Raw genomic sequence first — 72,089 nt, 5'->3', positions numbered from 1 at the left:
ATTCTAAGCATAAACAAATAACAAGATGGCGATCATGATCGCCTCTTGAAAGGAGAGAGGTGGGGGTGATTGAGAAACAAAGGAAAGTAGGGCACACTCTGCATAGTTTGGGCAATTTAGAGCATTTGGTGTCCTTACCATTCAAAACATATTAGTTGCATCATCAAGTGGAATCATAGACCATTCCATCTCTTAGATTTCTAAAGCCTGCCCTCAGCTTGAGGAGCTTGATGTGAGTGAATGCCAGAACGTGATTGATGTCTCATTGGAACAAATAGGCTTCAATTGCAAGCATATTGCTGTTCTAAAAAGGAACAGGTTTATTGCACAATATCCTGTAAGAAAAAGATTACTACCTCTCATGAATATTCACGAGTTTGTTTCACTGTCAAATGCTCGCACAGAGATCACTTGCTCCCATAGGAACTTAGCAGTGGTCCTAGCATCATTCTTTCTCATAGCTCATGCTTCTGCCCATTTTGTTAGATAATCAGTGGCCACAATGATGTATTTGGCTTGTGAATATTGTGCCACATGACTAATGGGTCCAATGAAGTCAATCCCCCATTTCTCGAAGGGTTTTCTTGTGATAATTGGGGTTAGCTCCATGTGATCCTTATGAATTGGAACTTTAGTCCGTTGGCACTTATCACAATGCTTCACAAACCATGTCACATATCGGAAGATGGTAGGCCACCATAGGTAGGACTACAACACTTTGTGGGCTGTCATGTCTCCACTGAAATGTCCTTCTATGATTTTGCCATGTGCCTCTATCAGTACGTCATGCATCTCATGCTCACACATGCATCTGCATAGTAATCCATCTTGCCCCAGCCTGTAAAGTTGGCTTGCTATCAATTGATATGGTTGGATCTTCAAGATGAGCCACCTAAGTCGGGCTTTTTCTATTGGTCATTTCTAAAATCTGCGCGCAAGCACTTGAACTATGTCATCTGTCCAATACGACGTCATGTCATAAGTGGAATAAATGTGCGTCTAACAGTTCATCCCCAATGCCTTGTCCAAGCACTTCTCCCGTGGGGATATGAGACAGATGGTTAGCCATGTAATGATGCTTCCCTTTACACACCACCACAGAGAAGTCAAACTCCAAAAGTAGAAGAAGCCATCTAGAAATACATCTTGTAGCACATGGTTTGTTAATAAGATACAACAAGACTTGATGGTTGACAAAGAAAGTAAAAGGCATAGCCAAAGGATAATGTCAAAATTTCTTTATAGCAAACACCATGGCCAAGACCTCTCTCTCTGTTGTCTAGTAATTTATTTCGGTCTCAATGGGTTTTTTGCTAGCAAAGCTCACTAGATAATCTAGGTTTTGTTCACCAAGTTGGCACAACACAGCTCCTACGACAAAGTTCAAAGCCTTGATGTGCACATGAAATGTGAGTGTCCAATCTGGGGCTCATAGAATTGGTGTTGTGGTTAGAGCCCTTTTTAGTTCCTCGTACGCGCGTTGGCATTCCTTGATCCATTCCAATATAATCAATAGCTTGTATAGAGGTCTAGCAATCAATGCATAGTTCAATACGAACAGTCGATAATACCCTCTGTGTCCTAAGAAGCATTGAACACCTTTGCAATCTGTTGTTGGGGGTGGAAGATCAACAATGACCTTGACCTTCAAGAAGTCTATGACAATGCCATTCTTTGACACCATGTGTCCTAGGATACATCCATGCTTCACCTAAAACTGGCACTTCAAAGGGTTAAAGGAGAGATGATCTAGTCGACATCATTCAAAGACCACTCGGAGTCTGTCTAAGTATTCTTGCCAAGTAGAATGAACGCACAAGTCATCCACAGAGACCTCTAACTCTTTCCTTAGCATGTCTTTGAATATTGTATGCACATCAGTTGTTGGAAGGTGGCTGGCACGTTAGTCAATCCGAAAGGCATGACTATGTAGGCAAAGATGCCCCATTCAATGGCAAATGCAGTTTTATTGTCAAGAATCACGTGGTGGGGGGACTTGCTTGAGCTACTGCGCCAAACACACACTATATACACAAGAGGAAGCTCACTCAAGAACACAAGAAGAGAGATGGAAACCAAAACGTTTTCTTGCTGATTTCTTCTTCTTCTTCCATACACTATACAATGTACACAAAGTATAGATAAGCTACAACATAAAGGAAAGTGGCCTTCTAAGTCAAATAGTGCATAACCGACTACAATAATTGACTGGCAGTATATCTTTGCAAGCTGTAGGTAGGTGTAACAAACTAAATATAATAAGTGATAAGTCAGTGGCCATATGAGTATCATAATGACCACTAGCATGCTAAGTGTAGACGTGTGGACTCATCTAGCCATACGGTCCATCATCAATATCCGCACATGTTGAGCTTGCCATCTCAACACTCCCCCTCAAGCTCAACTCTATCTCTGCAACTCCAAGTAAGCTTCAGAACTTTCAAAGCTTCTCTACACCCAATGCCTTTGTGAAAATGTCAGCTATTTGATCTTGTGTGCTGAGATATACCAAGTCAATCTCTCCTGCAATTACCTTCTCTCTCACAAAGTGGTAGTGCACCTTAGTGTGTTTTGTCCTAGTATAGAACACTCGATTCCTAGCTAGGTGTATGCTGCTCATGTTATCATAATGAATGACAACGGGACCATCTCCCTGCACATCCAAATCACCTAATAACTTTTACAGCCATACCACCTCACATGTTGCCATAGTAGCACCTCTATACTCAGTTTCTGTACTCAATAAAGCAACTATAGGTTGCTTTTTGTTGCTCCATGTAACTGTTGCACTACCAAGGGAAAACATGAATCCACTAGTAGATCTTGTGTCTGACATGCTACTAGCCCAATCTGCATCTGTGTATCCAAAGACATGTACATCCTTACCTGCCTCATAAAAAAGTCCATAATATAAAGTGGACTTCACATACCTCAATATACGTCTAACTGTATCCAAATGAGGCTTTCTAGGCATCTGCATAAACTGACTAATAAGATCAACAACATAGCTCAAGTCTAGCCTAGTGATAGTCATGTAAATCAAACTCCCTACTATCCTCCTGAACATAGTAGGGTCTTTTATCTCATCCCCAAAGTCGGCACTCAACTTCACATTTTGCTCCAATGGTACTAAAAGAGGCTTACATGCTGTCATACCATACTTGGATAACATATCCAAGCCATACTGCCTTTGGGATAGCCATATACCATCATCACATCTGATCGCCTCAATACCAAGAAAGTATCTTAGCTCACCCAAATCTTTCATCTCAAACTTCTTCTTTAAGAAGGTCTTAACTTCAACAATCCCATTGTCACTGTCACCTGTAATAATCAAGTCATCCACATAGATGACTATGATGACCAAACTTGCATCTCCCTTTCTCACATAAAGTGAGTGATTAGCATCAGAAATACAAAATCCAATATTGAAAATATACTCTCCAATCTTGTCAGACCATGCTCTAGGTTCTTGCTTCAGCCCATAGAGCGCCTTCTTTAACTTGCACACATATGTGGGATGCTCTAAATCCTCATAACATGCTGGCTACTCCATATACACTTCTTCTTGCAATTCACCATGCAAGAAGGCATTCTTAACATCCATTTGCTGCAAACTCCAACTTTTGGCTGCTGCCAAGACAATCACACATCTAATAGTTTCCATCCTAGCAACTGGATTGAATGCCTCTTCATAATCTATGCCATATGTTTGAGCATGGCCTTTTACAACTAGCCTAGCCTTATACCTGCTAACTGAACCATCTGCATTATGCTTGACTTTGTAAACCCACTTACAGCCAATAACTTTCTTACCCTTGGGTAAGAGTACTAAATCCCAAGTCTTATTGGCTTCTAATGCAGCCATCTCCTCATCCATTGTTGCATCCCAATGAGCATGACCAATGACATTCTCAAAACAAGTGGGTTCAACATCCTCAACTAGTTTTCCCATATAAGCATAATGATGAGTTGCATAACCTTCAAAACCAAATCTTTTAATAGGCTATCTAACCCTGCTAGATCTGCGTACCACCGAATCACTCAATGGAGACTTTACATTACTATGAGCTCTCTATACACCTGGTGTCTTGACTGAAGGAGTACCAAGCTCATCATCCAAAATCTCTAAACCACTAGAATATCTGTCAAATCCCAAATGACTGGTAGATGCATCATTACCATCCAGCACTTTCTTCTTTCCTTTGTCCTTCCCTGCAACACTTATAGATCCACCTGAAGATGTGGGGCTACTCCTTAGTCTCCCAGACCAAGGGCTTACTGTAGGTATAGTACCAGATGATGTTTCTAGTCCACTAAGACTCCATGATTCTTGTTTTTCTTTTTGCACATAACTGTCCTGATCATTATCATCATCTAATACATCACCAGCAAGTACATACTAGCTGTCCATCTCATCAAAGATAACATGCCTGCTCACTCTGAACTCACTTGTAACAAGGTTATAATAGCAATACCCTTTCTGCTCTGAAGAGTATCCAATAAAAATACATTTTTTTGCCTTTGGATCGATCTTCTTTCGTAGCTCATCTGGCACATGAACATATGCAACACATCCAAATACCTTCAAGTGCGATATATCGAGCTTCTTGCCAACAAAGCATTCTTCAGGAGTCATCCCATGAACTATAGCTGTGGGAGTTCTGTTCATAATGTAGACATTAGTATGGAAAGTCTCAGACCAAAAATGTTTGGGCATATTCTTTTCAGCCATTAATGCCCGTGCAACTTCTGCAATATGCCAATTTTTTATTTCTGCAATCCCATTTTGCTGTGGGGTATACCTGCAAGTAAATTGCCTCTTTATCCCATGAGTCCTTAAGAAGCCACTAAACTCATTAGAGAGGTGCTACCTTAAAATATCTATAGTGCTCAAACACATCACTCTTTTCCTTCATGTTTCTCAAGCACTTCACTTTTAAGCATGTTTCTATTTCAGCAACTGCCTTAAAAGATCTATAGTGCTCAAGCACATCACTCTTTTCCTTCATAAAGTATACCCATAACTTCCTTGAACAATCATCAATAAATGTGACAAAGTATTTGCTGCCACCAAGAGATACATTCTGTGTAGGCCCCCAAATATCTGTATGTACTACATCAAATATTTTTCTACTCACTTCTCTGTCATGCGAGAAGGGTTGTCTTGCCTGCTTACCAAACCGACATGCTTCACAAACTTTATGCAATTCTGCAAATCTAAAAGAAGGAAACCTTGTAACCAATCCTCTGGACTACATTAATTTTAGTATTTGTACATTTGCATGTCCAATACGTTTATGCCATATTTCAATATCTGCAACTACTCCTTTTCCTTTAGCATACATAGCATCCTACATTGCAAGAATTCCAGCATCTAAAGTGAACATACAGCCAACTCTACTTCCTTTTGTGACCAACTTGCACTTATCATTAAAGCTTTCTACAATACAACCTTTTGCATTGAATCGGATGTGCAACCCTTGCTCTACCATTTGGTCAACAGACACTAGATTCTTTGTGATTGATGGCACATGTAATACATCTGTCAAACTCTTTGTCTGGCCATCATACAAGGACACAGGAACCTTTCTAATGTGTGAAATTGAGTGGCATGAATCATCACCCGTCTGCACATAACCTGGATTTTGTAAGTCCTGCATCTCTCAAAACCATTCAACATGATTGGTCATATGATTAAATACACTTGAATCAACATACCATACATTATCATGTCTCCCCTTTCCTGTAACTGCATTCATCATATGCTGCATAACAAACAGACGCTCATTTTTGTCTTCATTCTATCGTAAAGAAGATGCATAGTTTCCTTTCTGCAATTTACCACTGCGAATATCATCCTTCTTAGCATAACAATTGGCTGCCATATGACCTGTTTTGCCACAATAATGGCAAATAATAGCAAAATTTCCAGAACCTCTATTTTTCCATCCACCTCTATCTCTAGAGCTCCCTGTGCCTCTAAAGTTTCCTCGGCCTTCTGAAACCTGCATTTCACCAAATTGTTGATAAAACCTGTTTTGCTGGTTATTGCTAGCATGCCCCATACCATGGCCTCTTAAAGAGGATCTACCACGTCCCTTTCCTAAACTTGAGTAAAATGCTTGAACCTGTTCACCATTTTCTTCAGATGAGTCACCCTATATATTGATCTCTTCGATAATCATGAGAGAGATCAGCTCATCAAAATCTGAAAATGGCTTCCATACATATACTGAAGTAACAAATGATTTCCATGCCTTCTCATTATTAAGGCCACTCAAAATGGATGAAACCAAATCGTCATCATCAGGCATTGCATCAATTGCTACTAAAGAATCTGCAATGCTTCTCACCTTCAACACATACTCATTGACAAACATTTTCCCTTTCTTCAAGGCATTCAACTCTTGCTTGAGTTGAATTTTTCATGCCTTTGTATTTACTGAAAACATGCTCTCAAAAATTGTCCAAGCTACATGTGAAGTTTCAACTTATCTACAAAATATACAATGCTCTGCTCGCACACAAAATCTCACAGCAATCTGAGATTTTCTCTCTACCCTGCTTTCGGTGCCTCCACAGGCACTATCTAAGAGAGAGAGTGGAAGAATGGGAGAGTTTCTTAACCGTTGCTTGCTTGCTTGAACCTTGCATCTTCTCCTTCAGTTTAGCCTCCAAAATCAGCCTTTCTCAGTGGCACGGCTCTGATACCATGTCAAGAATTGCGTGATGGGGGAACTTGCTTGAGCTGCTGCGCCAAACACACACTGTATACACAAGAGGAATCTCACTCAAGAACACAAGAAGAGAGATGGAGACCAAAACGTTTTCTTGCTGATTTCTACTTCTTCTTCCACACACTATACAATGTACACAAAGTATAGATAAGATACAACATAAAGAAAAGTGGTCTTCTAAGTCAAACAGTGCATAACCGACTATACTAATCAACTGGCACTATATGTTTGCCATCTGTAGGTAGGTGTAACAAAATAAATATAATAACTGATAAGTTAGTGGCCACGTGAGCATCATAATGACCACCAACGTGCTAAGTGTAGACGTACGGACTCATCTAGCGAGGCGGTCCATCATCAATGTCCGCACGTATTGAGCTTGCCATCTCAACATTGATGCCTATCATTAGGATGTACTTGCACATGATTGTATCTAGAGAAGTCATCCAAGAAACTATAGGCTTCTTTGCCAATCATTGTCTCGAGCATGTACTCGATGTATGACAGGGGGTAGTTATCTATCTTTGTAGCGGCATTTACCTTCTTGTAATTGACACATACTCTAATCTTTCCATTATTCTTTAATATAATAACTATTGAGATAACGAGCTCCACTCGTGATATGCCAGAGTGATCGTTGTGCATTTATGTCACTGACTTGTTAGCTGCAGATGCGGTTGGTACACTGCCCATGAATAATAGCTAGATGACAGCTATCCTTATCTACTCTAGTTCGTGGCTCAGTTAGTATGCCACCTTAGTTAGTTGAGTTTGATTTCAGACCCATATATAGGATTCTTCTATTTCTCTATACTAGTGTTCTTTTTGGCTTACACAACTAAGAAGAGAAAAACTATTTTCAGCCTCCACCTTTGTGTGTATTCCCCCATTGTGTAAGTGAGAAAGCTATAAGTGAGACTCCTTCCTTCTCTCCCACAATCTTGACATGGTATCAGATCCTGGTTCGTGGTAAGGAGCTCAAGAAAGCAAACCAAGTTTGCGGTGTTCTGGTAAGAGGTCCAGTGTTGCTTTCATTTTTTGAGTTTGGGAGCAAGTCTTTGCAGGTAGCACAGCCGGAAAGTGCAAGAGTGCATTGTCTCAGATTGAAATACCCTTCACGGTGAAGCAAGAGGGCAATATATGCTACGGGCAAGGGATTTAGCCCTTAGTTGCTCTGTTTTTTTGATTCGAGGCCATTTCGGTGCCTGTTTTGGAGGCGGAAGTTTTCCACACGCACTCAGAAAAAGGCCCTGTTTTTTGCTGTGCAACCACTGTTCTATAGGTTGGTGAAAAGTTGCCGTAGAAATTGCATCCTATGCCTTTGCGCACAGACATTGGGAGTTACAGAATCATCCTTGTTGCCTGTTGATGCAAAATTGTCACTGGGAAGTGACTGTGTGGTCAAATACCACTTTCGTCAATTTTGCAAATTTGCCCTTATGAGGCTAAAGCTGTGTTTTTTGCAGTGACAGAATTTTTTGCAGTGTTCTGTAATGGTGTCTGATTCTCTTTCATAGATTGTCACTGAAAAGCTTGACAAGAACAACTTCCAAGCATGGAAGTTTAGAATGACGAATTTCCTTATGGAAAAAGGATATTGGGAATTCATTGCAGGAAACGAAGAAGAACCAGTTCTTTCTGATGTTCCCAATCAACAGCAAATGCAGGCATTTAAAGGATGGAATGAGAGAGCCAGAAAAGTTATGTACTGGCTGTCTATCAGTATTTCAAACTCTATGATTGTGCATATTCAAGATGCAAGTACGCCAAAGGAGGCATGGGATACTTTGTCAAAAATGTATAACACAAATACCCAAGCCAGGAAAATGCAGCTCAAGCAAGAGTTGCACAATGTGCAAAGAGAAAGTATGAGCATCAATGACTACCACATGAAGGTGAGAATATTGCAGATGCACTAGCTTCCATTGGGTCGCCAGTGGAAGATGATGATTTAGTTTCTGTGACCTTGAATGGTCTAGAAAAGGATTATGCACAATTATGAACATCGATTTCCGTCCGTGAAAGATTTCCTGATTTTGAGGAGTTGATTGCTCTTCTAATTTGTGAGGAGCAGAGAAATGGTGGTGCATCTTCTTCAGGAGGAACTTCAAAAGAAGCTGTCTTCTACTCAAATGTTGGAAGAGGTAGAGGCAGAGGTAGAGGAGGTCGATCTGGAGGCCATGGTAGAAATCAGAATATGCAGCAAACTCAAGAAAATCAGTCCTATGGAGGAGGACATGGTAACTCTAGAGGCAGGGGGAGCCAAAGAGGTCGTGGTGGATGGCAAAGAGACCAAAATGCAAACAGCAATGTTGAATGCTACTACTGTGGTAAAATGGGTCATATGGCTAAAGACTGCTATAAAAAGCAGAATGACATCATGAATGAAAAATTGCAACAAGGGAATTATGCATCTTCTAGTAGACAGGGTGGTATGTTGACTCAAGTGCATTAAACCACATGACAGGTCATGTAGAATGGATGCAGGATGCAAGGAAAAGGGAAAAACCAGGATTTGTGGAGACTGGTGATGATACTGCACATCCTATTGTGCAGATTGAAAAAATTCCTTTGTCTATGCAAGATGGGAAAAAGAAATACCAGTCGGATGTATTTCATGTCCTGAATATCACTAAGAACCTGGTTTGTATTGGTCAAATGGTTGAGCAGGGCTTGCAGGTTAGATTTAATCCTCATGGATGCTTTGTTGAGGATATGAAAAATAATGGTCGCTTGATAGCAAAAGGAAAGAAGAAGGGCAGAATGTTTACGTTGGATGCAGACATGCCTGAATTGAGTACATCAATGTTTGCACATGGGACCGGTGTAGTTGCAGATATTGATATCTGGCATAAACGCATTGGTCATGTTAATGTACATCAACTTAAATCAATGTAAGCCCAAAATATTGTTGCAGGATTGCCTAAATTCAAGGTTGCAGAAATGCATAAGGTATGTGAAGCCTGTCAATTTGGAAAATAGGCAAGGAAACCATTTTTTAGACATGTTCAAGAGAGTAAGAAGCCATTGGAATTAATCCACTCTAATGTGTGGACTACTAAAGCTGCATCTATTTGAGCCTGTCATTATTTTTTCACTTTTATTGATGACTATAGCAAAAAAGTTTGTGTGTATTTTATGAAAAAGAAAAGTGAAGTGTTTGGGCATTTCAGAACTCTTAAAGCTATGGTTGAAAAAGAAACAGGCCTACAAATAAAATGCCTAAGGTTAGATGGAGGGGGAGAGTACCTCTTAAATGAGTTTGCAAGGTTCCTGTAGGAGCATCGCATAAAGCAGCAATATTCGTGCAGTCATACCCCACAACAAAATGGAATTGCAAAAAGAAAAAACAAGCATATTGGAGAGGTATCTCGTGCCATGCTCAATGAAAAAGACTTGCTAGATTTTTACTGGGCTGAAGCAGTTGCTACAGCAATCTACATAATGAACATGACTCCCACTGCAGCAATACATGGGATGACTCTAGAGGAGAGGTATAATGGTAGGAAACCATATATTTCTCATTTGAAAAATTTTGGTTGCATTGCTTATGTTCATGTGCCAGATGAGTTGAGATCCAAGTTGGATCCAAAAGTTGAGAAGTGCATCTTTATTGGTTACTCTCTGCAAAATAGAAAGGGTATAGATGCTATAACCCTTCTACTCGTAAGTTTACAATGAGCAGAGATGTTGTTTTTTATGAGATGAGTAGCTGGTATAAGCTAGTAAATGTGATTGATAATGTAGATACACAAAATGGTAATGCTGCATAGAATTCACAGCAGCAGTCACAAAATATTAGTGGACCTGGATTGTCCTCTAGTAGTGGTTCACATTCATCGCCATGGACAGACAGATTGAGATCAGGAGAATCTCCTCAAAGAAATGCAGATAGTGGTATGCAGGTTTCACGAAAAGGAAAAGAGAAGGTAGATCAGCCCATGTTTGATATGAATGCAGGTCACTCTTATGTGGATGGTGAATCTAGTGGCTCAGAACAGAGCATTGATGATGAGTTGGGTATTCCTTCTATTGTTACATCTAGAGTAAGGAAGACCAGGGATGTTTTGAGAGCACCTGGAAGTGAGCTTACTTTATGCAAGTCTACCAGAGCTAGGTATCCTGTGGATAGGCTGAAATATGATGGATTTACAGCCATTCACTATGCCTATATAGTCAAAGTGATACAGGAACCAGAACCCACTTCTTTTGAGCAAGCCATGGGAAAAGAAAAATGGGCGAAAGCCATGGATGAAGAAATGGATGCCTTGGAAGCAAATGCTACATGGGAATTAGTACCTTTGCCTAAAGATAAGAATGCAATTGGTTGTAAGCAGGCTTATAAGGTGAAGCACAATGCAGATGGTTCGGTGAATAGATACAAGGCAAGATTAGTAGTCAAGGGGTATGCACAAACATATGGCATTGATTATGAAGAAACATTCAGTCCGGTTGCAAGGATGGCAACCGTAAGAGCAATCATTGCTAAGGCTGCATCAAAGGGATGGTCTTTACATCAGATGGATGTAAAGAATGCCTTCTTACATGGTGATTTGCAAGAAGAGGTCTATATGGAGCAGCCACTAGGTTATGTGTATGCTGTTCATCCTGAGTTTATTTGCAGGTTGAAGAAAGCCTTGTATGGCTTGAAGCAAGCACCTAGAGCATGGTCTGACAAGATAGGGCAGTATCTTGTCACTATTGGCTTTCAAATTTCCAAGGCAGATTTCTCACTTTATGTGAGAAAAACAGAGAAAGGTATTATGCTGCTTGTCATTTATGTTGATGATTTGATTATGACAGGTGATAGTGATGAAGATATCCTTCATGTGAAAATGCTATTGAAGCAGAAGTTTGAGATGAAGGATTTGGGAGAGCTGCATTATTTCTTGGGCATTGAGGGTGATTAGATCACCAAGTGGGATAGGGATCTTGCAGAGGCAGTATGGATTGGATATGCTATCCAAATATGGGATGACAGGCTGTAAGCCTATTTCAGTTCCTTTAGAGCAGAATGTGAAGCTGAGCATAGATGCAGGTGAGCTTCTAGAAGACCCTACTATGTACAGATGCATAGTAGGAAGTTTGATTTATATGACTATTACTAGGCTAGATTTGAGCTATGTTGTTGGATTGGTAAGTCAGTTTATGCAGGCTCCAAAGAAACCACATTTGGATGCGGCTAGACACATACTCAGGTATGTGAAGTCCACATTGCAGTATGGACTATTTTATGAGATTGGGGTTCAGATACAGTTGCATGGATACACTAATGCTGATTGGGCTGGTAGTATTTCTGATAGACGATCTACCAGTGGATATGTGTTCTCTTTTGGGAGTGTTGCAGTCACATGGAGCAGCAAGAAACAGCCTACAGTTGCCTTGTCGAGAATAGAGGCTGAATACAGGGGTGCAGCATTGGCTGCATGTGAGGTAGCTTGGTTGCATAAGCTACTTTATGATATGCATCAGTCTACAAATGGGCATTAGGGGAGTTTTAAGGTCTCAAAAATGCCCTGTAAGAGATCCTAGAGAGAGAAAAAAATTTAAGAAATAAAATCATTTTATAGAATTTTTAAAAGGTTTATATTTTGGTAAGTTAAAATATCAAAATTCGTTAATAAGTCATTGTCGTGATATTCTCGTGGTCACATCAAACCTAGAAATCTAGGTTGCCATAAAGTTGGCAAGGTTGTCATAATGAAGATCTTACTTCTCCTCATTAAAGTGAAAAGTAATATTCAATTTGAATTTTGGTGGATACTCCATTGCCTCCCTCCATCGTTTCTCCATCGTTTTTCTCTTCTTTTTTTCTCCTCCTTAGTAGTCTCTTCTTTGTTTTCGTTCTTGCTTCTAATCATATCCTTAGCTATGGATCAATCACCCAATGATCTCTGTAACTCAACTATGGATCAATCATCTAATGATCTCTGTAGCTCTCATAAAAGACCTCTCTATCATCTTCATATTGAGTTGGACAGTGAGTATGAACCAATAAGAAAGAGAACAAAATCTATCACGGTTACAGAGTCTATGAAACATATACTAAGGTTTGAAGGAAATAAGAATATTGATATTTGGTTAGATGGAAAGCTATATCCCAAAGATCCTAGCAAAAATAGCACTCCTCCTTTCTATAATAGCTCGTCATTAATGAGGTTTATTGGTGATGGGCTACAATGGATTTTTAGGTTATACACTTAATCTTGTTGCAGAAAAGGATATCCTTGGACTAGAGAATCATCTTTTGATGAAACACAATATAGAGTTGTTGCAGAAGCTAGAGGATTGTCAACAAAAAATTCATTCATTGGAAAAGTGTATCGAAGCTTATTAACAAAAGCAAACTTTATTAGGCCTTCGAAATCGACAAAGAGCTCTTAAAAATATTGGGAATCTCAAACGAGGAGGAGGAGGTTGTGGTAAAAGAATCCAAGCAGCAAGGTATATTTTTTTTCACTTGAAAAATCTTAAATATGGCTTTATTTAAACTACTTGCATTGATTTGTGATGTTAATTTTTCTTAGATCTCTTCTACAACCAAATGCAAGTGAAAGAGATTCTTTAAAAGCAGCTCAGTTTTATTATCATCTTCTTCCTTCAATAGTTTCAAAGGGTATTTTGGAGAAGAAGAAATTTAAAAAGGCAAAGAAACAATGCTTGGAGTCATTTGTAAAGGATCATTCTTTGGATTCTAAGTTAGTACAGAAGACACTGGATAGTATTGGTATCAGTCGAGATGCTTATATGCAACTTTTCCAGCTTTTACAATCAAATGTGAAGCAAGGACAGGTACGCAATTGCATACTTCCGAAGCCATTTGTGGTTAGGACTATCAGACAGAGAGTTAATAACAAAGTGATGGAGATTTTAGGTGAGCCTTTTCATATCAAGGCTAGCTTCAAGGCCAAGAAAAAGGAGGTTACATTCAATGAATTTAACAATATTTTCCTTGACTTGCCCACCCTACAATGCTTAATGATCAAATTTTATGACTTGTCAATAGCAGAGGCACAGGGAGTGGCTAGATTTGTGATTAAACTTGATGAAAGTGAGATTCTGAAATGTAAAAAATTGGAGAGAATCTCTATCACCTTGATGAATAGAGCACTTTCGTCAAGCATTGCAATCACTCAACATCATTTAGTGTTCAATCTGAATATAACATCTGGTGGCTAGGAGCATTTGAGGTAGATACTGAGAATTTTGATATACTATATTGGGTTTTTCATCAAACATCAATACCTAATGTTATTCAAAGGCAACAAGCACGAGAAGAGCTATTTGTTGAAGGATTTGGGAACTACAGGATTGAGTGGCACATAGCTGGTGACCTAAAGACACTCAAATGTATGTATAATGTATCAAAGGGAGCTAACTCGAGATCTCCTTGCTTATACTGCATGTCACCAGCTGCAGAGTTAAACTCAAGCAATTGGAATAGAGCTCCCTCTAGGCACAATAAGGATCCACAGTTTAAACCAGTCTTGGGCATTCCTTTAGCGAATGCCCATATTTGTACACTTCATGCACTTTGCAGGATAATTGAAAAGCTTGTTCATCTCTATATAGGATTTGCATGGAAGCTAAAGCCATTATCAACTAGAACAAATGCTATAACAAAGGTTGAAAAAGTTCTCTCTGCAATTGGTTTGCATGGTGGCAATGTTGTTATTGAACCAGATCTTCAAAAGTCTAAGGATGGTAATTGTGTCCCAAAAAAACCATCTATTGGTGGAGTGAAGGCTAGAAGGTTTCTAGGCTTTCATGGGAGACTTGGCAAGATAATTTCGAGAAATGGTGGCTCAACTATTAAATTTAATCAGTGAAAATCCCTACATAATGCAGTTAAGGATCACACTGATAATGGACAAGCTCGAAATAGAAAAGCTAAAGTTTGGGAAACACTAGACAAAGTGTTTTTTTATTGTGATAAGACTGAATGGAATGATGATGATCTCAAAGACTTTAAAAACCAATTGAAGCTTTTCAAAAAGGCAAGACAGAAGCTTGGGGTGATCAACACTTTACTCACTATATGGTAAGAAGTTTGTATATGTTTGTTTTTCTTCATTGTCAAACTCATATAATGTTTTTTAATAACTTTCTTTATTTGTTGACTATGCAGCATATTCTATACAACCATGCTCCATACTTTATTAAACAATATGGATCTCTATCTATCTGGTCAACCCAAGGTATGGAAAAATCACATTATCAAGCAAGAACAAAATATTTCAGACACACAAGACATGGAGGTGGAAGACAAAAAGCCAACAGTTTATTAGAGGTCTTTCAATGGTTCTATCGACAAATTTGGCATAAATTCAAGATTAAAGATACAACCACATCAAGCAATACATCATCTTTACCAAGGACTATACAAATTGTTACCCAAAGAAGAAAAAATAGATACTTAAATTCTTGCACAAAGCAAAGATTTACATAATGGTTACAAACCAAACAAAGAGTTGGGAAAAGACGGGTTTCAAGAAACCCTTAATCTTTGGCATCTTCTAGTCTAATTGTGTTGCAAAAGAGTCCTTAGTTTCAGGCACCTCAACAGGGCCTTCAGAGGAGTCCTTGGTTTCAGGTAGCTCGACAGGGCCTCTAGAGGAATCTTTTGTTTCATCCCACTCAATAAAACCTCTGTATTTAAAAAACTCTTGTTTTCGATAGCCTGGAAGAAGCTTCAAATTCTTACTATCTCCTACATAAGAGAGAAAATAGGAGCCAAGAACTCTAAAATATCCAGCTCTAGATCCACTGTATCCAGGCATGACTCTTATGGCTTCTTCCTTCTCCACTAAAATGATATTGTCCAAACCTCTACTAAAAACTTGAGATCCAATTACCTTTGAGATAGCTCTCAAAGCCATCATTGGTAGACTTGGAGAGCTTAACAATCTACTATGATATATTACAATTGTTTGATTGTTTAAGTTTCCAATATAATGGCCAAGGCTTTGATTTTTTCCAAGCTTCATTGGCCTAGAGCCCTTGGCCCTTCCAAGAAAGTTGTCCAGATCTTCAATCTCAATCTACAGAACAAACCACAACCATACAAGATATAAGATATTTATCTATAATGCATAATAAAGTCTAACATAAACTCAATGGGTAACTTCGAATTATATTTCATACCTTAGGGTGTTCGTCTTCTTCAAGAAGACTATCATCATAAAGATTTATTAAACTCTTGGGCTTCTCATCTGATGGAAAATTCAATCTCTCTTCATACCCTACATCATCAATATGAAGTTTCTTTTGGACCTACAAGAACTCTTCTTCTGTAGGTAGCCCCCCCTTTTCGTATTCTATGATCTGATTAATACATGTATGTAAGGCTATAGAGCTATCTTGGAAATTCTCTCCCTCAACATCAAGACTTGCTAATGGTTCTTGTTCATAACCTATAAAATTCATGTCATTTTTGTCCCAACCTGCAAGGATTGCTAAGCAATAATCTTCTCTAAGATCAAAAAGATGTTGAATATCATTTAGCAACACATATCTCTTCTTGTTGATAAGATAAGTGGGAAATGTTGGAACACATGCAAGAGGACCTTCTTCATCAACCTGTGCACTTGGCTCGATCTCCTTTTCTTCCACCATTGTGATATTGTCACTCTTGAACAAACCTACATCAAAACCTTGGACAAGTTGATTCTCAACATCTTCTTGGAACATCTCCTCCTTCTCTTCGACCTCCTTATCCATACTTGCAATATCCTCTAGCTTTCTCTATTGGTCTATATCTAGAGAAGAATTTTCCATGTACTGAATATACACAATAAATCCAACGTCCTTGTGGATCAGAAGGCATTGGTGTTGATACCTGTGGAAAGGGCAACATGTTTCTTTATTTCTGAATTCCTCATCAATGAGGTTGAACCTGCCTAGCAAAGCTGACCTGGATGTACTGGTGGCTCCCATGACATCACTATAATGAACAAATCCATTGACGTCCAAACCTTGCACATGTCTATCATAAAAACATCTGTACTCCTTAAGTTTATCTTCAAGATCCTCCAATAACTCCTTCAAATCAAAAGGAACATTGAAAATTTCCCTGATGTAGCCAAACTTGGAAGAATTTCCAGTGGTGTGTAAGAAATCAAAGAGCCTATCATCAGATGTCTCAATTATCTCCTCCTCATCCATTCCTTCTAGAGATAGCTTCCTCTTTGTCATCTTGATAGGAAAAAATTTATCCTTGAAAACAAAGCAGAATAGCACCAATATCCAATAAAACAAGATGGAACCATGGAAAGAGGCTCCAAAATTGCATTTTTCAAGACAAAAAAATAAAAAAATGAGAAATTTTTTTAGTTGACCGGTGAAATGCGAAAATTAAAGTGTCCAATGCAAATTCCTGTGAAGAAATCCCATTTCACCGGACACTACCTTGAAGACGAAAATTTTTTCAATATCTCACCGGTGAAACATGATACTTAGCAAAATATCACTTACAGGGACATTATTTTGTGTTTCACTGGCAAAAAGATGCAAATCAAGAAGAGAAACATGAACTATAAATTAATTCTATGGAAACACATAAATTTATGATAAAATCCTTTCTGGAAAAGCTATGCTGCTTTTAAAAGATACAAAGAACATAACATTTGTAATTATTCAAGTGTTATTAAAAATTATTTCTATATTAATCAAATTTATTTTGTTAAAATAATTGTAATAAAAAATATTTGTTACCTATCAAAGATTGTTGAACTGCTCTCCACACAGGAAGCAAGGACCTTGAAGGGAAGTCGAGACGAAATTTTGGTAGAAAAGAAGACAACGTCGGAGAAAAGGCTTTGAAATGCTTTTATATTGGCTGTTAAGCATGTGGTGATAGTTCCAATGAAAAAGTTTGTGTAATAATGGAAAAATACGTGCACATGTGTCTGACTTAACACACCATATCAAACTCCTCAGAAGACGTGCGCACTCTCTTTTTTTGAAAATACGTCACACATGTGTTACATAACACTTTTCCAAGTTTAAAAAATTTTTTCGATAAGCGAGAATACGTCACACGTGTGTTATTAACACTTTGCCAAGAACGTTGAGTCCATACAAATTCACTGCCTTCGCCTTTCACTGCATTTCCAACAAGCAGGAAACATTGCTACTCCGCCTTTACCTTTGGTGTTCCTTCCAATCTCCAAGCATTTTACTGCTTCCCCAACAAAGGAAACCTTCGAGCATATTCTAGTCATTAGGCTGAGATTGTGAAAAACAAGCTAAAAAGAAGATATGGTTTCTGCATCTTGCTTTTCACTACCAAGCTCCATTCAATGCATTCTTTTGATAGTTTTCCTTAATCCTTTATGTTATTATGAGCTTATCAACACTACAAAAGAATTTTTTCCACAGTGGGAGCATTCCTTAATGTTGTGGAGATTTAAGAAAATCTTCAAACTTCTTCCCTAGATCTGTGGATATTTTATGCAATTTTAAAAGCTTTCCTTAGATCAAAGCTCTTTTTTCTTGGTTTTGTCAATTTCTATGCTATTCATGAGTTGTCCGGTGAAACACGAAAATAACGTGCTTCAAGGAGGCCTCCTGTCTTAAATTCGCGTTTCACGGGACACAATGGACAACATGTCCGGTGAAACGCGAAAAGAAGCAACTGCAAGGAGGCGCCTTACTTGATACTCGCATTTCACTAGACAGGCTCAAGAAAAATTCAGCTGAAACGTGAAAACGACATGTAGCATGGATACCTCTTGTCTGGGACTCGCGTTTGGCTGGACATGCTGGAGAAGAAGTAACATGTCTTTTTTTGGCAGATAGCTAGGACTAAAGTAACAATAAGAAAGGAGAAGATTGATCCTAGGGATTTAGCATCAAATATTCATGAGTCTTCAAAGCCTCAGAAGCTCTCTAGAAAGTCAAAGCCAAAGAGAAATTTTTCTCAAAATGTCAGGTGCCTAAGGGAGATTAGGAAGGCAGTAAAGGCTCTTGACAATGCAATTCCAAAGTTGTCTTTTCAGAGGCTTGTCAGGGAAATTTGTGACAGATATAGTTTGGATAGTTTCAAATGGACAAGAACAGCTCTTAATTGTATACAAGAAGCCACAGAGGATTTTTTAGTTGAGTTTTTTCAAGATGTCTATATTTGTGATGCTCATGCTCATAGGCTCACACTCATGGACAAGGACATGGTAATTCTTAGGAGGCTAAGATATAGATTTTCAAAGGTCCTTGAGCCAATTCCCCTCATTGATGTGAAGACATTTAATATCCTTAATGTGCCCCCAGCTAGGAGAAAGAAAGATGATTCTGGTCTCAGGGTTGAGTATGTCACCCATGAGAAGGATACAAGGCAACATGAAAAAGAGGAGAAAGCTAAAGAGGAACATGCAGATAAATGGAGAGAGTATAGGAGGCAAAGGGTTGAAGAAAGGGAAACAGAGCAACTAGAGTCCTTTGAAAATGAGCTAGCCACCCTTCTTGAAGCAGCTAATCCAAAAGGATTCAGTGTGTTTTGTTTCTTACCTGGTGACTTAGGCAAAAGAACCGAGGTTATCTCCTTTGATGCTGCATGTGTTCAGATTCTTAAGGATAAAAGAAGAGAAGTAAATGACAATATTATTCTTGTTGGCCTAAGGTATATCCATCCATCATTACTTATACTTTTTGATATTTTTTTAACAATAAGATTTTTCTTGTTTATACTCACTATTTCTATGCCTTTTCTAGGTGTATAATGCATGAGTTTCCTTTGGATATACAACAAAAAATTGAGGTTCTTGATCTAGCTATCTCATTCTTTATGAGGATACAAGTTTTATTGAGCACTGGCTCAATCTGATTGACTTCGATACTTTGGAGCTCCTTATAATTCCATATAATGAAAAGTAAGTGATTCAATATTCTATTAGTGTTTTTGAGATTTTATCCTACTAATTTGTTGAGATATGATTGCTTTTAGTTCTCATTGGAGCTTGATTGCAATAGACCTTGTGGATAAGCAATGTTTTTTAATCAACTCTATGAAAGGAAGCCATGGAAATGCTAAATTGTAAGTTATATTATCCAAGGGCTCCTTGATATTTCAATTCTTTTTTTTGTAAGTACTCTAAATTTCAACATATTTTATATATAGAGGTGCCAAAAGATTAATGGAAGAGCTAGAGAAAAGACCCCCTATACCGTCTGATTTGCTTGCAACGATGCAATATAGACAAGTTGCGGTAAGTTATTCATTAAAATAATTGAAACATGAGTTTATTCTATGAACTTCCATCCATCCTCTTTATAGTTTTACTTTGTGTTGGTGGTTGCAGTGTCCCCATCAAGATGATAGCCATTCTTGTGGCTGGAGGGTGATTGCAAATGCTAGAAGAATGGTTAACTTTGTTTATCTTAATGATGATAAACATGTAAAGGTAATATGAAAGATGCTAAACTTTAATATAGATATTAATTGTAAATAGTCCATTGATGATAAAAATATAGTCTATTGTAAGAATAATAATGAACTAAAACTCTTTTTTCTATAAATGTGTGACAGTTTTCGAAGGATTGCTATACATCTGAGCATGTTTGGTACGACAGAGCAAAGCTCTTGAAGTATATAATGGTCAATTGTATACAACCAACAACATAGATTGGTGGGGATTTGCACCATGAAGGAGATGCGGTGCCTATAACCATGGAAGGCAAAGCCACAGCTTCAACACCTTCTATACCCAAGACATCAAAGAAAGGCAAAAGGACTCCTAGAAAGGATAGTTCTCCAAAAAAGAAATAGCTTTGCCATATCGCCTTGTAAGCCTTCATATATAGAAATTTGCCCTTTAGCCCTTGTATATCTCATAGAAATGGCAGATAGACATCTGCTACAAAATTTGTACATATATTTTATATTGATAGTAAAGATATCTTTTCTTGAATGTCCTTGCAGTGTATATTATTTTCTCTCCTTTTCGATATTTGCAAAAAATAAATTACAAATGTTTGTTAGTTAGAAAGTGAGATCTTGATATGCATCTAAGTAGATTTTATATGATGTGAAAACTTACTCGTTTCTTGTCAAGTTGGAATACAAAGGAGCATGGTAGTTCAATATCTTCATTTTGTAAATCCATCCTCACTTGATGTAGTGTACATGATTTTCTGATCTTTAAGATTGCAATAATATCCTCGTTGAACCAAATATCAAGATCCACTAAAGGATCTTTGCTGAAATCATTAAGATTCTGGTCTAAAGCAACTAGACTACTACCAACAAAATGCCATCGACTATAGTAAAAGCTAAGGATAAAATTTTGAGTAGCAATCATATATTTACAAGCTATAGAGTCTTGATCTATCTTACATATAATTTTTCCTTCTGTCCTTGTATCCCATCCTTCATCAACAAATTGTATGATACGATCATATGTTAGTCTCTTCACTGAAAGCATGGTTTTTGTTATTCTTATCTCCATATTAGAGAAAAAATCAATAAATATATTAATAGGCATAAATAAAGTAACTTTGCTTAGCCTACTTGAGATATTAGATTTTAGTGCTTTCTGGATCTCAGAAAATATCTTACATCTATAGCCCTCACTAGTAGCTGGACTTGGCAAAGGCCCCTCAAAGCTTGAAAAATCTGGCAAAGAAAGGAGTTTTATTGATCCCTATTGGCAATGCCGCATAGGAATAACATAAGAATGGTCATAAAAGAATATTCCATTCTCTGCAAGCTCTGTCTTCTTTCTGCCTCTATACATTTCTTCTCCAATTGAACCATATATAACATCAATAACATCAATAATAGATTCCAGTGGTTGCCATTCCTCAAGATTAGAGGGATAGACATCTACAAGACAAACAAATATTATAATGGAAAAAACTAAACCATGTTTAAGAAAGGAAAAACTTTAAGAATCAAATTCTTACAATTTGGTCTATGCATTGGAAGCTTTGAAGATCCAGGTTTCAAACACAGCTCTCTATGCATAAACACATGTTGCACTAGTACCTCTTTGATGCTATTCTTATTTGCTCCATGCTTAAAATCTCGGATTCTGCCCTTCCAAGCAGAGATAAACGAGCTCTCATGTCTTTGCCTTTTTCCAAGTTTTGCTTGTTGCATGGTGATCCAACTACCTTTGCTAGTGATAGTAGAAATCCATCTTCCATCAGTTTGGGATGAGTTAAACACTAATATGGATGTGATTTGGGAGCTTGGACGCCTTGTTGAAGGTCGAATTTCTGTATCCATGGTAGGAGAGAGAGAGAGAGAGAGAGAGAGAGAGAGAGAGAGAGAGAGAGAGAGAGAGAGAGAGACACACACACACACACACACACACACACACACACACACACACACACACAGAGGACTAAGCTACCATAACGGAGGGAAAAACAATAGAAGAATAAAAGAAAGGAGGAAAAAAACTGAAGAGACCTACTTGGTGTGTAGGAATTGGGATTGAGCTCGAGGGGGAGTGTTGAGATATCAAGCTCCGCTCATGATATGCCAGGGTGACCGTTGTGCATTTATGTCACCGACTTGTTAGCTGCAGATACGGTTGGTACACCGCCCATGAATAATAGCTAGATGACAACTATCCTTATCTACTCTAGTTCGTGGCTCAGTTAGTATGCCACCTTAGTTAGTTGAGTTTGGTTTGAGACCCATATATAGGGTTCTTCTATTTCTCTATACCAGTGCTCTTTTTGGCTTACACAACTAAGAAGAGAAAAATTGTTTTGAGCCTCCACCTTTGTGTGTATTCCCCCATTGTGTAAGTGAGAAAGCTACAAGTGAGACTCCTTCCTTCTCTCCCACAATCTTGACAATGACTATGGGGTAAACCCAGTCCATGTGTTGATTTTCATAGATGAATCATGTTCTCATTAGCTTATCGATTTCTTCCTTGACAGCATGGGTGTGCTTTGGATTCATGGGATATGGTCGATACTTGACCGATGTTGCCTCAGGTGTCATGGCTATGTTGTGAGTCACCACACTCGGATCTACCCCTTTGAGCTCTTGATGTCTATATACTCTTGCAAGAGAGCAATGAGACCTACTTTTTCTTCCTTAGTCAAGTCATCAACTATAAATACGGGTCGCGGGAACTCCCTTCCCTGGCTAAATTGACCTCCTTGACCTTGGTGGGTCCCTCGATTGGTTCGCTTTCTTGCCCCTGTCATTTGGCTCCCAACAAGATCACCATCCTATCTCCCTTTTTGAACTTCGTGAATCATTTCGGCAGGTCTTGCAGTTTTCGTTGTTCTTCTATTTGTGTTTCTTTCTGTAGCTTTTGATGTTCCTCCCTTAACTCTCAGCGCCTCAGGTGGACGGGTAGATCCCCCTTGGTGCGTCTAGTCTTGGGGGGTCGAGGTATTTCAGGACTGTTATTTGAGTTGACCTTTGATTCAAAATCAAACTCTCTATCTTCACTAGAAGAGGAGCTCTCTCTTGGTAGTCATAGCTCAGAAGGTGAGTCTATTCGCAATAGTGGTGCATCACTTGGTGGGGCTAGGCCTGCCTACTCATAATTGATTGCACTTGTGTGCTCACACCAAGTTCAATCACAGTCCCTGTGTCAGACTCCTTTCACTTCTCTAAGGGCACTCTTTTTGCATGGTCTAGGGTATATTCATATATGTTCAATCATATGTCCCCCAGTGTCATATTCTAGGGTATCATTTTCTCTTCTGCTTTCATCACTAAAGGAATAACAGTCCTCATATTCATCGTTAGAGTGTTTGATTGCTCATCATTCTCTAGGTTCTGACATATCTCTTCTTGTTGGTCAAGTATTAAGGCCCAATTGTATTTCAAGTTTAAATCGTGCACTTTGGGCCACTGCCATTCGGGTTTGTCTAAGAGATCTCAGAGTGGCTTAAGATTCATTGCTGGATTGCTAGCTAACTTGTCCCCCAGGACCTACAAGAGCTCTCGTCTATTGTTTGGGACTTGGAACGCAATAGGGTTGGTTCTTCCTTGTGGGTTTCCAGTCATCATGCAAACTGGCACTAAGGGTGTGTCCTTGGATTTGCCAGTTGCCTTGATGGCTTGTTCGTAATCCTTAGTGTCTGGTAGGTCAATGGTAGCAAGAACATGCATCTAGTCTCGCTCATCCTTAGGGTACGAGATATACTTGGTAAGGGCCCCATAGGATCCCCTAGTCTATTTGTTGCCCTTCAGCATGGTGGAGATGACATCCAAGTCGATAGGCGTAGTCTTCCATGTGTCCATCTCCACTCTTACGGCCTCCATTCAATTGCCTAAGAAGATAAGACCATTGCCCTAGTCCTCTATGACTCTTGCATTGCACATCCATGGTCAACCTAGTAGGATGTCGTAATCCACTCCTTTCATGACTATGAAGTCAATTGGATTCCCGCAATCTACACTGACCAATTTTTCAACACTCCAAATGTTTTCACCTTCATTCCGTTAGTCAGTGTGACATTGAACGTAGTAGTCTCAATTTGTGGGTTACCCGAAGTTTGGAGTACTGCATGGCTTGACACACTCACTCCTTTCCTCTGTCCACAATCCCCTTTCTGGTGACGTTTCCCCAATGCTAAGATTGGTAGGACTGCATGCATTTCTATGCCTTTCCAAAATGCATTAATGTGCAACAATCTAGGCATGGAGTGCAGCATTAGACTTGGTATTTGAGTTTCTGCATCATGCTCAGGCAAGTCTATGGTAATTGGCTCATTTGGTTCTTCAACCCATTGTTTCAGATCTAGCCATAGTGTTGGATGATGCCTAAGCAGGTTGCCTAAGCATAGAGTTATAGGGGTGGTCACTAGTGTATTGAGGAGGCTGCTAGTCCCTTGCCTCTCTCCAAAGTTTGTGGTTCTTGACCAATGGCCTTGACCAGTTTTCTAGCCCAAAGCATTTAGCCTTTGTGTAGGTGGCACAGCTTGTGGTGCCATTGTCTCCCTTGATTTTGGTCGTGGGAGAGAGATTGGAGTGATTATGCTTGAGAGATCATCGATCTCATCTTCTAGTATGGGCTCAACATCCTTTAGGTGCTCCTAGGTCTCCTTCACCCATTCTTTCACCTTTTTTATGGCTTCAAGTTGGCACTTCAGGTTGGGGTACTCCCCAACCTTAGCACTTGCCTTTTCAGTCGTCCGTGGGGCCGATCCTTCTTCCTTTACGTCAATGACTTTCCTTTCAATCAGTAGTGTTGTGGCACTGTCGGCGGTCTTGAGGGTGACCTTAGCATCTGGTCTTTTCTTCCTTCATCTCTCGCTCTTCTTTCCAATCGAGGTTGTGTCTAGTGCTAGACCATGGCAATGAGATGCCGGCCCACTTTGTTTGTGTGCAGGTCATGACATGCAATGGGATAGGTATGGCCTACCCATTGAGTGTCTCGATACCAAACAACCCCCATGGAACCGATGGCTCATTTCCCAAACTAGAGGATGGCCTCCGCCTAGGGAAATTGACGAAGAAATGGGTGATTCCACACTCATGCATCTCAGATCAGTCTTATCTCTATTTGCTTGCTCCTCTCGGGCAGTACCAAGAGATGTGTCCTAGGTGACCGCAAGCTCAACATACAATTTGGCTCTTGGGTCTATGCTGCTAGGCCTCTACCTCTCCCCCTACCTAATGCCATCATTGTTACCGGTTGGTAGTCTGTAATGATTGTGTTGCCTTTCTCATCGTATGACATGTATGGGTTTATATAAGGCTCGTCCACATAGTGGACTGGAGTATCACTCGGTGGGTGGGTCATGTAGATCCACGTGGTTCAAGAGCATCATTAGGTGCCAAGAGAGTGAGTGGGGCTTCCCGTCTAAGGAAGCTTGGTGGTTTGTTCCCAAGGTAGTGTTGATTGTAAGGTTGCAGGTACGAGAATCTCCGAGGTAGTTTACAATGCATGGCGTCATGGCCGAACCTAACACAATTAGCGCAAGGTCGTGACCTAGGGTCCTAGCACTTGGCTAGCAAGTGGTTCTTGCCACAATGCACGCATTGGACATGTGGGTGCGTTGGTCGTCTCATCATCTCCTATAGTTTGATTATGTCCATCCTAATCTTTGCTAGCTCTTGTCCTGAGTCAGTGCCCTTCCCTTTGTCTTGCACATTAGGCCTACTCTCTCACTCAACATTAAGGCCCTCTTGAAACTCCTAGTACTGGACTCTTCTTTATTCAAGCATTTGGAGCTTCTTTCCTTGAACTAGTCATCCACTCTAATAGCTTCCTCAAATACCCTTGCCAGTGCGTCTCGCTGCAAGCTCAAGTTGTCAGCCAAGGCTTTGTAGAGCTCTTTACTTTGTATTTGTAAAAAATGCGGATCTAGAGCATGGCTATGGAGGCTTGTAGACATAGATTGAACTCATGATGAAATTGACCAAGGACTAAAGACCAACTGTTACACAAGTGAATTAGGTTCCAAGATGGAAACTTGGACTCGTAAAGACATTCTTATGTAAGGAGACAATGGCACAGATACTTGACAGAAAGAGACAAGTACTATTGCATTATCATATTGTGTGAAAGTGATAGTCAAGTACATCATTTTATAGAGTAGCTTGGTAGCACTTTATATCCACTGTGCCTATGGGATCTATCTCTCTTCCTAGAATAAACTACATCTTCCTTGCCTAGCTGTTCCATACAAAGGGGCATACACAGGGTGTGATTGGCAGATTCTCAACACCCCTCCTCAATTACAACCAGAAAGTACAAAGTGTGTAGAGGATTTAGTGAAAGCAGCACCTGCAAAGTGTGGGTACACCATAAATATGGCAAAACACCAGGGACTGTGCAGAAAAGGCTAAGTGTGGGTACCACAAACATGATGGTCATCCAAAGGCTATAACAGGGGCCTCATAAAGTGTACAGCGATTGTAGTACATGGCTACATGAGGAGTTTACAAAGCTTATGAAAGGAACATTAAGGCGGTTACAATACTTTTTAAAACAAAAAATGAGAGACAAGGACCGATAGACCCTTGTGGTCTTTTCCAGCATAAACATTCTCTTTGTCAGCATAGAAAATATTCTTGTCTTTCATCTTTGGTTCTTCTTCTTCAACTTTGAATGATGTGGTCTTTTGGTCTTCATGGCTAATCTTCTTCTCTTCTTCATGGTCTTTTTGATCTTCTTCTTTATGGTGGACTTTTCTTGTACTGATCTTCATGTTCATGGCTATGTCCCCCTCAAGCAAAGACATCATCATCTTTGAGTTGACCAAAGTAGATGGAGTGTCTTCAAAATCTTCTAATAGATTCATTGATAGCTCCTTAGAACAAGGAAATCCATCCATCCTTGCAGGTAGTACAAACAAGTCTTCCATATAGTGTTGATAAGCAACATGATTCATGCTACTCTTCATGAAGTGTATCCGCATAGAAATCTTCTTGCTTGTCATTGACAAGACCAGAATTCAGTGTCCACAACCTAAGAATAACCAACAATGAGTTGATCTTTGTATGTTAGTGTAGTATCAAAAGATACTAGTTTGATGTTTGATGTTTGTTGCTTTGAGTTTACTTGATGATCTTCAAAAAATTTTCAAAACTTCCCTTTCTTACTAATTTGACTAAGGAATCTTGTTGGATTTTTAGTGTAATAACATATCACAATGACAGTAAGTTTTTTTGAATTGAGAGGAATAAAGAAATGATAAAAATTATGAGCTTTTGGTGCTTGTGGCTATGGAGGACTAGGTCTTTTGATAAATGGGAGACTGATCTTTTGTTTATAGTAGCGTGTACAAGTGATCATTGTGGAAGATCTTTGGTGGGTACAAGGCTTATGAGGTGGGCTTCAAAAACCCTAAGGTTGTAGAGAGTACAGTGTCGCATAGAGGGAGATCTAACTATACAAACAGAATAGGCGCAAAAATAGGTAGTGACATCCAATTTCTGAAATGTTGGCTTAAATGATCACAAATGTTTAACTGTGATGTACTAGGGAGTTGCGCCTTGAAGTGATGAAGAGATTCTTAGAAGACTTTGTGAGCTAAAATGGCCTCTATGAAGAAATCCAAGGGCTCAAAGGAGGTGGGGTGCAAATTGGCTATGGCTGCCACAAGTTTTGACTGAGGATGAAGTTGAAAAATGAAGTCATACACTGATCCTAAGGTGTCCAGAGATGAAGACGAGTTGAAGGAGCAGAGAGGAGACTTGAGACATGCTAATCCATGCTTAGCTGAGTTCTCAAACCATGTAAAAGATGCGGATCTAGAGCATGGCTATGGCGGCTTGTAGGCATAGACTAAACTCATGATGACATTGACCAAGGACTGAAGACCAATTGTTAATCAAGTGAATTAGGTTCCAGGATGGAAGCTTGGACTCGTAAAGACATTCTTGTGTAAGGAGACAATGACACAGATACTTGACAAAAAGAGACAAGTACTATTGCATTATCATATTGTGTGAAAGTGATAGTCAAGTATACCATTTTATAGAGTAGCTGGGTAGCACTTTATATCCACAGTGCCTATGGGATTTGTCTCTCTTCCTAGAATAAACTGCATCTTCCTAGCCTAGTTGTGTCCATACAAAGGGGCATGCACAACTTGTGATTGGTAGATTCTCAACAGTATTCCACAGATGAATATTGTGGATACCGCTCTTTTGGTTGGTCTCTTGCCCATTGGGATTCTCTTGAAGGAGCTCCTCACCTGGGTCATGTAATCTTTAATAACCTCTCTCTCTCTCTCTACTTGACGTTCATGAGTCGGACTAGCAGGTTGTTGAAGTACCCAGGTTCAAGAAATCTCTTGATGAAGAGATTTTTCAAGCCATTGAAATTGGCATGCTCTGCAGCATCCAAACTAGTGTACCAAGTCCCTTGTCACCTAAGCATAGTCCGAAAGCTTGGGAGCATTGAGTAGGATCGGTAAGGCTGTTGGCCTCGTAGACCTGCTCGAACTATTCCACAAAGCTGTATGGATCATTATTTGCTTGGTATTTGTCCAGCTGCTTTACCAACCACCTAGATTTTCGATTGGTTCTTAAAGCATTGATTTTGGTTAACCCCTAAACCTGCTAGCAATGATGTTGCTAATTCTACAATGCTTTGCTCTGCTACCATGTTATCTAGCAGTCGCTTTGTCAGAACCTCGCTCAGTGTGAGGTCTCCCTTTAGCACTCTCTCACTATTTGATCAATTTCTGCCAGCTAGCACTAGCACTCTCTGGATCTCTCACATTTTCAAACTTTGGTGCAAGCTCCTAGTTTGCTCATCCTGGTTGTATGCAGCTAGGCCTTGCAGAGCCCTGTGAACCAGCTTCTTTCTTCCTTGAGGTCTATTATGACGTCCTCTATAGGTCTACCATGGTGTTCTAGCCGGGTTTGAACATCGTACTTGTGCACTAACTGTTGGACCGGGCCTCAAGAAAATTGCCTAGGTCCAGCTCTTCATTGCTTCTATGGCCTGAGCTAGCCTCTTCCATGTCCAAAGCTTCCTACTCTGCCAAGTTGTCGATCAAGTTGATAAGGTTGGGTAGATCCACTTCCATGATAGTGCATGTTCTTGTTGCATCCGGTTTTTTGGCTGTGTTCTTTGCTTGGGCCTACCTTTGGGGATTCAATCACCCTTCTATGTCTTTGGGTCTTCTCTTACCAGTGTGTTCTTTCAAAGTTTTATGTTTGAGTGAGTTCCTTGTTAGTTGCAACCAGTCCTCAACTTACCCTCACTCCATGCGTATGTGTGCAGGTGTGTTCTTTTCAGTGCACTATACACAACCCGGATTTTTGCTCTTCTCAAGTGTATTTCAAGTGCTTGAAGTCAAAGTGAGTGAAAAAATAAAGTGTGTGTAGCTTCGGCACCCTTGTCTACGAGTTGGCTTGATAGGGTCGTGTGTTCGATTTCTAGTTGTTCTTGCCGAATTCTTAGTTTTTTTTTTTGCTGCACTATCCTATTCAGCTCACATTCAGGGTCGAGTTGGGGTCTTACAATCAGCCCACAACACCAGCCATTATTCTAGACTATTCAACCACAATTTTTAGGTCTATAACTACTCGTGAGACGTTTGGTGGGCTCTTCCTACGTGGGTCACACTCCTCGTTAGCCAAGGTTTGTCAAATTTATAGATTTCCTTTCTCAAGCAGTGTCCGATTTTGAAAATCAGACTTTTGATTTACCAGTGTTCAATTCTAGGAATCGGACAAGGTGTGTTCGATCTAACAACTAGAGTTGGTCCGATTGGGATACACCTAATTCTAGAAATTGGATGGGGGTCCTTGGTTTGATTAAATGTATGTCTAATTGGACAAGATACTAGATCTGAGTCTGTGATCCGAATGTGGCGATCAGATGGTCAAACGGGGTAGTGTGTCTGATTCCTTCTCGTCTAATTCTCAGAATCGTACAAAGGTGGTGTGTCCAATTAGAGAGTGGTCCAATTTGGAGCTGGTTTGATTTTCAAGATCGAACAGGCACATCCAATTGGATTAAACGGGCTTGTCCAAGTCTGATTTTGGGAATCTGACTGGTTATTGGGTTCAATTCTGGGAATCGAACACTGTAGAAAACGTATGATTCTGCCAACCGAAAATGTGTTATCATCTTTTGCCCAAAAATCTTCATCTAAATGTTGCTAGCACCTACAAGGACTTCTAGGAATTAAGGAGGGGTGTAGGCCAAGGGCATTCTATACCACCTGAATCTCACCGAAAGCTCTGACATGCTCCAATCGATTTGACATAGTCTCATGACCTACAAACTCTCTCTCTCTCTCTCTCTCTCTCTCTCTCTCTCTCTCTCTCTCTCTCTCTCTCTCTCTCTCTCTCTCTCTCTCTCTCTCTCTCTCTCTCTCTCTCTCTCTCTCTCTCTCTCTCTCTCTCTCTCTAAGCCAAGATTGCAAATGAGGTCTCCCCTAGTCACTCAGGACCTTAAACCTTTGTTGTCTAGCACCTTAGCCTTCTAGATCACTCCACTTGCGACTCCGAGGCATCTGAGCACTCTTTTTTTCCCATTTTTCCTATTATTGCCTTGTTCAAGACTGTTTTACAGTAGTGAACCTCAAGCTTCCCACTCCGATTTCTCCCTCCTATTCTACTCTAAATGCAACAAAAATCAAAAGTAAAGTATTGAACTGATTTCTCCTACTCAACTAATCACCAAAAACCAAAAATACTTACTTGTAGCATGGATTAAAAAACCCAAACCTCCTATCTATCTCAAGCTCTACTTTGTTATGAAGGTAGTGGGTGACCTTATCTTACTAGCCCATGAACTTATCAGAGATTCATGAACCCTTGTTAATGACCTATTTGATGAGGAAAGGTGTAAGAACCTTGTATAAATTAGGAAGAATTCAAAGTCAAAGATGATATGGATTCAAAATCTTGTTCATGAGGCCTCAAAGCCTCAATTCTTACACGTTGGAGATCATTCTCATTATTAGTATCAAGGGGGTGAGATCTTGATGTAAGATATATATTGAGTTGTGGATATAACACCTATTGTAGTGGCTTATAAGTGTATGTCACCAATTGATGTGGTTCTATGGGACTTGAATACTATTGTTGATGAGGATTGGAGTTGTGGGGTTAAGTGTTTAGCTAAAATGAGTCCTCCTCCCAATGATTTTTTGGGAGTACTAGATGTAGTGAAGTTGGGTGGGAAGAGTCCTTTTGTGGTTTTTTTCTTGTATGTTCATGGCTAGTGGTCATATCATTTTGGAAAACTGAAAGGTGGAGCAAAAGTGGAAGGATGTGCAGAAGCAAGAAGAAAGCAAGAGCTATAGAGGTTCAAGCAAGAAGAGAGAGATCAGTATGTGGAAGCTCCAATAGTCACAATGTGTGACCTACCTTCCCTTATTCTATTGCCAGTAAAAGAATAGAGAACGAAATGAAAGTGATGGGCACCCATCGCTTGCAATGTACATGTATGCATGTATCACATAACAGATAAATGTAAGTGGCTAGGCACATGCAGCCTTTAACCCCCCCTAAAGATGAATGTGCCTAAGTGAGGAGTAAAAGAGAAAAAGAGAAAAGTACAACACGTACATAGAGTACAATAGGATGAGGAATACATCATCTCATATAAGCCCATCATCTTCCTAAGGAAGGCATAGCATTCCATTGGGAGACTTTTAATAAGTAGACCTACAGGATCCGTATCCATAAGGATCTTGACAAGATCAATGGACTTGTCCTCTACTACCTATGTGATGAAGTGACATCACATCTCAATGTGCTTTGTCTTTGTACGTAAGACTAGATTACAGGCCAATTGATGGCACTCGTCGAATTTGAATGCAATATTGGAGTCATAGTTATAGCAAGATCTACAACCGAAAAACCTAACCATAGGGTTATAAGCTAACATGCTACAATATACTTAGCCTTGGTAAGTAGACAAGGCTATGTATTTTTATACCCTAAACATCCAAAAGATAGCATCTCTAGTAAAGCTAAAGATGTACCTAGAGAAAGACTTCTTATTGTTTGCATATCTTATATAATTTGAGTTAGTGTAACCCACAACTCTTGTATCTTGGCTACCATAGCAAATGCACATATATGTAGTGACTTTAAGATATCTTATGATACCCTTCATGGTGTCCCAATGCCACCTGCTAGGTATAGCCATATAACATGTCACAAATATCAGTGCAAATGCTATGTCAAGATTAGTGGTTGTCATAGTATACATCAAACTATCCCCATTATTGATGCTTATGAAACCTTGTCCATCTTAGCCTTCTTATTATTTGACTAAGGACAATCGTCGTGACTAAAATTCACATGAGAATGTAAAGGATAACTAATAGATTTACCATCATTCATATGGAATTGTTGAAGTACTCTGTGAATGTGCTCCTTCTGGGACGAGTTGAGAAGTCCCTTAGAGTGATTGTGTATAATGCGCATACCAAGTATGTGCGAGATATACTTCATGTTCTTCATCTCAAATCTCTTCTTGATTTGAGTCTTGAAAGGATCCATCTTAGCATGAGCAATCTTAGAAATAAGCATATCATCACCATAAAGCACTAAGATAATAAGGCTATCATCACAGGCCTTGTTCATGTATAGACATGGATCCATATCACTACAAGAATACCCGTGTGAATGCATGAAAGCATCAAACTTATGGTATCATTCCCTAGGTGTCTCCTTAAGTCCATAAAAACTCTTTTTCAATTTGCATACTAAGTGTTTCTTGACTTTTTCCATAAAGCTCTTAGGTTGTTGCATATAAATGTCCTCATGTAGGTTCGCAAGTAAAAAGTCATCTTAACATCCATTTGATAAAGATCTAAATCCAACTAAACAACCAAGGCCAAGACCAAGCATAGTGTAGTCATCTTGACCACATGAGAAAAGATCTTATCAAAATTGACTCCCTTTTCTTGCTTAAAACCCTTAGCAACTAATTTAGGCTTATATACTAGCTTAGGATGACCAAGGGTACTCTTCAACTTGTACATCCACTTGCATAGCAATGCAATCTCTCCATCAAGCAAGGAAACTAAGTCCCATGTATGTTTTTTTAAGAGAAAATCAAACTTAAACTATATAGACATGTCCCAAGAATGAGAATCATCTCTTTGCATAGCCTCCTTATAGGTAAATGGCTCAGTAGAGTCTGTCACCACATGACATAATTTGTAGAGGATCCATAGCAATTAGAGGACGTGAAGCTCTTGTAGAGCACTTCCAAACTGGCTATGGAGTCTGTGTAGGTTTTCCTCTCTATCCAACATCATGATCCTGCAGCACAACATGTGGATCCTGAGATAGTACATCATTAATAATTGTAGTGTGCTACCTCACTCAGACTAGTTGTACTATAACATGAGGCTTCTTCCAAAACAACACCTTGCATACCTCAATCACCTACTTTGGTCTCATATGCATTTTTTTCCTCATGGAAGATAACATCATGACTGTGGATAACCTTCCGAGCATGTGGATCCCAAAGACAATAGTCCATCTCACATACATCACCATATCCAAGAAAGATGCATTTGATGGACCTTGGATTCAACTTATTGTGCTTATCTTTGGTAATATGGAAGATAGCATCACATTCAACTAGTCACAAGTGTACATATAAGGGAGGTTCCCTAGAGCATACCTCCTTTTCAATTTTGCCACCAAGAGCAGTGTATGAGGATCTATTAATAAGATGCATGATATTAGTAGTTTCCTCAATCCAAAAATGTTGCAATAAGACTACCTGACTAAGCATACTATGGACTCTTTCTTGAATAGTCATGTTCATGCACTTTGCAATACCATTTTGGGGTGGGATGTATGTGGCAGTCATCTGACACTTAATACCCCTCTCATCGCATAGCTGCTTAAAAGCCTTAGAGACATATTCACCCCCTTATCAGACTATAGGTATTTTAGCCTATACCTACAATGGTTCTCAACCATAGTAAGAAAGCATTGAAACATAGGCAAAACATATGATCTTTACTTAATAGGATATGCCCAAATATTATGCAAATCATAATCTATAAATGTAACAAAATACTTTGTGCTACCCAAGGACTAATAAGGCCTGATGTCACAAGCATTAGAATACATAAGATCCAAAGCCATACGTAGAACTAGACTTATGCAAGTTATGAGTCTGCCTACCATACAAACAATGATCACATGAATCAAAATAAGAATAATCCAAGGATAAGAGATACTAAAAATGGATCAATATTGTGTATATTGGTTATGTCTTGAGGGTTCTCCATCTCTTGTGTCCTCTTAAGTTTTATTGATTCATCTATTTTTTGTAGTTCTCTCTCTCTCTCTCTCTCTCTCTCTCTGTTTTCCTCTCTTCTCCCTCACAAGCTCCTCTCCCTCTTGCATAGCATCCTAGTCCGCTCTTCCATGACTAGGTGGTGCCCTTACCTCATTCACTTTGTGGCAGAAGGGAGTTTGGCATAGTATAGAGGCTACCATATCAAATTTCCTTCATCACTACCGTTGTGTTATAGTGCTCAATTGATCCATCAAACTTATGATTCGCCTTGTAAACATTTGCAAGCAATAGCTTTCTTACCTTTTGGTAGAAGCACCGAATTCCATTTGTAATTTGATTTAAGTGCAGCAATTTCTTTATCCATAGTAGTATCCCAATGCTCATTACCCACTACATCCTCAAAAGTAGTGGTCTACATATCATGCATAACCTTAGCCATATATACATAGTGATGAGCTATATAGCTATCATATGTTGATCATTGCATGGGCTTTCTCACCCTTATTGACTTGCATGGATCTAGAATACTACTAGATGCCTTAGCATCCTCCTGTGCCTTCCTCACAGTAGATGTCCTAATAGATGGAATCCCAAACTCTTCATCCAAGTTTTGCTAGAACCATTTGAATCCACATCAACATGAGAGAAACTTAATGATACATCAATCATAATAGGTGAGTCCCTAACCTTCTCCTTGCCTTTTCATGACATTTTTGATGTACTTGGTGGAGAGACTTATGATCATAATCTACCACTCCAAGGTCTATTAGTAGACCCATGACTAGGAGACTCCTATGGTCTACTCAATGTTTGTGACTATTGATCAATTTTTTACACAGCCACACTCTCATTTACTTTAGTCCCAATTGTATTCTACACATTGCTATGGTAGCTACTCATTTCATCAAAGACAATATCCATGCTAACTCTCAACTCATGTGCAACAGGGTTATAACGTATGTATCCCTTCTCCTCAAGAGAATATCCCACAGATACACATTTTTTAATTTGGAATCCAATGTATTACATAACTCATCAAGAATATGCACATAAGAAATACATCCAAATACTTTGAGATGGGACAAATTTGGCTTATTTCTCTATACTTATCCTCAGGTATCATATCATGTACAATAGTAGATATCTTGTTCATAATGAATAAATATGAAGAGGTGTGCTTTTCGGGAGAAGAGTGGATTGAGAACATGAGTGGTTGTTTGTCTCTTTCTCTTTCTCTCTTCTCTCAAATCACACACTCTTGTTTTGGGATGTGCAAAATACTTTTATTTGGCTCTCTTTGTATCTTCCTCTCTCTTCATTATTTATTTACAAAGCTATGGAGGATCATGATGAAATTGATGAAGATGATAGTGTTGCTTTCAATGGTTGTGAACATGGTCGCTTTTGAGAGAGTTTTATAGTTTTGGGATCATGGGCTCAATCCACTCATAGAATTTGCAAGTTCTTTTGCCTTAATTTGCGAATCATTTGGTGCTATGGTAGGGAGTTAGAAATTGGGTGGGGGACCTTGTACCTCCCCTTCCCAGTAAGTCATCCATCCTAGTATTGTTCATGCCAGTGCTTGTATGCTTAACCAAAAGTTTTCCATAATTGGGCTAGCCATCTAGCCCCCAAAACCTTAAGGTAATGGATGACCTCTGGTCTATCCAATTATGGAAATCTTCCTCCATTTGGACTAGGAGTCAATCCTAATCTGAACACATCACCAATGCACCGATAGTGAGCTAGTTTTCTCTAGCAAGTGTGGATTGCATTTCCAACACCCCCCTCAAGCCACACCTTGGTTAAGGTCCTAGTGCCACCTAAGCTCTAATACCAAGTTTAGAAATTGGGTGAGGGTCCTTGTACCTCCCCTTCCTAAGAGGTCATTCATCCCAATATTATTCATGCTAGTACATGCTTAACCAAAAGTTTTTCATAATTGGGCTAACCATCTAACCCCCAAAACCTTAAGCTGATGGATGACATCTTGTCTATCCAATTATGGAAATCTTCTTTCATTTGGTCTAGGATTCAAACCTAGCCTCAACACATTACCATTACATTGGTAGTGAACTAGTATTCTCTAGAAAGTGTGGATTGCATTTCCAACATAGGGTTTTCCATTTTTGGTGCATTGATGGGGAAAATAAATGATCTTTGAAGCTACGATAGATACATTTTGCTATCTTGAAATATTTGCCAACAAGAGAGATTTGCGAACAAGTATCGAGGCTTGAAGGGGATATGGAAGAGGAGTTGGGAGCCTATTTTGGCCTATTATGCAATATTCAAAACAAAAATAACAGCCAACATAGAAACTTGCCTTGAATACTATTCATAATTCATCCCATAGATTCTTGAATCAGAATTTGATAGAAAACAATAAATATTCTTCAAAAAATAGTACAAAAATTTAGGTTACATCATAGACAATAGAAAAACAAAGTTGGCTTGAAAATATTATAGCTTCCTGAATAAGAAAATGATACAAATTAGCATTCAATTTTTAAAAAGCTGGTACAAGATTTCAAGTTGCATCATAAATAGCCAAGAACAAGATCACATATTTCTTGAATAAAGAAACCATAGTAAAAGACATAAGATTTTAAGGAGAGAGATGATAGAGACAGACATGAAGGATTTCGACTATACATCCAAGATAGATATCAAAATATGCATACAAGGAGTTACAACTAGGACATCCACCCTTCACATGACATTCACAGGTTGTTTTCATACATAGTAAATAAGGCACCTACAATCTATGAATGCATAGAAGGATTATCTTTTTGGTAGAAGGGAAACCCCTCTTCTAGTGTTCTCAACCAGATCTGAGAAGTAGGAGAATAGCAGGGAAAAGAAGAGGGGAATGTTTGAAGATACAATTGAACAAGGAAGAAGAAGGAATAGAGGAAGAGAAAGAAGATGAGAAGGATTGCCACTGCAAGAAGGAGACCAATATATTGTAATCTTAACACCAATGATTTTAGAGGTTAAAAAGATGAAGCTCTTTCATTGATTGTCATCAAGAAGATGTCAAAGTCGAGCACAAAGAGAGAGAGAGAGAGAGAGAGAGAGAGAGAGAGAGAGAGAGAGACTCGTGAACAAATATACACCTTTAATCCTATTTTGAGAGCCTTGTCCAGCACTAATTATAAGTTTATTAAAGGCACACTATGTGTGCAACAAATGCAACCTTCCTTGTATCATATGATAGGTTGGAAAATCACAAAAGAGAAGATGTAAGAAATCATAGCCAAAGAAATGATGATTAAGCACAAATATATACGATGTAAAAAATGTAAAGAGGAGGAAGAAGAAGAGAGAAGAAGAGGAGGAAGAAGAAGAGGAAGAAGAGTCGCATCCCATTAAAGCCTTTCTCTCTCTCTCTCTCTCTCTCTCAGAGACCCATAAACAAGCACAATCAACAGGAAGAAGGCAAGAAGACTCGGCACTAATAAATGGCGTGAAGGGGAGGAAGGGTCTAAACTCCTCTTTCACAGATCCTGCCATCACCAAAGATCTACATTGCAGTACACCTACTCTCGATCATTGTCTATCCACGTTCTCCAGAGATAGAAGGTGAAGAAGTGTAACCCTTTGCACATCACGCATCCTTGTACCCCATGCTTCCCATCACTCCCCCCTCAATCTTCTCCTATGGTACTACCTCTTCCCCTCCTCCTATCCATCGCCGCGGGCGACGAGACAGGTAGAGAGACTGATCACGAAGCGAGGCATAGCAAGAGAAAGAGGGAGCAAAAATGGCTAACAATGGGGAGAATGAAGAGGTGCAGCAGAGTCGGAAGCACCACATTAGCCTGCAAGACGAAGCGGTAGAAGTACTTGTGCAAGCAGTAGCACAGGGTGTGTATGGCAGGAGATGGAAAGCAGCAATAACAGATCATTAGAAAACGCATCCCTATGTGATGTTCAGGTATGCTTATCTCTGTTATTGAGCATAAGGCGCATTAAAATGAGCAAAGGTGCATAAGGCCTTGTGAAGAAAGGGGGCGAGAGGAAGAAAGAATGTTCAATGGAGACATGCCCACCCCAAACAAGTCTCCCTTCCCTGCGTCCACCATAGCCACGACATGCAGTTGAAACAGGTAGGGGAAATAATCGTTTATTTCTGTGCGCCCTTCACCGCTCCCTCTTCCATATCAATGCCATCCATACATACATCATGGCAACTTCTCCTACGACATTCACCCTTGAATCCCTTTGACCTCCTTTACTACCATATTGTTTGTGCCCCCTCACCATTTGATAACTGGCCTACATATGCCACACCAAATTCTATAAAATTCTATAAAAGAAAAAGAGAAAAGGATAAACATCAAGAACATAACTTAATTATAATGAAACGTCAACAAATCAATTTGCTCTAGCCGTGTTCCTATGGTTTATCTTTTGTTTTCTCGCAATCCTTCAAAACAAGCTAAGAACCAATCATCATATACTTAAAACTATGATGTCCTAAACCATCTTCTTTCACCTAATTTCTCTCTCTTTTCTTCATTTTATCTACCTCCCTTTCCTTCCAACGAATGCCCTCCCCCACTACCATTTTCCACCTTATACTCTCAATATTGAAAAGTCATAAGACTCAAACAAATTTCAAGCTTTAAATCCATACACAAAGGAATCGTTATGCCAACGTTTTCATTTTCCAAGGTCTTGTTCCCTCACTCATTTGAGATCGTTATCCTTTTAAAACATGAGAAAAAAAAGAGTCACTATAACAATAGTCTTTGTTGGGGGTAAAGGCGCCTCTGCCTAGCTGCCCGTGTATTACTACACTAATAGTATCCGCCACTACATACGGCAGGTGGCAGATGCCTATCATCATCACTTTATTTTTTATTCTTTTAGTGACAATTTGAATAAAGAAAGGCCCGGTCACACATTGTGACGGTTGGAGTTCCCATTTGGTCTCTTTTGTTTTCTTGCTCTTGCTCTCCTGCCATAGCTCTTCCAAGCAAGCTTCATTCATTCTCACCTTTCAATTGGTATCATAGCATGGTTACTCGAGCATTCCAACTTGGTTTGTGACTCCTTCAGCTTCCTATCGATTACCTATACTCATTGGGTCTCCTTCTTCTCGGCAGCCATAGCTGACTCTCTCGAGCTCTCGTCACTCCCCCACGGCTTCCCGAGCACCTATCCGGCCCATTTGGACACCCTCAGGGCACTCCTTCAGAGGTATTGGAGCTCTCTTTTGTTATTTTACTTTAGTCCATAGGTTTTGTGAAGTAGGGCAGCCATATCCTCTTGATTCTTATAATGTCTACTCTCTACTAATGACTTTGCCCTTCAAGAGGGAGCTCCTGGGGGTCCTTGACTACTTCCCCAACCTTGCCTTGACCTTGCCCAGCCCTTCCACAAGCCCCAGATCAGTTTGAGTCAACTTAAAGACCTACAAAAATTTTCATTTTTTACTTTAACCCTCCCTTGGCACTCATTGGCAGCTTGAAAATACTTCATTTGGCAGTTGGGAACACCCCCTTGTTGCCTGACATTGGTGGTTATCATTGGCATTGATTTATGGACTGATTTACTTCAATCCAAGACTGTTTTCCACAGTCCACACGCAGCCACAAACAGTGTTACATCAGTACTTTATGTTTATGCTTGGTTGGCATTGACATTGGTTGCTTGGTTAGTGGTCCCGAATGCGCCCTAAATGCTAGGGAAATATATGCCTATGATGTGAGATGCTTATGGGGCTGAATTTACTCAGTCATTGACTGTTTTACACATTCCATAGGTAGCCCAAAATAGGGCAGCCCTCTATCATTACACTTTATACTCATGCTACATAGTCATTTGATGCTCGAATTTGCCCGATTGATGTCTATACATATGGAAAATTATGCCTATGGTTTGTCTATGGTTTTGAGCTTTGGATTGAGCCACTATTTGTTCAGTTTTGGATGTTTATTTGCTGCTAGAATATTTAGGGCTGAAGCTTATTTGCTTATATTTGGATATGCTTGTTGGATTTGGGGTATATCTTGGATGTATATATTGATGTAGTGAGTGTCGGGGATCAACATAGAGCTTGGATTTGCTCTCGAATCATTGGTTGAGCTTGAGCTTGCTTCACATAGCATTTGGATCTTCATCTCTTCTATACTTATGGCATGTACTTTGCTTATGTCGATTGGTCTTGACATGCTTGGTCTATGCCACTACTACATGCCCGTTACATTGTTTGGAGTTGGATGCTACTAAGCCTTACTTTGGCTTGACATTTGATTGCTCAAAGTTTACTTTGGCTATTTCTCGGCTTGCCAGAGTCACAATTTGGATGTACTTGATGTCTATGGATGCTATGTACGGATGCTACACGGCCTATATGCTCATAAGGTCTTATTGATGCTTGATCTTGGATCTTCTGGTACTGGTGCTATCATATGCCCTTGTTGAGCTTCTTTGCTTGATATTTATAGCTTTTGTGCCAATGGGAGCATCTTGATATGCTTAACAGACATTGAGCAAGTGGTTTATGCTACTTGAGCATTCGAACACTTGAGAGTAGGATCTTCACTTTGATGTTGCATGGTTGATATGCCGTGGTCCTCATAGATGTACTTGGGTTGATTTGGGCTTTGCACTCCTTGAGCATAAACCTCTTTGTGTCAGGTCTTGCCAGTATTGTGTACACTTTCCCCTATTACACAGGGGGTGTGCCGGCTTACTGACGGATTCTTTTGACATGCTTGGGTGTTTGCTCGATGTTCGTATGACTATCACATGTTGATTTATGCCCGCTTGATGTTGGTTATGCTTTAATAGTCAGTGGTTGACTTGGTGCATTCATTTTGCCTATAGTTTGCTCTCATTATACTTGGTTGTAATTTATTACAGCAAGCAGTTATGCATGGACTGGCGTGGAATTTTCATGCTGAGTCATCCTAATTTTACATACTTTTGATGGTACTTGGTGGGCAGCATCATTAGCTATCACTTCCGTGGTCATTTTTGTTGAGAATCAAGCTCGTAATCAGTATCACCGACCTGACCGACCTTATCTAGATAGTTGTCATCTTAGCTGTCACTCTACATGTGTGTTGTAATAACTAAGTCGGTCAGACTCAACTACAGTTAGTGTGGCCAGTTAGTGACCTAGTGTGCTTATCAGTTATGTGTTATTAGACTTTAGTAAGCATTATGGAAGAATGAGAAGAAGAGAACAAGAGAGCTCACTACTCTCTATCACAGCTCCATGTCTTTACATCTCTCTCCCTCTAAATCTTGAACATGGTATCAGAGCCTGAATGCGTGAAGCTTGAAGGCAACAGTGGCCATTTGACATCAAGACATCATATTTGAAGAAAACATCATCAAAGGAGACTATGCCTACATCCCATTTTTTTGCAAAAGCTATATCTTGCTACAGAAATGGTTTTTGAAGAAATGGCCTGCATTTCCTGACCTTTTGACATGGTCTATAACTTTGTAGGATAAATTTTTTCAATTTTCTCACAGATTTTGAGATATTTAGCACATACCTGTGAATACTCGTTGTTTACTGTAGTAAACAGCAGGTGGTTCCAAGGCACTGGTGGCTTTCATCCTAACAATGTATATGCCTTTATTATCATGCATTTAAGCATGATATTGGAGTGTTAAATGCTCAGTTTTGGAGCTTATTTGCAAGTTGGAAATAGTGAATTGGTTATTTTCTGAATTTGGAAACAATATACATACATGGTTGAAGTATTTGTAATGCTTATTTGCTACTAACAAATGCTTGGAGCATACCATTTGAGTGGTAGATGTTTTTTGGGATATTATGAGTGTTGGAAGTCCAAAGCTTAGACTAATTTGTTGCTGGTTATACCAGGGTATTAACTGGTTATTGTATGCATGAAGGATACCTATCATCTTCACTTGACATACATGCAATATATTCTGACCGATTGGACATGTATCAACTCCTGCATAGAGTGGCAACTGAACGAGATGTTTTGGGGTTATTTTGAGGTCTAAATACTCTTGTTTTAACAAAGAAAATACTATTGGTTATAGCAGTGGACTAGCTGTATTTGGTACTACTACTTGCATGCAATACAAACATTGATGCTTGTTTGGTCACATATTGAATCCCCAATTACTGGGACATGCCTATGGTGGTTTGAGGATATTTTTTAGCTGAGAATACCCTGATTATTGCAGATTTTATGCTACTGGTCATAACCATAGAATTCTATGCTACTGTTCAAAAAATCTGCAATAAAATCTGCTACTGGTCATAACCATAGAATGATTATTGATGCTTGTTTGGCCACATGTTTTGTTACTACCATAGAATTTTTTGAACTAATTTGAGCTTGGTTTATGATTAGTTGACTGTGTTTTTTCATTCTTGGAATACAATTTACAGCAGGCAGGTTGTCAGAAAGATTGTTCCTGAACTCCAGGAAACTAGTCCTAAACTACATGAAGTCTATTTCCGAACTACAGGAAGATTCTTCCTGAATTGCAGGAAAACTATTCCTGAACTACAGGAAGTCTGTCCCTGACCTGTAGGAAAACTGCTCCTGAATGGCAAATGCTCAAGGCACTGACAATATCACTCAAATTGTGGGAGAGAAGTTTGATAACAAAAACTTTGCTCTATAGAAGTTCAAGATGCAAAATTTTTTAATTGATAGAGGCTATTGGGATTTATGTACATGGACTAAAGTTGAACCCGAATTGCCTGAACGAAATCCTACATAACAACAGTGGAGAGCTCACTAACAATGGTCAAAAAGAGCTAGTAAAGTATTGCATTGGTTTTCTTTATGCATTTTTTATGCGATGGCTATGCAGATTACCAATTGCTATTTCTCGATGGATGCTTGGGATGCACTCATGAAGAATTATGGTAATGTCATGCATGCAAGAAAGATATATTTGAAGCAGCAGTTCAACAACATGTCTAAGAATGTCACGAGCATTCAAGCATACACCACTGAAATAAAGACCATAGCTGACTAGCTGGCTACTATTGGATCTTGTGTTTCAAAGGATGATATGATTGCAGTGACATTAAATGGGTTAGGCAAGGAATATAAGGCGTTTGATACATCCATTTCTGTGAGAATAGATGTGGGAGCTTTCACTCAACCGCCAAGACCCTCGGACTGCTTATTGTTTCAAGCGTTCCAAGCCGAGCACTAATGGCTACCTCTCACTGAGAACGGAATTTAGGTGCCGAGAAGTGCTTAAAAATAGCTAAAAATTATGAATATCAAGGGAAAAATATTCAACGCCAAAGGCGGCGGCTCGATCTAGGACGATTTTAAGCGCCAAAGTGCTTTAAGGTGCCCGAGCGACACTTGTTGATTTTTCATAATTTTTCAGACAATCGTGCGGGTTGACACGAGCTACTAGCCAATGCCGGATGCTAAGCTGGACGCCCAGGATTTTTCAGAGCTCAATTCCGAGTCCGGACGGGGAAATGGCCAAGAAATCGGTCAAGATATGAAAAGGTGGACACTTGGGAGGCCAAAATTGGGCATGCCTTTTGAGTTTGGACCCTCCCTCCCAAAATTTTATGCACCTCTTGATCAAAAAACATGGAAAGAGAAGGAAGACATGGCGTGATCAAGAAATGGCGCATTTTTCGCTCTCTCTCCTCTCTCATCATGATTGTGGGCTGTGAGTATCCCATGGAACAGACATTGGGGCTGATCTTTTCCTTCTTGGCCGATCTTATCGCCGCCCTTCGCCCGTAGAATGGTGGACTGAATGAAGAGAACCAGATCTAGTCTTTCTCTCTCCTCCCTCTCTCTCTTCTAAGGGGGAATTTATGTGGGAAGAGGAAGGAAGAAGAAAGAATGATGGAGCCTTGTCCGGCATTGATCGGATTGCTCCATGGGCCGGAAATGGTGATTTGTGATCGTGCTGGACATGAAGTGCTGCTGATTTTCAGATTTGCAGCCATGGACATGAAACCCAAAACACGCAAATAAGCGGTAATTCAATTTTTTCAAAGGAAATTTGAGATTTTATGGCTTTTGATTGATAAAGTGTTGTTCATGTGGGCTAAAAATTGTTTATGTTGCTGTTTTCCATGAGTACTTGTTGATTATAATCAAAAAATCAGAAAAATATGCATCTTGTGACTCAAAATAATACACTAAAACACGTAAAATATGGAAAATCAAAGAAAAATAATGTTTTTGGGCATAAAAATGGGAAAATGAATAGGAACACCAAATAAATTTTCAATTTTGCTGCAAGAAGGAACTAAGGGCCACAGCCCATAACCTATTTTGAATTTTTAGTAATTAAATAATGTAGAAAATAAGGAAAAATACAAGGAAAATAGAGAAAAACCACTAAAAATAGGAAAAAAATGCATTTTGGGTGCGAAAAATTAATGAAAATTAAGAACAATGTTTGTGAATGTTTGTGGGGACTGAATCATGAGGATTTTCCTCGGTTCATTCCCACCTTCTTGTTCTAGTGTGTTTTTCCCGCTTTCTACACATAAAATGATGGCAAAATGCCCTATTAATCCATACAACAATGCAACATTTGATCGATGGGAGGGTAGAGTGGTTAAAGTGTTTCTAAATGTGGAGTAAAATGATAAAAAGACTGTTGTTTTTATGTGCATGCCATATAGGTCGGTGAATAATTATAAAATAAGAGCCTAGTAGCACGAGGGTATCCTCGGTGCTAGGTTCGTACAGCGCCACATAAGAACGGTAGTTGAAAACCATTGAAAGGATGTTTTTCGCATGTGCACAATATTGATTTCATAATTGTTTCAGCACTTGGCATCCACAATATGCACAAATCATGGAAATATTTAAAGGTATCAGAAATCCTGGATGCACAGCAATTGCTTTCATTAGGACTTTGACCCATGTTGAGTGAGAAACAGGACACCCTAAGCCATAGGCTAGTTGTGGGGTCTAGGGGAAAGAGGAGTAAGGACAATGGCACATTCATGTATACGATTAAATGGTACCTTGAGTGGATTTTGTGCGAAATGTTTATATGTTGAGCGACGCACCGAGGGGTCAATCCCCAAGGTGTAGGAGAGTCACAGAGGGGTGGCGACATTCAACCGTTGGAGGACCCCTATGTCTGTGTTTCATGCCATTAGGCAATGTGTAAGGGACTCCCTCTGAGGAGTAGTGGGTGAGAGAAGAGTGGACTACAAACGACGTAATACAAATGCAAGATGTCTAGGAAGGCAATGTATGTGTCATCAACACTCCTGGCCGCGAGGCCGTAGGGTTGTTGAGCACGTGAGATAGAGGTCCGGCTAGTGCACGAGCCAGTGCCGGCCCATTCTAGGTTCCATCAGTGGTGTGTCTGCCGGGAGCTGCCGATAAGTGGCGGTCTCCGAATCTTGGTCTCATAAGGGACCTGTTAGTTTTATTGATCGATAGCCGCCTTGAAGCGGTGGATATCAAGTTAGTCTGATAAAAACTTTGGTCATTAGTATGACGATCAATCCAAGAAATTCCCAACACCCAAAGGATACTTTGTCTATCTTGAATAGTCTAGTGGGATCTTTAACACATTGGGTGATTGACTATTTTACCCTTTGCCCTGAAAGTGATAGCATGCTTGAGTTTGGGTCCCTATGGGAAAATACCCATAGAGCTACCTCTAAGATTAATAGCCCATGGAGATTAGAGAAAAGGGAAAGTGAAAGTAGTGCTAAGATGACACAGTCATCTATGATAATTCATGATGATAATGTCATAGAAAAGACTGTGACAATGATGGTTAATATGCACATAGGAGGACATGATGATTATGATCTAAAGATACATTCGATGCTAGTGCCCGACACAGTTGGGTACCGTAGTGAAATTGCCAAGATCCATAAAGCATTGGATAATGTCCATGTGTGTGGAAAACCATTGTTAGTAAGAAAGATTTCATTAGGACCTATCCTAAGTTCGAGCAAAGTGGTGGTAGATGAGAATAGGCTTACTAGAACACCACTAGCAGATGATGGGGATAGATTCCCTATTGCATAGCGTTGGACTCCCTAAACCACTTTGTGAGTTGGCAGAAAGGGAAGTTCATGGAATTAGTGACTCTTCCACACCAGTAAAGGTGGAAATGGAAGAGATTAAAGACCCTAACACACTGGTATTAGGTCAAGAGGAATACGAAGATTTTGATGACCCAGTTTTGATCCCAAAATGGAGGACTAAATGTCCTCCTCTTTATAGGGATCTCCCAGTGTTCTATGGGTTGCCAGATGAGGATCCAATGATTCATTTAAGAGAATATAACCTAACTTGCATTGCAAGTGGGTTTGACGATATACATCGAATGCTTGTATTCCCAAGTACCCTAAAGGGAGAGGCAAGGAAATGGTACTGGAACCTCCCAGGAGGGTCGATCAAATCATTTGAGGAGTCTTGTGATAGATTTCTAGATGAGTATGAAAAGCAACTCCCTATGATTCAGGTCTTAGGGCAGCTTATGCAGTTTAGACAGGAGTCTTATCCTTCTATTAAAGAGTATGCTAGAGCCTTTGATAATACTCTTAGGCTTTGGCCAAGAAGAGCCAGTGCACTACCAGATGATGTGCTATGTGAGCTCTTTCTGAATGGCTTAGAGATTAATACGCAAATCCAAGTGGGACTGCGGAATCCTAAGTCGTTAAGGGAAGCAAAAATGCATGCCATCGATTATGAGGGTCATATTCAGAGATGTTGGGAAAACTTTTGGGGTTTTCCCCGCTCAGTACACGTGCATCCTAGCTTCCAACCATTTCTGCAAGAAGACAGCTCACTTGTTGATACCAAGGTAGCCTATGAGGGGAACCTTGGTGGCCAAAATTTCAAAGCAGAAAATGGTCATCTTATGAGTAGTAATGACATGCCTCTCAGTGAATAGGTTCCAAGCCATGTAAGTCCTAGTAGGGCTTGCAACACTTCCACGAGAGATAGTTGTGATGGAAATATGGATCGCACCAATGGGCCTATGAGTGTTGATAAGAATTCTATGTGTGGTTCTAATTTTGTTGCTAGTAAGGCTTTTGAGAGACCTTTATCATCTCTAAGTGAATCATGCTTCCGGGTGGATGTTGTTCCTTCCAGTGAAAGCATGGTTCTTATGGAAGAAAATTTGCAGTATGGACGTAAACAAGTAAAGACATCTTTTGTAAAGAGGATGCAAAATTATAAAAGTCCACATGTGCTTCACAAAGGTCATAAGGATGTGAGGCCATTTAGCCATAGGGATAAGTTTGCATTGAGTTCGTTAGACCAATGTAGCAAATTGAGGGAGTGCAAGAATATTAAGGGAAATGTGAGATGGGTTTGGAGACCCAAAATCTCCAAAAGTGTGGCAGGAGTGTCAGATGCAAGGCCAAGGATCCCATCTGGATATATTCTGTTGAACCCCCAAGAGGGTAAGATTGGATATACATTTGACCATATACACTGCCTTGGGATACACCCATGTGATATGCTTAGGCTTGAAGTTCTACCTAGTTTGGGTCGCATCACTGATTTACGTGAAAACCCAAATAGGGGAGGTTTGAATGAGTACAAAGTTATGATTCTTTCTCCCAAAGGAGCCACTCAGCCGCTTGAACGACCAAGTTATTCGGATTACAATAAATGTGGGACATGCGAGCCCACTAAGGTTGTTCATTCCGCTCATAGTCCCCAAGAAGGGATCGGTCTTATTGATGAGTTATTTGTGGAAAGGCTTGGACTTGTAGCTCCACAAGAAGAAACCCATAAGATTAAAAAGAAAAAAAATAAAAAAATAAAAAAATAAAAAAAGAAAAAAAGAAAAAAAAATACAAGATCAACCTTTTAGCTAACTTGCATGAGTAGCATGGGGCTAGTCGACCTATGATATGCTATCTTTGGCACCTTGGGTAGTCTGAGAGGGTGTGATGTATATGCCAAGGACATCAGTATTACGTGGACTAAAATGACCTATCTAGTTTTAAGCTAGGAAGGCTAGCTGCTTTGGATATTACCTCCAGATTTCGTTAGGCCAGGAGTGCCGATTTAGTTTTGTAGTGAAGTATTTTATTTCATTAGGCCAAGAGGGCCATTTCCCTGTCTAGTGCGGGTGCGTTTAATTGGGTTTTTGTTTTAAGTGTTGTACTGGACAGGTTTTGTGATTCGTGGAATTTGGTGGAGCTTGGAGGAGCCTTTGCTGCGATGGAAGCTTCTTGTGGCCAATCCAGGTGATATCTCTCCTTTACGAGTACCTTTTTTTCCTGTTATATGTGTATTTGTACTTGTCGAGGGGATATATTTTTGTTGGGGACCGGCAACCAAGGCATGAAGTCCCAGTTTTAGGCTAAGTATGTTTGAGGGAGGTCAGAGTAGTCATTGCCTCCCGTAAAGACATTGTCAGGCATCAAAAGACATGTTTTCGAAGGAAGTCCTAGTGGCCATGTTATGCTAGCCTGCTAGGCAGCCGTTCTAGGAGTTCTTGTTAGTAGTGAGGCAGTTAGAGAAACCTGCCAGAAGATAATAATGATGATGCCAAGAAACCCTGAACATCCCAAAAGATGAATATAAATACGAAGGTATGTAAAAAGGGGTTCTAACCCCTATCAAAGAAAAGAAAAGGAATGAAAATGTATAGGCAGTTGATCATTGCCTTGCGAAGGCCTGGTAGGTTCCTGGGGACGAGTCAGACCCGGGGTCGATACCTTGTCTTCCTAGGGGTGGCTTCTTGCTGGAAAAAGAATGATAAAACAAGGAAGGTTGGAGCGAAAATAAAAGTGAGCGTTAGAAAATGATTAAGTGTCGGCTTGCGTGGACTTGGTAGGTTCTTGGGTGCCAAGACAGGTCTTGAGACCGATGCTTTGTTCTCCTTGGGTCATACGCTCAGCTCCCTCCTTTTTACATGCCCAAGTATGTCAATAAAATAAAAAACCCTAAAAGAAGAAATGTATTGAAAGAAAATACTCCTTGATCAGGCTATAGGAGTCCTCGCCTTGTAGGAGCTCCTAGTTGTGTTGTCTTTAGTTGGTAAGTAGTTCAGACTACCACTTAGGGCAACCTCTTTGGTAGGTTTTTTAGTTTGGCTGTGTTGGAGCAATTGGTTAGCGACTCACTTCGGATCTTCTATTAGATGATGCTAGGCCTACTCCTTGTGGATGTCATGCCTTGGTTCTGTCCAGGGGTAGGGGGAGCATTGTGCTGAGTTTTATCGTATATTTGTTTTGTATCAGCTTGATGCTTCTTTGGTTGTTTATGTGCAGATATGTTCGTGGATTCGACAGGCTTAGTCGCCCTATCCCGTAGTCGCCAATGAGAGTGGAATTTAGGTGCCGGGAAGTGCTTAAAAATAGCTAAAAATTATGAATATCAAGGGAAAAATATTCAACGCCAAAGGCGGCGGCTCAATCTAGGACGATTTTAAGCGCCAAAGTGCTTTAAAGGTGCCCGAGCGACACTTGTTGATTTTTCATAATTTTTCAGACAGACGTGCGGGTTAACACGAGCTACTGGCCAATGCGGGATGCTAAGCCAAACGCCCAAGATTTTTCAGAGCTCAATTCTATAATGAAAGCAATCAACCATGGAATGAAATCTAACTGAAATTGAAAATTAACTAAGCTACAACAAGGAATTAACAAATCTATTGCACCAAGACATCCTCATCATGTATTAATGGTTGGGAATTCAAGAATACATGACGGCCATGGCTGAGTGCTTCATAGACTAGAAAGAAGCTAACTCCAAGAAAATGGTAAAGCCAAGATTATTGAATGATCAAAAGATGTCTTGCCTTTGGCCTCTAGTCCCTTTTATTCTAACCCTCTTTCAAACTTAAGGGCTGTTCACACATGTACATATAGGCTAAAGCTAAATTTACAAAGGCTGGAATTAATCCAAGGTGCAAATATTAATGTTGTATTTTTCCTTCATGACAAACCATCCCTTCCTGAAGATGGTTTTGTCCTCAAAACCAAAAAGTATGGGCCTATATCCAAGTCAAGAATAATAGTAATCATGCCCATTCATCTTCCAAATGATAAGAAAGCACTGTCCATGAAAAGAAGACCTTTTGCATACCAAACTGTGAGAAAACTGGCTGCTGTCCAAACAGGGCTGATTCACTAAAACTGCCATAACTTTTGATATATTGGTCCAAATATGGCGTACGAGGTGTGGAAATGAAGTATACACTCCCAAGCATCACCCCATAACATCATAATCAAATTTTGATGAAGTCAGGACAGTTTTATTGTCTGCAGAAATTTCATACAGCAAGCTGTCTCTGCACAGTCACTGCATACTGCATCATATATCATCCTGTAATAGCCAAGGAAAGTTACTGACATAAGTGGATGGTTGCCAAGAAGACTCTTCAATGGGCAAATTCTTCCACTTAATAAGATACTCAATGAGAGTACGATTTCTGAGAACTTTCTCTCTCTTTCCAATAATGCTTTCAGGTTCATATATGATCAGCCCTGCCTCATCCAATGGTGGTAACTCTTCCAATACTTGTACATCGGGCCCAACATACTTCTTCAGCTGTGAAATATGGAATACATCATGTATTCTAGTGGAGGATGGTAGCTGAAGTTTATAAGCAAGCTCTCCAATTTTGTCTAGAATCAAATATGGTCCATAAAACCTATGAGCAAGCTTGTTATTCCCACCCTTTAGTGAAGCATAATGCGTCTTGGGCACTTTGAGAAATACCCAATCTCCAACCTTGAAATCTAAATGTCTTCTTTTCTCATCAGCATAGACCTTCATTACATCTTGTGCTTTCCTTATGCTGTCCTTGCATTGCCTCATGAGCAACTCCATTCTTTCCAACTCTTCCTTTGCTTGTGGGTTGATGTCTTCATGAAATAAAACTGATGGAAGTTGAACTTTATACCCATAAAGAGCTTCAAACGGAGACATCCCAATGCTCATGTGATGCGTGTTATTATAGCAAAATTCAGCAAGGTGGATCCAACGATCCCATGAAGCTTGTGTGTCATGACAATAATGCCTAAGGTACACTTCCACCCAATGATTGACTCTCTCCGTTTGCCCATCAGTCTGAGGGTGATAGGCCGTGCTAGGAGTGAGGAAAGTACCCATAGAAGAGAATAGACTTTTCCAAAAGTTGCCCATAAACTTCGAATCACGGTCTGATACTATTCTCATAGGCATACCATGTAGTTTGAACACACCTTCCATAAATTGCTCGGCGACTTGTCTTGCTGAATATTGGACTTTAGTTGGGATAAAGTGGGCTGATTTGGTCAATCTATCAACTACCACATAGATACTATTCCATCCATGACTGGTAGTAGGCAATCCCGTTATGAAGTCCATGGAAATATCTGTCCATTTGCCCGTAGGTATAGGTAAAGGCTGAAGTAAGCCAGCTGGTAATAGAGTGGAATCCTTATTTTGCTGACACTCCAAGCATTGAGATACATACTCTTTAACATCTTTTCATAGACCTTTCCAATAAAAACTTTGATGAACTCTATCAAACGTCTTGAAAAGGCCCAAGTGACCAGCCATTGGCGATGAATGCATCTCTTGAAGCACCTTCAACTTGAATTTACTGCTGGGAATCAAGTACACTTTACCTTTAAACCATAAGAGGCCATTATGCACTTTAAAATTTGGAAATTCAGCATCACACCCTTGCTGTAATTTCTGTAAAATATGGGCAGCATGCTCATCAAGCACATATTCCTCTTGAATGTCTTCAATCCACTCCTTATAGATGGTGGACACAGTAGATAGACTGCATGCCCACATTCTTGATAACGCATCAGCCACCACATTATCCTTGCCAGCCATGTATGATATTTCAAAATCATATGATTGCAAAGTAGCCAACCATCTCTTTTGCTTGGGAGAAAGATTGGGCTGCGAGAGAAAATATCTCAAGACCCTATGATCGCTTTTGACTTTGAAGTGTGTCCCATAGAGGTAGTGGTGCCATTTCTTGATTGCATGTAAAATAGCAAGCATCTCCTGCTCATAAACATGCATCTCTCTCTCTTTGTCATCAAATTTTCTGCTCTCAAATGCAATGACACCATGCTCCTGTACCAAAACTGCTCCCAAACCTCTACCACTGGCATCTGCATAAATGGTAAAAGTCTTGGAGAAATCAGGGCAAACTAGTATGGGTGCTGAAACAAGCAATTCTTTCAGCTCATTAAAGCTCTTGTCCGCGATCTCATCCCAAAAGAAGGCCTCCTTTTTCAGCCGATCGGTAAGAGGAGCTGCAATATGAGCATAGTTTTTCATAAACCGTCGGTAAAAGGATGACAAACCAAGGAACCCTCTTAATGAAGTGGCATTGGTTGGTGTAGGCCATTCTTTGACGCACTGAACCTTCTTAGGATCCACTTTGATTCCATCTTCTCCCACTATATGACCCAAGTACTCCACTTCCTTTGTCATAAAAGAGCATTTAGTGGCCTTGGCAAACAGTTTGTGTATCCTCAATATGTCAAAGACCTCTTTTACATGCTGCAAATGGTCTTCTTTATTCTTGCTATAGATCAAAATGTCATCAAAGAATACCAAAACTGTTTTAAAGAGCAATGGCTGAAGTATCTTATTCATGAGAGACTGGAATGTGGCTGGAGCATTTGACAACCCAAAAGGCATAACCATAAACTGATAAAGACCCCTCTCCGTCCTGAAGGCTATTTTGAATTCATCCCCTTCCTTCATGCGTATTTGATGATATCCCGATCTCAAGTCAATTTTTGAAAACACCTTGGCATCCTTCAATTCATCTAAGAGATCATCTATTCTAGGTATGGGATACCTATTCTTGATAGTGACCTTGTTGAGATCGCGGTAATCAATGCACATTCGAAAGGAGCCATCTTTCTTCTTCACAAGAAGGACTGGAGAAGCAAAAGGTGATTGGCTTGCCTTAATGAGACCCATTTCCAAAAGCTCTTTGACTTGGCGTTCTACCTCTTCTCTTTCCACTTTGGAGAGGCGATATGGTGGTTTGTTGATGGGCTTTGTATTGGGCAGCAAGTCAATGGGATGATCCACTTCTCTTTTGGGAGGAAGAGAGATAGGTGGCTGGAAAATATCATCATATTCTTTCAGCAAATTACAAAGACATGGGTCCATATTGTTGGTAGGAGAAGAGGGCTGATCCTCTTCAATCTTGGAAAGAAGAATGGTGAACATACATGCCTTTGCATTTATCTCTTTCTTAACCTTCTTGGGACTGATCATCTCCATTCTTTTCTTTTCAGCTCCATGTAGTGTTACTTGTTGTCCACACCATTTAAACTCCATTTCCATGTTGTTGAGATCCATGGTAAATCTGCCCAAAGATTTCAGCCAGTTGCAGCCAAGTATTATATCAATGGGACCCATTTCTAATGCAATTAGACTCACTGATGTAGTGCACAATGGAGAAAAGGTGATAGGTACATTTGGACAGCATTGATTGCTCATCTCAAAATTTCCATTTGCCACTTGGATTTTGAGTGATGTAGGCATTTCATGCGTATTCAATTTCAGCCCATTGAGTGACTTAGCATTAATGAAGCTATGTGTACTTCCCGTATCTATGAGTATATGAGCGGTCCTTCCCTTGATTTGACCTTTAAGGCGTAGGGTATTATCCCCTCTTGAACCACTCCATGCATCACTTGATATGGCACATAGCGATGGATGTAAATCAGTCCATGAATCATCCAAATAATGACCACCCGGGTCGAAAGGAAACCCATCCATCGGATCATAGAACTCTTCATGGACATTCTCTTCATTTCCATGCGCCTCTTCTTGAGTTGTTGTGACATCAAGCTGAGCCAAGCTTCCTTCAATAGATTCACCATCGGAATCATCCTCGATGATCATGCTAATCTTCATATTTTTGGCCTTGCATTTGGACTTATGATCGGGTGACCATTTCTCTCCACATTTGTAGCATAGACCTTTAGCATACATATCTTTGAGCTTATCATTCGATACATGTTTGCCTTGAGTAGGGACTGAAGTTTTGGCATTTATATCAGTCCTCTTTCCATCAAATCTATTTTCAGCATTAGGTCTGAAATTACTGCTTTGTTTTGACCCAAACACAGTAGGAAAAGTGGGTATCTTGCTGTAGGTATTGCTGTAAGTATTTGATGGCTTCCCAATATGCTGAAAATCAGTTTTAGCATGCCCATAATGACCTGATGTCCTTGAGAATTGCGTAGGCTGAAAAGAATGCCCTGTTTTTGGCTGAAAACCCTTGTATTTCTGCCCATAACGTTCAACCAATTGAATGGCAGCTTGTAGGGATGTAGGATTCATGGCTCCAACTTCAGAAGAAAGAATAGGTTCCAAACCAAATATGTATTTATTCAACTTGGCACTATCGGAGACCCCATGAACATACATCGAGAGGTTCAAAAACTGATTTGAGTACTCTCTAACCGAGAGACCACGTTGCTCAAGAGCATACCACTTTTTCTCTAACCTCTCTTTTTCAATAGGGGAAACAAAGACTTCAATCATAGCATTTTTCAATGCATCCCAAGACAAGAAGTCATGTCCCATCCTCACCATATATCTCCACCAAGTGTGAGCATAGCCTTCTAGATGAAGGGCTGCGAATTTTACTTTGGCATTCTCGGGCCTTGGGTAAAGATAAAAATACATCTCTAACTTGTCAAACCACTCCTCCAACTCCGTGGGTGAAGGATTCTCTCCCTTGAAGTTTGAGATAATTATTTTCTCCTTGTACTCTCTCTCGTATTGAGGAGGTTGTCCATTAGGGTGCTGCTGCCCACTATGGTTTTGTGGCCCAAAAGAATTGCCAAAAGGTCCTTGCCTAGGATATTCATTATTTCCATGCCCTTGTGCATAAGGAGTTTGCTGTCCATAATGCATACCATGACTTTGTGGCTGGAAACAATGTCCTTGAGGATGAAAGAATGTATTGCTCACATTGGGAGGTTGTCCATGCATCGGTGAATTGAAAGGTGGTTGCTGCCCATTATTTTGCTGATTCCAACCATGATTTGACATGGGACTTGGCCTATTGGCCTGCACTTGAGGAGAGAAATTTTGTTGTGGCTGTCCAAAAGCATTTGGGGCTGAATTCACATGTCCATGTGGCTGCCCATAAGAGTTTGGGGTTGAATTAATATGGACTTGCTCATAACCACCAACATTTGCTTGAGGGTAAAATTGCTTGTAGAAAGAGTTGCACCCATGGATGTCTTCATCATGCTTTGAGTTTGTTTGCACTCTTTCTTGAAAATCCTGCCCATGTGGCTGAAAGTGACCCTTTTGTTGATGGAATTGTGGCTGAAGTGAAGTGGGATGAGCAAAATCCTTAGCTTTAGATGATTCTCCAACTTCAAATTGACCTACCACCTTAGGAGTAAGTGGTTTAGGTGGTTCTTCAGCCCTATGCGGGTGTGGGATATTAAGACCAGCTGTAGGCAACATTTTTTCACCAAGAAGTGCTACAAGCTTGTCAATACCCAACCTCATACCCTCGAAACCTGATTTCATATCCTTTATGTCATTTGACAATTGCTGAAAACTGTTTGAATTCATTGAGATATGAGACGTCTCTATGGGTTGATTGGTAGGGGAGTGAGTGGAGCTTGCATCGACCTCATCGTTCTCATAATGCATTCGATAAATGGCATCTTGAGAAGTGTCATGATGTTCACCCCTTTCCTGTTGATGTTCATCCCTATCCTCCTGATATTCCCTCAATTCTTCATTGATAGTATCCAAAACAGGGTCTCTCTTCTTATTTCTAGCCATGGGTTGATTTCTGTCCTGAATTTCTGTAGTAGAAAAACTTGATTAACTCTACTACTAGAGCTCCAAATTACGAGGTCTCTGGCTCTGTTCAAAGCTTGAAGAGCCCTCTATCCAATGATCTATCAAATGCAGAAAATGGATGAGTACAGAAATTTCTGTAAGGGATTTTCTGTTGCTGTCTGAAAATTCCTGCAGGCAGTGAATACCCTGTTCTAGTCAATTAATGGCTTGTACCATCAATACCCAGCATGTACCAACTTCATAACCTTGTAGGAGAGTCTCATACGTCTGCCCATACTGAAAATGACCTCAGTAACCAGTAAAATGGCTGTCTGACTCAAAGTAGACTGCAATCTTTAATGAGGGTATGTATACATACTCTGTTCCAATCTTTCAGACTGAACCATAGTGTCTTTACCATAGGATGTATACATTTTACTGTAGCCATATGTCTTCATACATTTGCCATACCATACATTTGCCAATATCACAAGAACTCACTGTCCGTACTCATGCTGTAGGCTGATTTCAAATGCCATTGAGATTTGTACCTGCACCTAAACTTGAAAATACGTGGGATCCGAGACCCGAGGGGTTTGCAAAGTTCCCTCTCGGGCCGGGTTGCGCTCCCCTTCAGGGTCCTCGTCGGTAGGGGAGGGTCACCTCACTATTGTCCTACCGACTCGCCCGGCATCCACTTTTTCCTCGTGGGCAAGTACATGGCAAGTGAATTCTAGCTCTAAAAATCAGTATGATATGCATGGAATAGGAAGGAAATACAATTGCCTTTCATTTGCCCTTTTTCATGATATGCAAGATTGAAATTGAAAAGGCTGAAATGTAAATGAGAAGTGGAGAGGTATTTACCTCAGCAGTGACTCACTGCTTACAAAGTTTTTCTCACTTACCAATTGGGTAATGATTTTCTTATGATCAAGAGGCAAAATAGGCAATCAATTTCATGTCAGGGTTAGGCAATGAAAGATTGAGTAATGAAGCTCAAGAAATTACTGATTTCAGTGAATGGAAATAGATGGGTAATGCTCATTCATTATGGAAGAGTTTGAGACATTTAGAGATGGCCATTTCAGTAAAATTGAAGAGGTTTAGTAAAGACAATGACTGAGATAACCTATAGGCTTCATGTAATGCATTAGGCTATGAATGAAAGTCATTTAATCCTCTTATTTCTCTTCAGCAATTGGAAATGAGATCAGCAACAATTGGATGTAAAGAGAAATTAAGAGTGATTAGAGTACCTCATTTGATTGATTGGAGAAGAGCATTGTTGATGGAATGACCTTCAATCCATAATGCTTGACATAGGTGGGCTGAGCTTGATAATCCAACTAAAATCAGTCCAAGAGATCTTCAATATTCAAGGATAATCCCTTCCTTGATAAGCTTCAGCTCCATTGATCCCATGAAAGCTCCATGACTCCATGAATGATCCAAATGAGGGTTGATGAAGACCAATTACCTTCTCTACTTGAAGTAGGTTGCAATAGGTAATAGAGAGGGCTTCAATGTGTCCAAGAGATCCCGAAATTTGAGAGGGAATGCCAAAATTTAATGGCATAAAAGCTTCAGGCTGTCCATTGAACACCTAGACCTCCATTGGCTTCAATCACTTCAATGTCGGTCCAATGTTGATGGATTCTTGAGGGGGAATGGTTAAGGAAGCTTCAGAGATGCTTTGCCCACAAAAGCCCCATGAATTGCTTTAAAAATTTCAGGAATCTTTAATGCTGTCCCAAACTGTTACACATAGAGTTTGCAATCTCCATATCCAAGCTCCAACAAAGCTTCAAGCTTCAAGATCAGTCAATGTTGGTACTAGGATGTATGTAGAGGCTTCAGGGAGTATAATAGAACAAAAACCCTTTGATCTTGATGAAGAAATCTGAGAAATTTGAGTGCTGTCCAGAACTGTCATAAAACTCCATAACCAGGGTTTTGAAGAAGAGGGAAAACTCCAAACTAATAAGGATCTTGAAGAAATTGGTGAAAGATCACTTGCCAAAGGTTTGAAGATCAATAGCAAGGCTCAAGGGGCATCATTACTCAAAATTTGATCACGCAGTATAAGAGTATGTACTGGCGGCGCAGACAGCGTGAGTACATACTCACGTCCTGGAAATCAGCAAAGATACTAAGTAGCTACATAAGCTACTCTTCTTGTAGCTCTTGAGGCAGGGAAAGAGGTCATACAACCCATTCTCATGATAGAAGTGAGAAGAAGAAGATCTGATGTGGTCTTGGCCATGGATTCTTGTGGAAAGCTTGAAGAAATGAGGAAAGGGAAGAAGAAACCCTTCCTTCTCAAAAGTAACCACGGTTAAAATGTCCTGTAACCATTTGTTTGTACACTTACCCCAAATTTTGGCTCAATCTTGATCACGTCCTGCTATTTTGGCTGGAGCCTTCCATTTCTTCCCTTGGTAATGCCAAGAATCACCATCTTCATCCTTGTTTGTAGCAGAACTTCACATATAACTCCGGTTTGAAATCTTCATGTCCTGCCAAGTCCTGTCACTCAAATTCCTAACTATGGTTTGCTCTCTCTAGCCTAGGAAACTGAATCTAGTACTTGAAAATGACTTCTGTAAGGATCTAAGCTACAGCTCTGATACCAATGTAATGAAAGCAATCAACCATGGAATGAAATCTAACTGAAATTGAAAATTAACTAAGCTACAACAAGGAATTAACAAATCTATTGCACCAAGACATCCTCATCATGTATTAATGGTTGGGAATTCAAGAATACATGACGGCCATGGCTGAGTGCTTCATAGACTAGAAAGAAGCTAACTCCAAGAAAATGGTAAAGCCAAGATTATTGAATGATCAAAAGATGTCTTGCCTTTGGCCTCTAGTCCCTTTTATTCTAACCCTCTTTCAAACTTAAGGGCTGTTCACACATGTACATATAGGCTAAAGCTAAATTTACAAAGGCTGGAATTAATCCAAGGTGCAAATATTAATGTTGTATTTTTCCTTCATGACAAATTCCGAGTCCGGACGGGGAAATGGCCAAGAAACCGGTCAAGATATGAAAAGGTGGACACTTGGGAGGCCAAAATTGGGCATGCCTTTTGAGTTTGGACCCTCCCTCCCAAAATTTTATGCACCTCTTGATCAAAAAACGTGGAGAGAGAAGGAAGACATGGAGTGATCAAGAAATGGCGCATTTTTCGCTCTCTCCTCTCTCATCATGATTGTGGGCTGTGAGTACCCCATGGAACAGACATTGGGGCTGATCTTTTTCTTCTTGGCCGATCTTATCGCCGCCCTTTGCCCGTAGAATGGTGGACTGAATGAAGAGAACCAGATCTAGTCTTTCTCTCTCCTCCCTCTCTCTCTTCTAAGGGGGAATTCATGTGGGAAGAGGAAGGAAGAAGAAAGAATGATGGAGCCTTGTCTGGCATTGATCGGATTGCTCCATGGGCTGGAAATGGTGATTTGTGATCGTGTTGGACATGAAGTGCTGCTGATTTTCAGATTTGCAGCCATGGACGTGAAACCCGAAACAGGCAAATAAGCGGTAATTCAATTTTTTCAAAGAAAATTTGAGATTTTATGGCTTTTGATTGATAAAGTGTTGTTCATGTGGGCTAAAAATCGTTTATGTTGCTGTTTTCCATGAGTACTTGTTGATCATAATCAGAAAATCAGAAAAATATGCATCTTGTGACTCAAAATAATACACTAAAATACGTAAAATATGGAAAATCAAGGGAAAATGATGTTTTTGGGCATAAAAATGGGAAAATGAATAGGAACACTAACTAAATTTTCAATTTTGCTGCAAGAAGGAACTAAGGGCCACAGCCCATAACCTATTTTGAATTTTTAGTAATTAAATAATGTAGAAAATAAGGAAAAATACAAGGAAAATAGAGAAAAACCACTAAAAATAGGGAAAAAATGCATTTTGGGTGCGAAAAATTATTGAAAATTAAGAACAATGTTTGTGAATGTTTGTGGGGACTGAAGCATGAGGATTTTCCTCGGTTCATCCCCACCTTCTTGTTCTAGTGTGTTTTTCCCGCTTTCTACACATAAAATGATGGCAAAATGTCCTATAAATCCATACAACAATGCAACATTTGATCGATGGGAGGGTAGAGTGGTTAAAGTGTTTCTAAATGTGGAGTAAAATGATGAAAAGACTGCTATTTTTATGTGCATGCTATATAGGTCGGTGAATAATTATAAAATAAGAGCCTAGTAGCACGAGGGTGTCCTCGGTGCTAGGTTCATGTAGCGTCGCATAAGAATGATAGTTGAAAACCATTGAAAGGATGTTTTTCGCATGTGCACAATATTGATTTCATAATTGTTTCAGCACTTGGCATCCACAATATGCACAAATCATGAAAATATTTAAAGGTATCAGAAATCCTGGATGCACAGCAATTGCTTTCATTAGAACTTTGACCCACGTTGAGTGAGAAACAGGACACCCTAAGCCATAGGCTAGTCGTGGGGTCTAGGGGAAAGAGGAGTAAGGACAATGGTACATTCATGTATACGATTAAATGGTACCTTGAGTGGATTTTGTGCGAAATGTTTATATGTTGAGCGGCGCACCGAGGGGCCAATCCCCAAGGTGTAGGAGAGTCGCAGAGGGGTGGCAGCATTCAGTCATTGGAGGACCCCTATGTCTGTGCTTCGTGCCATTAGGCAATGTGTAAGGGACTCCCTTTGAGGAGTAGTGGGTGAGAGAAGAGTGGACTACAAACGACGTAATACAAATGCAAGATGTCTAGGAAGGCAATGTATGTGTCATCAGCGCTCCTGGCCGCGAGGCCGTGGGGTTGTTGAGCGCGTGAGATAGAGGTCCGGCTAGTGCACGAGCCAGTGCCGGCATGTTCTAGGTTCCATCACTCACATAGCCGACGCGCCATCCATATCTACGGGTGTAGTGAGCTTACCTTGATGCCGTTCGAGTTACCTCCTCTCCCGCACACTTCGGTAGCTCCACGATCCAACTGCAAGCTTCAAGCAAGCTCCACGCTCCAAGCTCCATTGCCGCGAGCAAGATGAGAGAAGAGAAGAGAATAGAAGAAGAGAGGAGAAGATGGAGTGCTTCTCCTCCCCAGTCCCTCACCCTCACACTCTCACACTCCCTCTCTCAAGCACAAGATCAAGCAAGCAAGAAGAAGAAGAAGAAGAAGAAGAGGAGAGCTACTTTTGGCCACACACAAGAATGAGCTTCTCATTCACTTTTCAACTTTATATACAAAACCCTAAATCCCTTTTGGGTGGTCATCCCTTTTTTCCCTTTTTACATGGCCGGCCATAGCCTAGGCCCTTTTTCCCATTGTCCTTCTATCTTCCTAGCTTTCTCTACCTTTACAAATTGCACAGGTGAGAGCCCCGCGCTCTTTTATAAGATTTCAGGGTGCGCCTTTTTATTTTAAAATGTGCCTTTTCCCTTTTGCCTTTTCCTTGGACTTTTAAGATTGCCCTTGCGCTTTTGGCATTTTCTCATTTTCTTTCTTCAGTCGGGCTACCTTTTTTCCGCCTTTGCCCTGCGTCTTTTCCACTTCCTTTTGCTTTCTTCGTGTTGGGGTGAACATTACCCCCCTCCTAGACGAGTGCCAGTCCCATGGCACTTACCGTCATAGGTAGCAGGCTGTAGCATGCACCGAAGACGTGGGTGACAAAGATGCCTGTGGTTTCCGTGGAGGAGTGTTGGTGGTCGTGTGGCAGAAGGTCCTGGGGGCCTGTTGGTGGCCAAGGTGGCAGGTGAAAGGTTGTTGGAGTTGGTGGTAGGGCTATGCTGTGTTGGGGATTGCATTGATGGCCAGACGAGTGTCGGTTTGTTGGGGATTTGGCACATGACGATTCCTTGCGGGCTTGTTGGATGGTAAGGGACAAGTATCAAAGTTGAGTGTTGATGAAGAGTAAACAACACCTTATACCTGCAATTGGAAACCTCACCTGTGATCTCTCCTTAAGGGATAGTGCTAGGCTTCTTATCGTGCACAAGACATATTTGATTAGTTTGGGAGACAGGTCGAACTCTAAGCAAGCCTAGAGTATTGTCCTGCACTTGAGAACCCAAACTGTGAATATACTTCGGTGCAGATATTATGTGAGTGCTTGTGCATACTTAGATATTACATAGTTAGAAGACCGTGGGTAGTTTCTCATAACAATGCGTGGATGAAGCAAAGTTGTCCATGTGGAGAAGGAGTACACGTGAAGGTATATGAGATATCCTTTGCATTGTGACTGCACGATGTAGCATAATTGAATACAAGGACACCGCACTTTCAGTAGCTGGAAGCTATTGGACTTGCGTGATGAGTACGGTGTACGTCTCATGGCCAATCGTGCGGTGCTTACCACCACTGATTGCAATGGTACTTAGGCAGAGTGCAAAAGAAAATTGTGCAAGTGGGTCAGGGTGACAGGTCTAACCCTAGGCGAGACAAGCTCCCCAGGTATGTCCTGCCCTTGATGTGCCCTGAACAATTGTGGGTGAGTATAAGGGGCTAGGGGACTAAGGACGAAGCCGGTCGACCAAGGTCACCAGACGTACCTAATTTGAGGACCCCTAGGTGCTATGCTGTGATCGTGGGTGCTTCTTATTTTTCCATTCATTTCTTTTTCTTTTCTTTTCTTTTCTTTTCTTTTCTTTTCTTCTTCCTTTTTTTTTTTTTTTGGTTGCCTGAATACAACCATTACAATATGTTGAGGCTATCAGCCTTCCAATGGGTTGGAAAATGTCAAGCTTCGAAGGCTCAGCAAATGAATAGTACAATGATGATGGTGCCCTAGCCTCGTTGTTAGAGAAGCAGTTGGCGAAAGGGGGAGATACACTTGAGATATTGCAACCCTCCTTGCGGCACATGCGATGTGGGTACAATTGAGGTAACGACTGCCGTGAGCCAACTATAGAGCTTGACCCAGAAAGGGGCGTGGCCCAGGAATGTTTTGTGGGCCATGCAATGTGGGCGGTTGGCAAGGGTGCTTTTGGCAGCATGGCTTTGCCGCGGCTCGTTGTGGGGTTGTGGATGTTGCGGTGATTTGGGCATTGAACATTTTCGCACAAGGACCTGTATTATCCTGCATCCACTTGTCGCTTCATGAGAGCATATGCATTGTGTATGCCACAACTATAATAAACCAGTGCAATGCAAGGAGACATCACTTATTTGAATTCTATGGTGTTGATTAGACATTTATCACCTGCGCTTGATTAGCTTTTTCTTTTGCTAAAGACGTAGCATATATTAAACGCAGATATGATAAGTTCATCCAAGTCAGGAACATGTCAACACTTAACAAGTCAGGAACATTTAACCATTTAAAAACCAAAAGTCCTGGCCAGTTATCATTTGATAAGCCCTTTATGCATTATGGGCTACTCGATTTGTACGAGGCGAGGCGAGTCTGGATGGCCGGGTGATTGGGGCTCTGCTGGTGTGGGGCTCCCGTGGGGGTGAGCAGGGAACATGTCGGCCGGGACATGAATGGTGTAATCCCGGCCCGCTACTGTCTCCAGAATATCTTTAAATAATTCATTAAATTCTTCTCTTTCCCGAGCTGCTCTGTCTGCCTTTGAGCATCTGGGGCCCGAGCGGGAGCTAGGAGTTCGTGCCACTAGTGCTGCCACCTGTTGTGCGTTTTGAGTCTCGACTTTCTTGACTCGAGGATTCTTCGGCCTTCGCCCTGGGCAGTGTTGCTTCGAGCCTCGCTTCTTGGCATACCTCTTGATGGTGGGCACATAGCACTCCGGTGGAGGGGCGCTTGCCACATGCTCCCGCCTTCTGCGAAGAGCGTCTTTGCATGCTAGATCTCCATCATTCTCCATATGTCCGCCGCAAAAGGAAACCTGCAAGATGCAATCCAAGGGTTTAGACCTTGATACAGGATACAACTGTTTGCATGGAAGGGATTTTTGAATCCACGTGAAGTGACTTGGTTCTCAGGCTTTAGCATGGCTAGGGGCTCAGGCCTAGATGAGCAAGACTGGTCAACGCCAGGATTTCTTATGCTCTTGGGGTTCTCACGTTTCTCCTGAGGTTTTGCTGCTCTTTTGTCATGGTTCTTCTCAGATGTGACTGGTATAGGTTTGTCACCTTGTTGTGACAACGTTATATCCACGCTTGATTGGTCAATGTGAGTTCCATTGTCAGTGGATAGAGTGTTGCAAGCAACTGTTGATGGCAATGGTTGGGTTGGTTTTTCAGAACACACGGATGTGTCTGAGGTTTCACCGCTATTAGGAGAGGCATCAGTGGGTTCATTGATGGATGGACTCGATGCTTTATTCATCAGCTCTCCAATGCCCTTCGTCTCAATGTTCTTGGGGTCCACAACCACCTGCAATTGTTGTTGTTTTCTCTGCTTTCTTCTCTTTTTCTTGGTCAGTGAAGGTGCCTCTCTCAACGACTCAGGACCTTGGACTAGATTAACCGTTGATGTGCTTGGTTGGGCCTCAGCCTTCTCTTTCTCTAGTGTGTCCTTACGGGACATGACCGTGGCCTGCTGAATAGCCTTGCTAGGTTGTGAGAGCCCAATTACCTCCCGTTTTGGAGGGTCTAGCTCTTCTGCCAGCTCCCTTGTGTTTAACTCCTCCATCCTAGGCTTTAGGCCCCTTGAAAGTGCTGGAGTTTTCGAGGAAGTTGGTTGTGACACCTCTTCCATAGGTAAACTTCTAAGGACACGTTCCACATAGGGTATTGTCACGGCCAAGGGCTATGACTGTTGTGATCCCTGATTGGAAGTAGTAGCAGCTAGTTTAGTGGGTTGGCTACCCTTGGTGGATTGCGGTGTCAAGTCCCTAGGGCGATCAGAAGTGGTCATGTCTTTTGTTGGCCTTTGAGCACTCATCTGTGTAGATCGAGCATGAGTTGATTTAGTCACATTAGGTTGCTCATGCATATCCTTGGGTCGAGAGCTACAGATGGCATCATGTCCCACCTCTTGGACATTTGGAAACTTAGATGGAGATAGAGATTGGAATTGAGCCGTTTCCCTTGACAACCGCTGTTGTGCTTCCTGTGTCCTTTTGAAAAAAGAGGATGTAGGAGATCCAGGACTCTTAGGTGGACTTGGCACTGGCTGATTGATTTGCTCGAGGCTTTTAGACAATTGTGCCATTTGCTTTGTTGAGCGATCAGCCTTGCCTTGAGCAATGTTGTGCCTATGATGCTTGCTCTCCCCTTGGGAAAGTAAAGGCTCCTTGGGCACTAATGATTTTTGTGCACGCTCAATGGCTGCATCTGATGTCCGCTTGTCAAGCACACTAGGCTGAGGATCTACTTTTTGATAGGCCATGTTTGGTTTCTTGATTTCAGTAGTGAGGGGCTCAATCACTCCAATATTTTTGGTTCGAAACTTGGCCTTTCGTTTAGTTTTCCTCCTACGCCTCTGTGCTTTGAACATAATTTGGGCTTCCAATAGAGGTGGCCCAGCAGGGAGTTTGGGCACCCAAATCCAATGATTGCCTGCATAATACCCTTGAGCACAAAGCAACGCCTTGGATATCCATCGTGGCGTTGTCCTAGCTCTCCATCGATGCTTGCGTCTATAAGGCTTGGGCTTCTTTTGGGGTCTTCTACGATATTTGTAAGTCCAAAGTCTGTCCTTGGCATTGTTTCTTGACCTTCTTGGTCCAGGCATGGCCTCACTCACTGGCTCTCATTGTTCGACCTGTGCTTGTATTAACTCTTCCAACAAGTCCTTGCTCTCGTTAATGGGCTTGACTGTTACGTCAGTACCTTCCTTGCCTTCCCCTCGAGGTTTGCTGAGGTCACCCTTGCTAAAGGTCGTGACTATCCTCACACCCGGTAGTGTCAAGTGTATCCTCTGAGCTACGTAGTCAGCCTCACACTTGGTAGCTTTTTGAAGGGCCTTCCTAGGAGGATTTCCTTTCCACCATTATCGCTATTGGGAGGAACATAGAACAGGAGTGGCAAGCTTTCTGTTTCAATTGTTACAAGGATTTTGCACTTCCCTAGAAGTGCTTGTGGGTGTTCCCCGTAAGGATTAAGAGTTGCATCAGTCGGTGTGAGCTCTGGTTGGCCTAGTAGGGTCCATGATTCATAGGTCAAGATATTAAAATCTGCTCCTTCATCAATTAGAGCATCAATAGTATGCTCTCTTTTCGCGGTGAATTTGACCCTAAGATAAGCAGGTGCTACTATGTCTCCATCTTCCGGGTCTTGGCGTGTAAATTTAAGCCTGACAGATGCCCTTGAGTTCTCGACTGCACGACTAGATGTGGATTCTCCATTTCTGTCTTGGATCGTCAGTGCAGTGCTATTCAAGGTATATCTCTCGTCAAGAGTGTCATGTCTCGTCATCTTGGCATTTGTAGCTTGCTGATGTTGCATTTCGCTCTGACTAGACACGGTCTAAACACAATGTACATGTGTTCTTGTGGTGTGGCCTTTTTGCCCTGGATGGCTAGATTGGCCCATTGAGGTTCTAGGGTCTCTGTTTCCCTCTATCCGGGTATGGGCTTTTGGTTGCTCTTTTGCAAGTGAGAATCCATGCTGGTATAGACCCATTACTACTCTAGGGTCCAATTTGGAGGACCTGTCGTGGCACGCGTTTTCCCTCCAATCTACTTGGGGGAGGTGCGGAGGGGGTAGAGCACCCTCTACAGGGGTCCAGGGGGAGCAGTCCCCCCCGTCCCGCAGGGCCGTTACGGTAGATGCCATATGCAATTTGGAGGACCGCTTATAGCCAAATTTTGAACTACGTGCTCTAAATTTTAGCCCAGTGAGGATCTGTGATGTGCCTTTAGCTCTATGCGGTCTTTGGGGTCAATCTTGGGGTTTAGATGTGTCAAAATTTGTGTTCAAGATACATGTCTGATTTTGACAGTTTTTTGGTCTGATTCTAAGATGTCCGATTTTCAAGAGTCTGATTATCAGAATCGGACGTCCGATTTTGGATGGGTCCGATCGGACCAGTGGTCCGATTTTGGTCACGTCCGATTCTAGGAGTCGGATCAAAAAGTGGTCCGATTTTCAAGTGGTCCGATTCTGGGAATCGGATCGGACAAGGCGGTCCGATTCTGGGACTCGGATGGCCTGGTCCGATTCTGAGTGGTCTGATTGTGGATTGGTCCGAGTGTCCGAGTGTCCGAGTCGGATAGGTTGATCCGAGCGTCCGATTCTCAAAATCAAACGGGTTAGTCCGAGTTTGAGTGGTCCGAGTGCCACGTGGCATGTCCGATCGGGCTAGTCCGATTCTGGGAATCGGACCAGACTGGTTCGACCCACTCTCAGTCGGACGGTCCGACTCCCGAACTCGGGTGGTCTGATTCTGGGAATCGGACTACTGCGAGTTGGTCCGAGTGTGTCGGCGGCGGACGCAATTCCTGCGCGTTTGACCCCTCCTTACTATCTACTGCACGCAATCACCACAGACTCTCTAGATCTGATCAGAGCACTTGTTGGAAAACACCAGACTCACCTGAAGCAGCGCAAATCGCCGGCGCCTAGAGATGGGGGTAGCGCTTCCTCGTCTTGTGAACCAAAAGTTCTCTCTCTCTCTCTCTCTCTCTCTCTCACAAGGAAAACCAAGGAACTGAGGTATGTCCTGGCCTCCCAGGCCTCTTAAGGTCCTTTTCCAGCACTGCAGAACCTTACAGCTAGTTTCATGTCCCTATCTTACCAAGAAACTTGAACCTGGTCCCCTGTTTCCCTGTTTTAGCCTGTTATACAGCAACAAAAAAACCCACTGTTTGCCTGTTTTTTTCTTCTTTTTCTTTGTTTTTTCCTACCCTAAATGCATCCAAATCACAAAATAAATACCTATACTACTACATTCCACAACATAAATCTCAGAAAGCAACAAACCTACTTGCCAAGGAGATCGAATACCATCTTCAACCCCCTCGCTTCCTACCTATCTACCTCAAGCACCGGTTCGGGGGGAAACCCCTTACTTTGATGCTTGATTCGAAGCGCGCAAGCGCTCAAGGCTTGAATCCGTTTGTCCCGGCAACGGAACCAAAATGTGGGAGCTTTCACTCAACCGCCAAGACCCTCGAACCGCTTATTGTTTCAAGCCTTCCAAGCCGAGGACTAATGGCTACCTCTCACATAGCCGACGCACCATCCATATCTACGGGTGTAGTGAGCTTACCTTGATGCCGTTCGAGTTACCTCCTCTCCCGCGCACTCCGGTAGCTCCACGATCCAAGTGCAAGCTTCAAGCAAGCTCCATTCTCAAGCTCCACGCTCCAAGCTCCATTGCCGCGAGTAAGACAAGAGAAGAGAAGAGAATAGAAGAAGAGAGGAGAAGATGGAGAGCTTCTCCTCCGTGGTCCCTCACCCTCACACACTCACTCCCTCACACTCTCACACTCCCTCTCTCAAGCACAAGCTCAAGCAAGCAAGAAGAAGAAGAAGAAGAAGAAGAGGAGAGCTACTTTTGGCCACACACAAGAATGAGCTTCTCATTCACTTTTCAACTTTATATACAAAACCCTAAATCCCTTTTGGGCGGTCATCCGCTTTTTCCCTTTTTACATGGCCGGCCATAGCCTAGGCCATTTTTCCCATTGTCATTTTATCTTCCTAGCTTCCTGTCCACTGCCCGTCTACCTTTACAAATTGCACGGGTGAGAGCCCTGCGCTCTTTTACAAGATTTCATGGTGCGCCTTTTTATTTTAAAATGCACATTTTCCCTTTTGCCTTTGCCTTGGACTTTTAAGGTTGCCCTTGCGCTTTTGGCCTTTTCTCCTTTTCTTTCTTCAGTCGGGCTACCTTTTTTCCGCCTTTGCCCTGCGTCTTTTCCACTTCTTTTTGCTTTCTTCGTGTTGGGGTTAACAATAGAACCCCTCGATTGGGATGAGTTACTTGCACTGTTGCTACATGAAAAAGTAAAGCTTGTCTTAAATACAGGTTTAAGCACATCTCAGGGTAGAGACACTATATTTTACTCTAGTCAGCAAGCTAGAGTTGGTAGAGCTCATGGAGCTTTTCGCGGTCGAGGAGACACTCAAAACACATATGGACATTAGTAGCAAAATGCTTGGAATAGCTCAAATACGCAAGGGCAATGAGGATTCGGAGCCGTTAGAGGCAGGGGGAGATCACCTAGAGGCAAAGGTGATTCCTAGCAGTCACATGAGCAGTCTCACACGGATAAAGATTGTCATTATTGTGGAAGATATGGGCATATTGTAGCGGATTGTCATAAAAAGCAAGTTGATATGAAGGTAAAAGGTAGGCAACATGGACATTATGCATCTTCCAATGGTACTCAGGATAACCAGGGAGATAGACTGTTTGCTTTCTAGCATGTATCTAAGAATGCGTCTAAGCAAGGCAAAGATGAGAAGCGGTACATAGACTCAGAAGCATCCAATCATATGACTCCTCATGGTGAATGGTTTGATGAGTTAGTAGCAGGGTCTCATGTATTTGTATGTACTGGTGATGATACACAGCATAATATTCAGCATACAGGTGTGGTTTCGTTGCCCATGCCCGATGGCAGAAAGAAGAGCCTACATTATGCACTACATGTACCTTCTATTACCAAGAATTTACTATCGATTGGACAAATAGGATCTGCAAGTCAAATTCAACATGGATGGTTGTTTTATTGAAGAATATGGCAATGACTGTAAATTGATTGCTAAAGGCAAGAGAGATGGCAGAATGTTCACTTTGGATGCATCTATCCCAGAATTGAAGACAACCATGTTTTCCCATGATAATGGAGTAGTTCGGGATGTAGAAATCTGGCACAAACGCATCCTCATGTTAATGTATAGAAACTGACAAATATGCAGGAGAAAGAGGTTGTACTTGGCTAGTCGAAGTTCAAGTACACTGATCTTGGACATGTATGCTCTACTTGTCAATTTGGGAAAAAAGTGAGATTCCCATTCATGAAACATGTCAAAAATAGTTCTTGGCATTTGCAGTTGATACATTCAGATGTATGAGATCCTACCCATAATGCATCTTTTGGTGGTGCTAAGTATTATGTATCCTTCATTGATAATTTGAGTCGATACACATGGCTATACATTCTGAAGCACAAGGATGAGGTGCTCGATGTCTTTCAGGACTTTTTAAGAAGCATGTTAAAAATGAACTTGGATGTTATATCTCATGTTTGAGATCTGATGGAGGTGGAGAATATGTATGTATCCAAAGAGTTTGACATGTACCTTGCTAAATATGGCATAAAAAGGCAGCTCACATGCAATTACACACCTCAGTAGAACAGTGTAGTGGCAGAGAGAAAAAATAAGGTGTTTATGAAAGCTACCAGGGCAATGCTTAATGAAAAGAATTTGCAAAATGTTTATCGGGCTAAAGTAGTGGTTACTGTAGTTTATGTGCTAAATCAAACACCTACAACTGGGGTTCATGATTTGACTCTTTATAAGAAATTATATGGATACAAGCCCGATATTAGTCACCTAAAATTATTTGGTTGCATTGCCTATGTACATGTGCTTGATGAAAAGATGAAGCAGTTAGACCCGAAAGCTGTCAAAAGTGTTTTCCTTGGCTATGCACAGGAGAGAAAGGCTTACAAATGCTATGATCCATCCACTTGGGAAACCTTGATTAGCAGGGATGTAGTTTTTGATGAATTGGCCTCATGGTATGGTAATCCGAATGCAGTGGTCTCTGATGGACCAACCAGGCCTACCTACGCTAAAAATTATCCTTCATCTAGTACGTCTATGAGTGGCCCGACAGGTGATGGTTCATCTACTGTTAGTCCTTGGACAGGACGACTCCACAGTCATACTACTGCATCCACTGACACGGATATGTTAGTGAGGGGGAGATTGGATAAAGGCAAAGAAAAGATGTTTGATGATGTGACTAGCCCGCTTACAGCTGGATATAAGTCACCTGACAGTGATAGTCTTGATAGTGAATTGGGCATACCATCAATTATGATGCCTAGTGCGAGACAAAGCAGGTATGTGCCACCTCATGAGAGGCAAGCCCAGAGTGCACTGCAGTTGAGGAGGTCTGAAAGGGTTAGAAAACTAGTTGATAAGCTGACATACAATGGGTATTCAGTTAGACATTATGCATATATGACTAAAGTGTCAGGCTACAAAGAGCCTAAGAAGTTCAGTGAGGTAGTTACAGATGAGAATTGGTGTGCTGCCATGTATGAGGCAACACATCATTGGCTAAAAATGACATGGGAATTGGTCCATTTTCCTGAAGGCAAAGTACACATTGGCTACAAATGGGTTTATAAAGTGAAATGCAAGTCATATGGTTCATTGAAAATGTATAAAGCCTGGTTGGTTGCAAAGGGATATGCATAGCAGTATGGCCTAGATTATGAGGAGACTTTTAGCCTAGTTGCCAAGATGGCAATGGTGAGAATAGTTATTGCATTAGCGGCTTCTAAGGGCTAGAAATTATGGCATATGGATGTCAAAAATGCATTCTTGAATGGTGAGAACAGTTATTGCATTAGCGGCTTCTAAGGGCTGGAAATTATGGCATATGGATGTCAAAAATGCATTCTTGAATTGTGAGAATAGTTATTGCATTAGCGGCTTCTAAGGGCTAGAAATTATGGCATATGGATGTCAAAAATGCATTCTTGAATGGTGACTTGCTTGAAGAGGTGTATATCGAGAAGCCTGAAGATTATGTACACCCTGACTATCCGACACATGTGTGTAAATTGAAAAAGGCCTTGTATGGACTAAAACAAGCACCGAGAGCATGGAATGCTTGCATAAGCACTTATTTGCAGCAACTTGCTTTTTAGATAGGTCATGCAGATCACAACCTATTTACAAGGAAGGCAGAGCATGGTTATGTTTTTCTGGTGGTTTATGTTGATGATTTGATCATCATTGGAGATAATCATCATGGGATTGCTAAAATTAAAGCAATGTTACAGGCTGAATTCAAAGTCAAGGATCTTGGTGAGCTGAAGTACTTTCTTGGGATTGAGGTTGTGTCTA

Source organism: Lygodium microphyllum, chromosome 8 (genome assembly GCF_053477565.2).
Source record: "Lygodium microphyllum isolate KBCC chromosome 8, Lygodium_microphyllum_v1.1.10, whole genome shotgun sequence".
In the NCBI taxonomy this organism is placed as follows: domain Eukaryota; kingdom Viridiplantae; phylum Streptophyta; class Polypodiopsida; order Schizaeales; family Lygodiaceae; genus Lygodium; species Lygodium microphyllum.
Note: the sequence above shows the minus strand (reverse complement) of the source record.